The sequence below is a fragment of the Nothoprocta perdicaria genome, unplaced genomic scaffold (assembly GCF_003342845.1).
Source record: "Nothoprocta perdicaria isolate Ctin4 unplaced genomic scaffold, notPer1 scaffold_346, whole genome shotgun sequence".
Classification (NCBI taxonomy): Eukaryota; Metazoa; Chordata; class Aves; order Tinamiformes; family Tinamidae; genus Nothoprocta; species Nothoprocta perdicaria.
This window is the reverse complement of record NW_020455584.1, coordinates 216,368-274,726: the sequence shown is the minus strand read 5'-3', so window position 1 is coordinate 274,726 and position 58,359 is coordinate 216,368. Positions and strand designations below refer to the sequence as shown.

The following is a 58,359-nucleotide window of genomic DNA, read 5'->3' as shown; positions in this document are numbered from 1 at the left end:
CACCCAAAATACCTAGTTCCGGGGCAGAAACACAGTAAAGGAAAAGGGTGCAAGTTCTTGACTTTATGCCCTATGTTCACCTGTTTCCAAGCTCCTTTATCTCACCCTGGAGAAAGCAGAGGGAAGCAGTCTCCAGCCACGTGGCCTCTGTTTGCAAGGATTCACACCACATGCCGACATCAAGGAGAGCAGGGAATGTTTTTTGCACCACCTCTGTGCCACCTCCACAAGAATTTCTCCAAGGGGTGGCTTAAGTCTTTCCTGCTGTTTGGCAGCACCAAGGAGCTGGAACAGAAGGGTGAGTGCAGCTCTGAAGGCACATGAGCCCTCCCTTCCCCTGCAAAGGGAGATTCCTCCTTCTGCTTTACAAAGATAGATACAGAGACAGGTGTTGGCTCAAATACTCTGCCTTTAAAAAGAGCTCTCTAACTGCCCATGCTCCAGCTGGTGAAGAAATGATTGGGAAATGACATGCTTTCTAATTTAGTTTAGCATTTTCCTTCCATTGTGGGCTGAACTGGCATGTGCAGGCTGGTTTAACATCACCTCTCGATTTTGATTAAGTACAAGCCTACGTTTCCATTGCTTGTGAACGACTGCACAACCTGGTGGTGCATCTTGCGGCCTCAGATCTCGAACGGTCGTTTCCGCATCTGAAATTATAATGTAATTTCTTCTAAATGCACCACTGCTGTGCAAAGTGTTTTCTTACAACTTGCAGCATATGCAAATTGCAGGTGAACAGCCTGAGAGCTGTCAAGGATGCCTCAGTGCATGATTAATAGGTTTCCCTCTCTCCCTTCCTCCCCTTCTATGCATCAGAGCAAATCAGAGTCCCTTGACAAATGCTGTAAGGCTGCAGTGCAGGAACATACCAAACACATCAATACAGCCAAAGCTGATTGTGGCTCTGCTGGGTACCACTATTTTAACTGCATCTTCAGTAAGTCTGTGCTCTGCTATGGAAGGTGCATTGACAAGAACACACAGATTTACTATTTGCATTCGGTGACATTATGTCCTGGAGCAGGTAAGAGAGATCTTTATTTGCTCATACCAATCCTGCTCTAGATCAGACAAATGGATTTGGATGAACCTTTTTGGCCACCAGGTTGAAGGGAGGAGTCTACAGAACGTGGCAGCTGCCAGATTAAATACAGCTGCACGGACATTGATTACCTTGTTAGGGTCATTGCGCTGAGGAGTGACTAAAATTTACTGAGAGAGAATTCCTTGTACGCATAGCAGAAACTATACCTCAGTAAAAGCTAATAACTCTTCATTTCTAAAAGCAAAATATCTTTGGCAGTATGGTAAAACACGAGACCTACAATGGACATAAAGATTTAAAGCAAACTTTCAGCAAAAAAAGTTTGCCCCTTTTCTGCAAGTCCACGAAGAACAGAAAAATGATGAGCTAATATCGTACCAGGTGAAGACCCAACAGACTAGACCTTTCAAATAATTCTTATACACCTAATTGCAGCTACTTAAAAATCATCTGTTAGCTATTTTATTAACAAGCTTGGCTATCAACAAGTCAGGCTTTTCCTTGCCTAGCTTGTTGCTACTGACCATACCAATCATTCAAATTAAATCAATTTAGAAACTATCTTACCCTGATGTGCTGTTATTACAGCAGAATTCGCCACTCAGCTACTACCAGCTCTACTAGCAAACTTGTAAATTCTTATGGAATAGGATATCATGCCTTTATTTTTCTCTCCAGTGAAAACCAAAATGATTGTATGACCAGTCTGCATAAAGAATGCAGTACATACTAGGTATGTAAAAACATGTTAACATAAAATATATTTACACCAAAGAAAGTTCACATCATCCATTTCCATTTCTTTAAAAACAAACATTCCACAGAGGTATTTAAGTACCTGTCATCAGTGTTTGAGGAGAGGTGGAAGCTGCCTCATTTTGTATGAAAGCTTTACCTGTGACATTTGCCTAGGCTGGTTTATGGCACATGACCGTAGCCTAAGGGACCCCTGCAAGCTTCCAAGGCAGCAGCTGGAAGCTTGACAAGGTACCCTCAGATGTCCAAAAGGCACACAAGACAACTGTGTTTAGGCTCCTGAATTTCTCTCTATGTGTCTGATCACCACATGTTCTTTGAAAATATCTAACTATATCAATAACGTCTTTGCATAACAGGAGAAACATGCACCTTAGAAAACTCTCCAAAATTGAGTTCATCCTGCATATTTGAAGCATATAACCGAGAGGCTGAAGTTAGAAACACGGCCAGTTTTGGTATCCTCCAATACTGAGAGAGAGGGATGTCCAAAAGACTCCTGCTGTCTTAGATGAGCTGAAGTACCAAGTACCTCTCTTCTCACTCACTGAACCAAAGAGGACTAGGGACACAAAAAAACCTCAAAAATCCATTGTTGTAAGCAACTCAAGGGAGGTGCCAAAACGGGTCTTAGTGCAATGGTCCGAGGGAAACAGAAAGCCTACTCTGAACTGTACCACTGGTCTGTATTTGTGCATTGTTTTTATTTCATTCTACTTTTACTAACTTCTGAAACCAGTTTTGCCTTTTTTTTTTTCCCTCCTGAGGCAATGCTTCAGCTCTGAGGGGAATAAATCCTGGCTTGAGCCAGAACAAACACTTAACTCAGTTCCTTACTTCAGAAGAGTGGATAGGCAGACAAGGTGAAGCGAATGATGATCCTCAATTCTCATGATAGAAGTAGGGTTTTGGATGACTTAGTAAAACAATTTACAAACACATAGCTGCTCTATCCTATTCTGAACACTTGAGTGGGATTTTTAATTGGCTTCTCAGGAAATCACATCATTAGTATTTAGGATCCTGTCATTAGTGTAGATTTCACACAAAATGTATTTCTACTGCATTAAGGTGTCCAAATCTGAACTAGACTGCTGGAAATAATGATGTGTTACCCCAACTGATATCGTCTCTTTGACGTGTACTCTGAAAGCTTTGTAAAATGAGAATCAGCATCTCCTCTGGGATGAAACAGAAGGTACCTACCTGAGCAAAAGGCTAAAGACTATTTTAAATCTGACACAGCACAGGAGCCTTTAAGAGGCATTACCTGTTGTTAGCTGTTCTAAAGGTCTTCAAAATGCATTGCCACCTATGACATGTTTCTTGGAGGACCTACAGAGTATAAAAAAAGGATTAGCTGAGGATATTTGCTTTCATAGTATTTGTATTTCTTTATCACTCATGAATAATAAGAGCACTGTATGCTTTTGATCCATTTTTTATATGGATGGTTACAGTTTTTCTGGTATTCATAACCATGCTTGTGCAAAACACATTCCTTCCCAAGGTCAGGTATGTTTTTCAATTACAGCCATGTGCCACCTTTGATTCCAGTGACTAGACATGCATTTTCTCTTTCATGCATTTTCTGTTAAATGAGATGCTGAGCTGGGGCTAGGGAGAGGTGGATTATATTTCTAGCACTGACATAGAGCTGCTGGATGAAAATGGGTCGATGACATTTTCTCTTTCCTTTCGGGTGTCATATGTTTACACTGTACTCTTTGGTACAAGAAATGGTTCTTCCATATGTTCATATATTCTAAGCCTACTAATACTGTGAATAATAATAATTTCCTACAGTTAAGGCAATTGGTCAGCTATATGTTAAAAATAATTATTGCTGAATATACTTTTCTTTACAGAGCTGTGTTCATTTATAGAGAAAAGCTGAAAATTTGCAATGGGTGTCAGTAAGAAATATGAGATGTTGTGTTACTAAATAATACTATCATAACCAAATCAGAAAGGAGGTTTTAGTTTCACAAAACAAAAGTCTCAAACAATATTATGACATGACAATATTTATTGATTCTAATTAAGGTTAAAAAAAGTTTCACAGCTGTCAGATAAAAATACCTGCAGAGCCTTGAAAAGGGAACTTACAAAGAAAAACAAGGGAGACAGTCACCACAGAGGCACTTGAGAAAATGCTACAGTTATAAAAGGCACAAATTCATCACGCACACAGCATATATAATCCTGCAAAGTGAAGTCACATTTCTTTTTCCAAAGCACAGAGGCGGGCACCACTTAACACTGACCTGTACTTGTACACAGGACACACACACTAGAAGCTGCAGTCTATGACAACGCATAAATGATTCAATTGTAGAGATCCTCTGAAAGCAAGACCACTTTGGCCACCTTGTTTTTATCTCTGTTGAAGAATAGACGAAGGACTGTGAGACCAAGGTGGTCTTAAAGTGGAGATATAAAACAGAATGATGGTCTGTTTAAAAGTGTATTTGGGGGCACTTGTAATCTGCCTTTTAAGTGCATTGGGTTCTTGTCTGAAAATCCTGGCACTTGTGTTGTCATTTGAATCCCTTTTGTACCAAAGCAGCCTGGTGCGACATTGAACTCCTCCTTCTTCAAATACAATTTCCTTTCATATCTCAAACAAACAAACAAAAAAACCCCAGATCTTAAGAGTTTTGCACTTTGATAAAGCTTACCTAAGTAATATCATAGTCCCACTGAACAAACAGCAAGATTATTCAATAAAAGCCTCTTGCCTTCTGATCCAATTATGGACATCATTTACGTGTACATTTAAGTGTAATTAATGTCTTTGTCTTATTGACAATGGATGTGCTAGTTAGAACCAAGATCTGTAGTGAGAACAAAAAAGTGCCATTTAAGGAACAAATCAGTATGTTGGGCTGACTCAGAATGCTTCCTCCCTTGTTGTTGTTGAGTAATTTATACCAGTAGCCCTCAAGTACTTTGGTTAACACAGATTTTCTCAGTAAGACTTGATATTTTCTGCAATATATAATTGCTATTGGAACACAGTACAAGCAAGTGAAACATCCTTTATAGCAAATTAAGATCTTTAGAAATACACATGATTACACAAATCAATTCACATCAGAAAAATAAGATAATTTCTATAGTTGTTTGTATAATGCATTTTTTTAAGTTGGAAAACAGCAGAATTTTTTCATGACAGTCGATTTCTCATCAAATGTATTAATAACTTATGAATAGGGCACTGCTGAATGCCTGTTAAATCAGACCAAATTTATCTCTTTGAAGGTTCACTATTAAATGGTTTTTAAAAGTAAACCAGTGCTGACAATTTCCTCTACCCACAGGAAAGGATTTTCAACTATCCACCTACATTCATCAGTTCTCTCAGCATACTGGCATACACATATAAAAAGTGTCATATTTTCCTTCTATTTGAAAGATATTGAGAAAATAAGAGCAAACACTTGCTGTTAATAACAGTGGTCATAGACTCCACAGCATAATCCTAAAGAGACCCTAAAGAGACATTGCCGTAGATTTAAAGAGAGAATTTCTAATACTAAAGAAGTCCACAAAAAGAACTAAAATCTTTGAAGAAATTCATGAAAAGCTCTGCTTACGAATTGGCTGTTTGTGCTTAAATTCTGTTTTTCCTTGGCTTTCTTCTCTGGCACAGAGCATTTTCTTGTTAAACAAACAAACAAAAAAACTCTTCCAGATTCAGGAGCAAAAGAAACAAAGACAGATACATTTCAGACATGAATAAACGCAACCTGTCTTTATCAGTCTCAAGGGTTTGCCTCCCTTTCCAGACCTGCAGAGTATTTCTAGGGCAGAAGTGGGACTTGAATTTGAAGTAATTTTCGCAGGGAAGCCATTCTGCAAATGCTGCAGGTCTCTATACGTACATATATATTACATAAGTACGTATGCATTGCCTAAAACTTACAAATATTAGACCGAAAGTTCAATTTTTCCCAAATTTAGGTTCTTATGCCCATTTTTGTCCTGAGAATTATCTAAACTGCAATACAAGCTCAGAGCTTGTACAGTTCCTATTCAGCTTTGTGTTCTCAATTCTTTCAATACATAAATCACAGAGAGAAAGACCACGTACAAGCACTTCAGATGCTTTTTAGGGTAGTCAAGTGTCCTAGCCAATTACTGATCTGTGTGATATAATGAGAAAGCCTATATGCACTGTTCTTCTGACTTGGGGATCTTTATGTCTGAAAGGTTCCCTGATGCATTTTAAAATGCTGTTATGAGAATACTCTTTTGTGATAAAATCCAAGCTGCTGCTACAAAAAGATTTGCAGCTGGTACATCAAGTTTAAAAGAATGCAATCTAAGGGCCACAACCTGATGCACTACTCACAAATATTACAGATTTATAAGTAGTTTAGTAGATTTCCATGGGACCATTTGGAGAGTAAAGTGCTGCTCAGCCTGAACAAGGAGATCAGTCGCTAGCCCCAAAAGTCCCTATGAGAGTGATGATGCAATTCCTCTACCATCTGTGCACCCCAGTCACTGAATATACTGTTATTATACTTCTCTCCTTAGTATGTTTGTTTGTTTCTTCTAACCTCTCAGTGTAATTTCTTTATATAGGAATCTTCACTCCCTAAAGACAAAAGTTCAGTGGATGGGCTCAGGAAAATTCCAGCTTTGTAAATTTTCTCCAATTCCATTTGCACTGGATCAACTCTGCCCTCAGTTATACCAGTGACTTCCTGTCGTGCCTTGTAGATATAAAACAGCAGAATAATCTAGAACAAAATGTCTCAGTGATGCTTGAAGACAGGCACATAAGTTGGGGGAGATTGTTTTGTTTTACACTGTTTGAAAGATACCAAACCTGGGAGGGCAAAAGCAGCTGTAGATGACTATCCTATCGAGGGTTCAGTTTGACTCCCTGTCATTTACACCCTTGACTGGCTATCAAAGGTGCACAGTCAGCACAATGCTGCACAGCAGACTGAACTGGAAGTACTGATCACATTGATCTTGTTGTTAGGAAAGACTGAAGTTCTGAATCAGGGTGCTGAATTAAGCTGTGTTCAGCATTAAGCAAGATAAAGTTACTATTTATCACGCTAAAGATTAATTTTAAGCCCACTGTACCCTGCCAGGCAAGGGTGCCTGCCTCAAGGTGTTCAAAGTCTAAAGCTAAATAAATGAAAGAAAGGAAAGAGATAAGAAAATGATACAAAAGCGATTTTATGGCCTATGTTGCAGCTTCCTGGGGTAAGCAGAAGTTAATTTGTTTCCTTGATATCTTTCAGCAACTTAAAGAGGTAACACCATCCAGCCATAGAGGCACTAGACAAGGTAAAAGATGCTCCAAAAGCTCAGTCTGTACCCTCTTATTAACACAAGGCTCCCAGGTCACACATGAACCTGTCACCCTGATCAGCTTTACATGCTGGCTGTGGTCCGGAGCCTGCCAGTTCCTCAGGCAGGGGAGATCAGATGCAACACAGGGACACTTGAGCTCTGCCCTTGCAGGCAGCATGAGCACAGCTGAGGAGCCTGAAATTCAGCTCTGATAACAAAGACAGTAGAGACATTTTCTTTAACTCATTGTGGGCAAACTATGCCACTGGAGAGGCTAATAAGCTATGGCCATACTTGCAGAGTTTAGATGGATAAATTTAGACCACCGTTTCAAAGGGTATTCTTACCAGTTCTTTAAGTGCTGCCTGGGTTTTTCAGAAATTTTGGGTAAAAAAAATAACTGAAATATCGCCACCGGCAACTTGCATGAACTAATCCATTATTCCTGAAGATATGGATTTTTTTTTCTCAAACAGAGACAACGGGCAGAAATGCTTTGTTTATAGCTAGATACAGACATGGCTATGAAGACTATGAAGTTCAGGGTCTGTTTCTGATGCAAGTGTAAAAATGACTGGAAATCACAACAGAACAGGCTTTATTGAGGTATTTTGTCACTTCTGTTCTGAGATACGGATTAAAAACCTCAAGATGATAATGCTTGACAGGGTTTCCTAGAAATTCAACAACAAAAAGAAGTTAGAAGTAGACTTGGATTCAAGGGGTTCTTTTTCAGTCTAGATCCCCCTTTACTTATAACTCCCTACTAGCATTTTCTCTCTACTATTTTCTCCTCTTCTCCAGGCATGATCTCATTCTGGAGATAGCGAGGTACATGTCAAAAAAAAAAAAAAAAAAACTCTACAAAAAAGAAAACATAAAATGTGAGGCTTTGTTTGGCACCTTTTTCAGTTTCGAACCAGAAGTCCTTTTTTGTAGGCAAATAGCCCTGCAGCTGCCACAGAGGTGAAGAAAGTAGAAAATCCAATCAGCTTGATCAGTCCTGGTATAGATGGCAAGTTCCTCTCCCAAAAGGTTGTAGTGATGGGCAGAGCTGGCACATCCTGTGGGGAGAGAATCCACTACTAAGGTAACATAAAGGTAAATATCTTGCAGCAGAAAAAAAAAAGGAGGGTGGAGGGGGCTGAAACAGTTTATGTTATCAGAAAGTACAAGGCCTCAGAATTTTCTTCTGATTCATAAGGAAGAGGCACATGGGCAGGATTCATAGACTGGTTAAAAAGTACAATTCTTTCTGATTCTCTCTTAGTGATTCAGTAGCTGGATGCCCTCTCTGGGCTCCCTTCATACTTTTGTTTGAGGAGGAGTAGTGTTGGTGAGAAAGGGAAAGATTAAGGTGGTTTTGGTTTAGGGAATCTAATTGAAAACAAGCCAACAGAATTTTATCCCATCAGGAGCATCACAGAAAAAATAATCCTTTTAAACTACAGAAAGACTTACAGTTGATTCAGGTTCCGGCTTCCAAATTTCACTGTCTGGAATTTTCCTCATAGCAAACAGTATCTGAAATAAATAACACTTCACTAGTAGGTAACATTCATTCCCCTAAAGGAGAAAAGGTTTGGGTTCCAATTTTTGCTTTACAATATTACTGTCTCGGTGAAGATAACTGGGCAAATAAATCTCTGTTAAAATTTTAAAGAAAACCTGATCTTTGCACAAGTCATTCCTGGGATGGCCTGATACTTAGTATGTTACTTACAGTGGAAAACAAAAACTCCCCTCTTAGAGGAAAGTGAAAAAAAAAAAAAAAGAAAGAAAAAAACCCCTCTCTGTGAAAAATTATTCAGTGAATATTCAATGTCAGAAATGGAATAAGGAGGTAATATGAGAATGCCCAAGTTAAGTACACACTCATGGCAGAGAGAGGTGTGTATCAAGCAGCTATTGATGGGCAGTCTATATGGGAAGCTAGGAGTCATTCGTTTTCCAAATTTTACCAGGTTTTGGAAGAGGAACAAGAGCCTGTGAGGGATGACAGATCCTCATTTTCAGCCAGATAAAAGTAATATTAAAAAGAAAATCTTCACAATGTGAAAGTAACTACTTCAGCATTAGAGATACCAGAGATGAAGAGAAAAGTAAAGATTTCCTGATATGATAATGATGATTAACTTTTTTAATGATGTATTTTAATGAATTTAGTTTTTAAAGATTTTTTTTTTTTAGGTGAAATAAAATGAAGATGACACCATTATTTTTTTTCTTTCATACTCCAGTTCCTTATAGATTTAAGTAGGTTTTCATTCTTTTAAGAGGGGCTTTTATTTCAGATAAGATTCAGAAATGCTGTCAAGTCTTCTATCTAAAAACAGTGAACTCTCACAAATAAATGAATATAAAGGAAAACAACACTTTTTTTCTACCAGTAAGGCTCATTTGCCAAATGCTCTGCTTAGGCTTGCACAGCAGGCTTAAGAGATTTCTCTTGTTGCTGCAGAAACATTTATAAAATATATTTGAGGAACTAGTCCATCTTATCAAGCAAGATAAGTTCATGTGTAAGAACTGTCTATATAAGATTATCTACAAGATTTTATCTATATAAAATCAAAGGTAATGCTCGCAAACATTTGAGAAAGCAACTTGCTTGGTCTGCATACCATCAGAACCGAGCTGTTAGGAATGAGGCTAACTGCCATGACCTCTCAGTATGATAATGTACTCATTTCTGGGGAAGAAGAAAACATGACTAAATGAGAATCTTTCCATTAAAGAACAAAAGGATATAATTCCAGGAAACAGAGAAGACTTTGACAAAATAGCTAGAGTACAGCCTAAATTCTCCAAATCTAAATGCAAAACTTTAATTCTTTTAGAAGTCTGTTCCCTTTCCAGGTATTTGCATCAAGATTTTGGAAAGCCAAAAGCTGGCGATGCTCAGTCCCCATTTGGTCTCTAACCAGTTTACACAGGACACTTGACAGTGCCTTTTGTTTTGGCCTGTACCTCTCTGGCTGCTCTCTCTCCAGCTTGTACGGCCCCCTCCATGTATCCACTCCATTCCGTAGCTGTCTCCGTGCCAGCAAAATAGATCCTGTCAAAGGGCTGCCGAAGAATCCTTGAGAGGGAAAGCAGTAAGTCACACAATCCACATCAAGAAGGATGACTAAAATCCTCAGAATGAGTGTTTCAAATAATAATGAGCACTTATGGACAGTAACTTAGTTTAGCAAGTTTACCAAAACCAATGCCAATCGTCACCAGCATTCCAGGCTCCACAGTGCAACACCCTAAAGTACAGTCTCATGATATCTAAGAATAAAAAATGGTGGTGTTTTTTTTCTTACTCTTTATTGCCTTGTATTGTGGTGTATTTTTGACAAAAGTTGCAACAATTAGTATCATAAGCACTACGGTATTTGTAGGTTCTTCATTACAGCTACTTAACTGCTTTCAGTTCTTTCTAAATTGTGAAGGCAAACTCCAAGGAGGTCTATGGCACTGCACTAAAAACTACTAAGACAATCTGAGCAGTAAACCTTTTTTCTTTTTGGTAAATCCAATTTTCATGAAAAACATATGCCTGAGAGGCCCCGTAGACAATGGCACATTGACCAATGAAGTAAACTTTAACTATGAGGAGGAACAGCCCAGAGGGGTCATGCATAACTGTCAATGGACTTAGTTCAGGACTAGCTCATAACTGTCAGGACTTAGTTCTCTATCAGTATTTACAAAATACCAAATAAAGAAATGCTGGAAAAGGTAATGGTGATCTCAAATATCAAAAGTCTGTTTTGCAAACAGATTATAAAGACTTTAACACTCTCTTTCAATAATCTACTCAGTTGCATTCACAGAAAAACAGAAGTAGAAAAATAACCTTAATGTCACTGCACTCATCCTTCATAAAGGGCAGCGGAGACAACTGATAAGATATTATATCTATTTAAAAAAAAAAAAAAGTGATTTTAAAAGCATAATGCCAGTAGAGCCACATAAGATTACGACCCTTTCTGAGGTTGTTTATTAACTAGGTCTTATCTTACTACGCTGAAGTCCACCATTAATAGACATTGTACCTTCCATACTGTGTCATTATGCCTGGTGGGAAGTACGCTGTGTAGCACCCTCCAGAATACTGCTCTTCACACCAGTTCTTCTCTTCATAATGCACTGGCTGTAAAAAGAGATTAATTCACTCAGAGACAGAACAAAATCCTAAGGAAACTAACAAAAGAACTGAGTAGACAGTAGTGAAGAATAACTTGCCATTTGTTACATGACAATGTCTGACAAGATGAACACTTGATAAGTTTCTTAACACAGCATGGACCAGACATAAGATGTCTTAGACACAGCTAGCTATTTTTTGTAAACAAGCTAATATGGAGATTACATAAAAAATCCTCAATCTGTCAACATAAGTTTATGCTTTAAACCATGCAAAATGAAGTTAACCTCTGGTGTAAGCAGGTGTAATACTCATAATATTCACACTGGATATAAATACATATTGTTTAAAAATGCAAAGTATGGCACTTACAAAGTTCTACTGCTATGTTTAACATGACCTGATCTTCAAACTCCTATCGACAACACTTAATTCACTTTAAACTGCCCTTAAAGGGTAACGGACATTGATGACATAAATCAAGCGTGACAACCCACAAATGCCATCAGTTATTTACCATTACAGGGAAGACAAGTGAAAACAAAAAGAAAATCATGTGCAGCAATGAATCTCGGCAATTAGCAAGAGAAGAAACTTCTCTTGCCGGACACAGACTGGTAGGGAATGACACGCCTGTGGCATGTGAAGACAACTGAAATTTAAGGCATATTAGTAACCACTGTGAATGTTGCCCTCAACACTGAAGCTGGAATACCATGTTTAACCGGTGGTTAAACACCACCGTGTTTTTAATTGCTTTAATTGCTTAAGACTGTTCTTGTTCTCACTGTCAAATACAACATGACATTTGCCAAAACATCCTCTCTGCTCCTCTATAGAAAACAAGAAGCATCCCAGCAGCAGGTACCTTTCCAAAATGCTAGGCAGCCATGTGCCAGCACATAAGTGCCTTCCAGAGTGACTCTGTCATTCCCCATTTCAACAAGTCTGACAAAAGATACTGTGGTTTATGTTTCTTACATGTAAAGCATCCTCTGATCCCAGAACCCTTGCATAGAGCTCACACAGCTGCTTCTTCCTAAAAGAAGAGAAGCAATAAAGATTTCACTGAAGGAAAAAGAAAACAAATGTTGTGTTGCTAATATGCTTTCATTTTGAGAGAACAAGTACTAATGTCTGCTTAAGCTTGAAGTTCCAATTCCCAATCCATCCTAATTGCTCTGCATCAGATCACTTCAGAAACAACTCTATTATTCAATAAAATCTTGTGTTGTAGAAAAGTTACAAAAGCCATCCCTTCCACACCCCTTTAGCTGCCTACAGTCTTACCCAAATGTCTTCAAGGCAGTCAGGAAAAGAAAGAAGTGAAGCTTTGTACTTTTTCTCTTAATAGTCTAAATTATGATTTGTTCGTACAAAAGATAGGTATTGACAGTCCGAGGCTCACAGAGAATCACTACTGTACATATCTATAAAATCTCACTCTGCTTTAGTATATGAGACTACAGATCCAAGAACACACTTTACTCTGTATCGAATTCTGAATGCGATTAAGTTTCTTCCTCCAGGCTGTTGGGTCTTTCTGTTTATTGTTAGCTGCTGCATTACTTCTCAACCAGACCAAGATGAAGATGACACAAGAGTTAACAATTATGAAAAGCAAACATGCAAACACAAACCAGAAAGACAGAAAGATTTTTATTTGATTTATTTTTGGAAGGACATCCTGTGCTCCACAGAAGGCTGTGGTGGGCACAAGGCATAGCAGAAACACACCAGTTTCAACTTTGTAGTTGGACAGGCTACACTTAGAGCTATATAATCTTACCAGAAATCTGTAACTATGTTCTAATGCAAAGCACCACACCTCTGCAGCAGCTCAGCCATATCCAAAGCGGTGCAGTGGCCCCTGTGGCCTGCAGACTGCCAGCATTCCCACAGTGTCTGAACCAAAAGGAGCAATTTCAATAGCACTTTCCAGCAAAATGCCCTGCTAAAGACTGTCCGCCACCTCTCGCAAATGCCACTGCCTTCTGCTTTCTGACAGGTTGGTCACACCACGGAGCTCACGGGAAAACGAGCATCACCTTGCGATACTTCTGCTCCTCTTAGCCCCATGACAAGGGTGGGGAGCTCCTCTTGAGATGTGCTTGAGCACTGCCCTTTCTCCAGGTGTGAGTTGCACACTAGTTTGCCTCTACAGAGGCTCAGAAATGGCACAACAGTGCATCAAGCTGCCACCCCCACTGCACAACTTTGAAAGCCAGGGCCTTACCTAAGCACTCCTATTACGCTTTGGTTTCTGGCCTGAGAACACCAGGTAGAAGGCAGAGGTGAGTTTTACTCCCTTAAGTCTGGGTCAGGTTGCAAAATAGCTTCCATCTCCTCTTGTAACTGTTGCTCCGGACAATGATTTGAAATCGCTGCCACAAAGTCTAGATCTCACTCCTCATATACAAGAACTTTGAAGACTGCATCCACTGGTGGTAATGTGATAAAGGGAGAGCCCAGCACTTCACCAGAGAGCTGTCCCACCCTGCTCCTCTGCAGACTGACACAAGAAGCTGCAGTCAGAAGAGGTTCTACCCTGCAAATGTCCTTATCTAAGTCACATAAGCTGGATGCATCCTGGATGTGCACTGAGATAGCATCCAGGTTCGCACTCCACCTTCTCCTGGACTCCAATTTCCCCTGGAAGGACACTCATACTTGTGTACAGGAGAGGAACTGTAGTTTAATGCAGCATCTCCAGTCTCTAGGCTGAGGTACATCTATTGGGTATCAAACCAAGCATAATTTATAACGTTCCTTACAGAAAAAAAAAAGAAAGGACTTTCAAAGACATTCTCAGTCTAAGGTTTATGCCTCAGGAAAAAAAAAAGCGCATTCAAAATCCTACACTTTAAAACATAACTATAGGCAACAACAGAGTCAGATAATTGTGCTAATGTTTTCAACACCCACATCAAACCAGCTTGTCTTTCACTGTGCCTTAAAATAGTTATAGCATCCCTTCATTTTACAGAAACAGAACTTGTTCTTAATCCTGCTGATGCCCAGATACCTTTTGTTTGTTGGCACATAGATGCCACTTGGTGTTTACGATGGCAGGATGAGATGTTGGATGCACTGGATGATTTCAGGATACCTACACTCTTTTTTGGAGACCATCACAGGAAGTGACTGACAAAGTCTAAATGCTGAAGAAAAGCTGCCTTGTCCACTTCTGCCAACACTGAAGGAACTCTAAGCCAGAGCTCTCTAGAGCTCTATGTTTTTCTCTGGAACCTCTGTCATTTCAAGATACTGAGATATTAACAGATTCATTTAGGCCCATTATCCACAGACTGCAAGGTTACCTACAAAACTAATTCTGAGATGACAGAAACTTTTCCACTTAGGCTAGCTATTACTGTAAAAATGTCTATCTGAAGCCTCAGAATTCCTTGTGACACGGTTTAAATAAAAATCTGTTTATTCCACATTAAAATAAGGATATCGTGTTTTCACTTTCCACTTGCAGCTTCACAGTCAACTTCTTTGGAAACAAAGCTTTTTGTTTTCCCCATTCTGATCATTTAAAACAGAAGCGTCAACTCTATGCAAGCCTCCCGTGCTCGCCTATTTGCCTTTACCTTTCTTCTTTTGTGAGGTACGTCAGTTTTCTACACTTTCGAGCAAGGATGAAGCTACAAGAAAGGAAGACCACAAGCAAACAATTAACTTTTATTATGTTATTATCTATAGGGATTATTTAAAATGTCTTACAATTCCAGGACTTGCAATTCCAATTACTCAGCACTGTTACTAGCTTTTGGGTCGCTATCCAAAACATTAATTTCACCACTGTGTGCAATGGTTATGCGCCATGCAAGCTCTCACACTGGTCCTTGCTCGCAGAACTCACCACACAGGAAACAAGTCTGCAGTCTGGTTTAGCAGATCTTTATGAGCTATTTTCTGATGCCCTAAATTAAGTACATCTGGACATAACATCAGTGAGAAGTGAAGCTTGGGATTAAACAATTTTTGAAGGCAGAACTTATTCCCTGGCTAGTTGGAAATAAAATAAAACAAAAGAGAAATAATTCTAGAAGACACATTTTCACTTAAGGAACCAGAAGTATGAGGGAAGGCAAATATTTTGAAATTTATAAAATAAATTGTAGGGAGAACTTTTTTGAAGAAAAAAAGACATAGAGCACATTCACCGTATGTTGAGCATATCAAACCTTTAACTGAGTATTTTGCTAGTTTTCCCTTTCAAAGAAACATGTTTCCCATTTAAACTGCCTCCTCTAAGACAAAATAAATATATATTACTCAGATGTCTTCTTTGTCTCTTACCCTATTATGGCAGGAAAGCTGCCATCAGGCTTAGTATCATCAAGTGTCAGACCAATTGCAGCATCCTCATCTTCAATGATCATGGTACCACAATAATCTGGTGATTGTATGGAGGAAAGAAGTTAGGAACCAGAAGTTAGGAACCAGGTATTTAAACACAGGAACAGGCTCTGGAGTCTGAAATATTCAAAACTCAATTGCAAAAAGTTAAAAACAACTTCATCTAGATCGATCTTGCATAGAGCAGCATGTTGGTCCAGAGAACATCCAGAGGACCCTCCAAAGCCAAATTATTCTCTAATTTTGTGATTATAATACGGAGGTATATGAAATGCAGAAAAAGAAAAATGCCAAGATACAGAAATCAAGCATTCACTGACTACAGATGATGCTACAATATCATAGAGACAAAGTGCAAATGATGTTTATAGGCCAATATAGATTTCAACAATAGAGCCTTGGACTTTTACTTTAACCAGAGAAGAGACATGGTTAATGGGCAGGTCCTCCTGGATTCAGGTAAGTTGCAAACAAGATCAGAGGAAGGTGGAAGCATTCAGCATATAAATGGAGCACTGAATTGCAGATATAGATGGAGAAACCTATGTAAAAACACCCTAAATGAATTCTGTTTGAAGCATCCAGAAGGCAGTGTTGTTGCAGGCTGCTAATTGACAGAATAAAACTTCAGTCCATCATGTCTCATATGTACTTTTACCTTACTCCCTGTAGAAGTGGGAGAGCCTCATCTCATACCCAGTTGACACCGAAGGAACAGGAGAGGACAATAAAAAAAGAACGAAAACAGCAGGGACCAGATATAAGCCCATTTTGTCCTCTCCCATCATTCTTGTTCCTTTTTTTGTTTCCCCTCTCCACCTACTCTTTTTCCACACAAACTCCCAAGATTCCTGATCAAGGCAAGACAAGAATGTAATAGAAATGTATAGGATTTCATTTGAAGGTCTGACATCCCTTAAAAAAAAGGTGCCTTCTGTTATCATATACTCTTCCCCTCCCTCTACTATCCCCTTCCATTAAAGCTTAATACCTTTTTTCCTCCAGAAGGTTTCCTTGTAGTACACTATGCACTTGATGACTGAGCCCATGGGGATTCGGTTGATCAACTGATTTCTCATTGGGGGCAAAGGTGGGTTGAAATGAATCTTCAAACCAAGAGCTGGGGGAATGGCACTGATCACATATTTGCTCTGGAAAAGAAACCACAATAAGCCAAATAAGCTTCCACTTCTCCATCATATTTATATTGCAATAAGGATCTTGGCAGACATTTATGAAGGGGTATATCTTCTGAAGCAATTTTAGCCCTTAGCACTAGAATTGCACAACTGAACCTTCATAAAATCTGGGCTGCTAGAAAAACAAACAAGCATTATATAAAGAACCATCCATTCCAATGACAGGCAGCTGTTATTTCCCCAGCACTTGAGAAAACTCCAGTGGGAAGATTTTCTGGGTTACAAGAATCCATTAGTCTCCATCTGGACTACTCTGTTACAACTTGGAAAGCAAGAGTCTGAAATGCTTTTCACAGAAAAGTTGCCATTTAGATACATTTTTACTTTCATCTTACTACTGTTCTTCCTTCATGAAGCTAACTGAACACAAAGGAAATATGCAACTGAAGAAAATTTTTGAACATATTCTTTATTATCACATGCTTTTCAGACACCATTTTATACTCTGCCATTAGTATTAGTTACAACATGACGTGAAAATGTGATATTTGTTTTATCATAGCTGCCTTAATCTCCTTTACATTTTGTTAAAAGATTTTGGAGAAATCGAAAGAGAAAAATTAAAGTTTCCCAAGCATCTCAGCCCAAGCAATTACTTCTATGTAAAGGGTTTCACTACCTCATATAAGTCATGATCTAAGGTTTCCACTATGACATTTTCTCCCGACTGGTCAATACGAATGACTGGTTTTCTTAGCTTCACACGGTCTCCCAGTTGCTCCATCATTTTCTCACTAATTTGGCCAGAACCTCCAACAAACTTCCTTTCCTGAAACACAGAAAAGGACAACTCAAAGTGAAATCGGCACATCAATGCATATAAAATTTGCATCACGACACATGTTTTTCTCAGGATTCAAAGCAACACCATGCTTCTGTTATCAAACTTTCAGGGAAGCTTGGCAGTTTCCCTTGGAAAACATATCTGCAATTGCTTTCCTTCAAGTGAACTTCTGCACTTCCTTTGTGTGACCACCAGCCAAGTCTCTAAACAACCTCATGAGAAAATCTATTCTCATGTGACCTCCAAATGGATTCCACAGACTTGTGTGAATCAGCAATACTTGTTGGCAGAACTTAATGTTTTAAACATTTTATCTCACTTTTATCCCTCTAAAGGCCTCTGCATCAGAAATAGGAACCCTGTCTCTCATGATAAATAACTGAATTAAGAAGTGAATTAGATCACAGCAAAAAAATATCTGGTGACATCTAACCTAACTTAAACCCAAACAACCCCCAACATACAGCAGGATTCAAAGAAATTTTTATTTCTTGTATTTATATTTAAATTATTCATAATTAGTTATGTATTCATTTATTTCAATATATTCTAATATATTCTAACATATTTTCTATGTTTTTATTTTTATGCATTTATGTATTTATAATTTGCATTTCTAAATACATAACTATTGCTAATATAATCACTTATGTATAATTTACATATCTACAGTAAAAGATCCATCAGTTGATTCCTTACTCCACTGAAATGCACAATCAGGACAAGTTTACTATTTTTCAAACATTTTACAGAAATATCATAGATAAGTAGGGACAGCCACTTTCTTCAGACTGATTCAAAACTCTTAACAGCTTTGATCTTTGGAAGCTTGTGTCTTTACTAATCTGGCTCTGGGGTGTATTTGCAATATTAGTTAGGAGCTTTCTGCACTCTTGCAGTTAGCATAAGCATCCCCATTAACTCTTTGTAAAGCAGCAAACCTTTCATCAGCCTCATGACAGAAAGCAGCATAACCAATAACGTCTTTTTTTAAATGGATAAATAAAGTAGGTACTCTAATTTGTGTGCAAGAGAAAGTCAGAATCAGGAACTAATATAAATCTACTGGTCCCTCAGCCAGTGCCTTCAACACAGGAACAGGCTTCTATGTCAGTGTTGAAAGATCCATACTGGTGTGCAAGTCGATGGTTACCAGAGTGCTACTGGGTCAAAATCATGAAAGTCTCAGTTTGTGCTTCCAATTCAAACAAGCAAGCAAAAGAATTAAGTGCAAACATGACCTCTTAAAAGCAGCAGAAGGTGATGGCCAACAGTACCTGCCCTCCGTTGGTGGTGGAGAATATCCTGGCTGTCCCACCACACTGCTTCACATACCACAAAAACCACAGGGCAGAGACCTCGTGGGGTTCAGAAGTGACATCTACGTTCACAAATAGAGTTGCAAAATTCTTGGCAGCCCTGCATCACAGATGGCAAAATTAGCTAATATAAAAGCTAAAAGACAATGTCAAACTTGTTCATTATCAGGGAAAAGACCATCCTTAGCAATTTTTCCTTCCACTGAAGTTGAAGGCAAAGGATTGTTTTTATTTCATTTGAAACAGGGAGTAATACCAATTATTTTTATGTAACATTTTTAGGGAATCACAACGCCCAAAAATACTAATCAAATAGTGCTGTATAGTGCTGGACACTAAACAGAGCCACCAAAATCAGCATTGCAGAAGACATAAGAGCCATCAGCAGTTTATTGCACTTTCTATTACTAATCACAAATACCAAATGACAGTTTTATGTCATGCTAGACTCAGGATTAAAGGCAATAGGCTCTCACATCTTCCTTGGACTCCAGAACTACCATCTCCTCACAGGGTCCCAAGTTTCACCTTGTTCATTCTGCAAATGTTCTTCAAAATTCTTGCCAAATGCTTGTCCCTCAGCCAAGCACACAGCACAGAGATTATCCAGTATCAGTCATCTGAAAGTTAGGTATATGATCTAAACTAATCACTCAAAATCAGCACCCTCTCACTTCCTTCTCTTCTGCTGCATTAAACGAGGGCAGACACCAAGGTAGGTAGGTAACAGAAACACATCAAGTGAAGAATTGTAATCAGGAAGCAATAAGGAAGGAAAGGAGAAAAGCAGGAAGGCCTCAAGACAGGAAGCAGTATATACAAATTCCTACAGAAGTCTGTCAAAAAAGGAAAAGGTTACTTTTAGTTGCTGAAAATTTAAATGGTGGTCTCAGATCCAGTGGTCATGAACAAAGAAATGGAAAAGTGGTCTGTGACTGAAGAAGGATTCTTGCCTTTTGGGTCCTGCAGCTGATACTTTCATTTTAGGAACAGGGAAAATGGCAGTTTGTACAAAATATTGCATTAAAGTTGACCAAGATTTTTGGGGTGCATCAAAAAGGAGTTAATACAGACTGAAACAAACATTCTTCCTATTAGAAGCGAGCATTTCCTCTGGGTGAGGAGGACTATGAGGAAGACTTTAATGGTAAGGAGAACAGGAACAGAAGATGCTCAGCTTAACTGTATTGTGATTGACAAGAACTGAGCTGTTATAGATATTTCATCAAGCACCAGGCAATCAATAACCACTAAAGCCAGGACAGAAATCGCTTTCAATTATTTCTTCCTACATTTCCTACATCTTCAGACTATGTGATTTTGAACTTCCTGAGCTGAATCTCTACAGAGAAAATAACATCTTCTGCTCTTGATGAAAATGTGAATTCCAGCTGCAATAAAAAGCTAAGATCAAGCTGCCCCTGAGGAAGCTTGACTTTTGGCCTATTTTCTGAAATACGAATGCACTTTGGCTTCATTCTTGTCAGGCAGAAATAATGCAGAAAATATTTATCAATTTTTGTCTGTATGAACACATACTGTACAATATGATCAGATCTGAAAAAATGTTTTGTCTAATGGGAGAATTACTATGTGTACTTACAAATATTTCTCAGGCATAAGCTATCAAAGAATAGTTAAATTCTCATCATTTTTGTCATTTTGCCTCAGTGCTTTCCAGCATTTCAGTTTCCCAATTTTACCTGGCGTTTTATTTAGAAATGGCAGCTTGACTTCCATCAAGAACACATGGGCTACTCTCATGTAGTTGTTTGGCAACTCTAGCCAAAAGCAAATACGTCCAGTCTTTTGATGAGAGGAAAGGGTAGAAGATTACCCTTCTGGAACACTACTTTCCAGGGTGGGAAATCTTTACAGCACGTTACTCACATCTCAAAGAAACTGGGCAGATCAAGCTGAGATGCACATATAAAATCTGAAAAGCATCTTGGAATTAAGGGAGGCTGACAGTTACGTTAACTTTCAGGTAAAATGTCAAGTCTTATTCCATCACAGAGTCTGAAAAAATATGACTGTAGTCATGTTTGCTATTGGATATTAACCACCAGTGTGTGGCGATTTTCTACCTCATATAGTTCCTTACCAAGTCAGAGATTAAGGTGACCAACAGAATGACAAGAGTTCATTTCTATTTGGTTTTACTAGATATGGATGGGGATACAACTAAGAAAGGCTTTCTGTATGCCTCTGTTCAGTTTTTGTTACAAATAAAAGCAAAATGATACGAAGATGAAAAGTTTTTGACAAGAGCCTACTGTCTGTTAGCAGCAATCACGTTGCTCTCCAGCATCTGGTTGAAATTGTAGGAATTCCTGTCAATGGCAACGTCAGCTTGAGCAGGTGCTAAAAGGCTCGTGCACTGAACTGGCTTATTTCTCTGCAGCAAAGTATTGGGGGTTTAGATATTCCAGTACTGCTGCTATAGAAATCAATCTATCTAACAGAATTACTGCTTTTTTTTTTTTTTTTCCCCCTTCAGTGTGAGAAAACCAAACTGTTCTTGAATGGCAAGTAAAGAAAAAAATACCTTGATGTATACATAAAAATAGGGAGGATTTTCGGTTTTTCTGTGCAGTATTTATTACAGAAGGTAAAGTGTAGGAGGATGGGTGTTATGGTGACCTTAGTGACATCCTAAGATGGATGTTATTCTTACGACATTGTACTTTTGCAAAAACACCTGGCCCAGCATAAGATACTTCTGGGTTGTTTCACCTGAAGTTTGATACAAAAACCTACTGCAATCAAAGCATGTTTTCTTTTAATGATTAACAAGGAAAGGGAGAGGGTACTCAACAGATGGAGGAATCTGTGACTTTGGAATCTACACTCTCCAATCCTAACTGTACACTTTCCTTTATCTTCATTTTAATCTAAAAAGCAACAGAAATAGAGTGGAATCTGCTATGTACTAATACCCTCATTTGTGCTGATAAAACCTGTGGTTCACTATTGAATGATTTTCTCTTCCTTAAAAATAAAAATCTCTACTCCTGTGTAGTTTATAGCTTCAACTGCTTGGAAACAGATATCTGGAGCTCCAAGGTATACTCATAATCTGTTATATCCTTTCAAAGAACTTCGTACTTTGTCCAGCAAGTTTTATCTATGAAATCTTGCATAGTCATTTTATCCCATTCTTCTGCATGTGGAGCCTTCCATGGTGCTTCACTGGGAATCTAAGGAGACATAACACAGCATTCAGGAAATGTATGAGTGGTATAAAAACAAACAACAATTTCAGCTTAAAATTAGGAAGTCGGGATTGTTATCTATTTATTTTTTTTCTCAAAATAATACATGTTTAGGCTTCCAATATTCATTTTTCCATATATACATGGAAGGAAGGAAGGGAGAGAAACAATATTTGAAGAGGAATAAAATAAATACAGATAATGCAAATGCAATATGACTTTTGGTCGATTTCCAATAAAGTTTCCAAAGCTTTTGTTCCAAAAAACTTCTGTTCTATCCACAACAGTTGTTCCATCACAGACTCAATTTCATCTTTATGACTTAATTCAGCCTGTAAATTCCTGACAAGAAATACAGAGATCTTACTGGAGAATGCATTTAGATTTAAGATTAAAGAATGCTTTTAGAATTAAGAACTTTGCCTAGGAAGGCACTGCGCAGCACTGAGGAGTAGCCAAGTGTTATTCTGTACTTCTCCTGTTTCTCTGCATAAGCAAGAGATCTCTTTTCAAAATCTGTGGCTCAGTCAATATAACAAATGCAACACTGGCAGCATAAACTAAATTGACTGATTTAAATTTGAGGGTGGAGCTAGGCATATGCTGCAAATCTACAGAACCCCTAAAATGACACTCTGCCCAATAACCCAGAACTGCTACTTAGTACTTGCCAAGGGAAGTGCTAAAATCACACATGTCGGTCCTAACGTTCATCTGCCTGCAAAAATGAAGGTATGATTGCAGACTCGGTGAGGAGGCCTCTACAGCAAGTTGGTGAGGACACCTCTTTTGCAGTGGCTCTGATCAGCAGCATATACCAAGACCTACCCCACAGCCTTGCTCCTTCCCATACCAGCCACATCCAAGCTGGAGCGGGTTTCCCCACCTGCATTCTCCTCTCCTTAGCACTCTGCCACATCCATCAACTGCCCCTGCAGACAGTGCTGAGCAGAGACGCTCAGCTCCAAGTCCTCATGCCATACCTCCTTCCCCATTTCATCCATGGTCCTCCACAGGTTGTTGTAGTCCAGATAGGCCAAAGGATTCCACATAGGGGGAAATGGACCTTTAAAAGGGTAAGATTTACCCTACCAGATGGAAAAACAAACAAAAAGACTCATAAAAATTAGAATACAATCATAATCAAGGCTTCTACATACATGAAGCTGCACCAAATGGTTAAGTGCTAGCTAAAGAACACATTTTTTTTAATCAATACACCTAACAAGTTCTCTTAGACCATGTGTATTGTGCGTGACTTAAGTGTAATACACTGTTGAATTGAATCAACTGCAGGCAGAAGTCATACTGCTTTGTACCTATAAAGCAAAACAACAGAAGGCTTAGACTGGACACTTCCAGGCAAGAAAATTAATATTAAACAGTAGTGAATAAGATCAGACCAAGAAATGAGTGAACAGGATATGTTCAGCAGAGATGAAAAACTGGATATTTGTTACTGAAAAGAGGAACACGTTACTTATTTTTAATATGTTACTTATTTTTTCCTAAACATTCAGGAAAATATTAAACTGTTACTGCATTTAGTGATAGTGTTTTTCCTCTCAAAATCAGAGCAAAGTAGCTCAGAGATATTCCCAGCACAGAGGAACCACTTTCAGCTAACCTAAAAATCCACAGCCATATGGAAAATGTAGCATTTACAATTACCCTTTCTTCCTATTCAGCAATCACACCTTTTGGTCGTATACTACAGAAAGCGATAGTAAGACCGGTATGAATGTCTGAATGCTAAAATCATGTATTTAATAGATTATATATAAAATATATTTTATATTGCTTGCACAGTCATTAGTATGAGTTCAGAAAGCTGAGCTTAATGATGGAAGATTAGTAACATGTAAATGGTATTTTGTATTTCCCTGGCTGACACATGGATTTCAGTCAGCATATGAGCTTTAAAAAATAACAAGCAAATGATCATTAGCATTATATACTCCACAATGCATTCTGGGCTCCAAAAAATAGAACAACAATACAGGCATATTGTGTGCCAAAGTTGACTTTTTCCAAACTTATATTGAAGCATGCATTTAAGTGGGCACTGCATCCGCATCAACGCCAGCTGGCAGAAGTACCAAGTTTGAAGAGATATTTGATACAGTGCCCCACAGACCAATCACTGAAAAAATATTTACTCCCACAGGCTGCAGTGGAAGCACAATGGCATGATTAAATATTAAGAAATGGGTAACAAAAGACAACACTGTGTCTTGTTGAGAAGCATCTTAAAACCACTTACATGAAGAAGTATCTGTCTTGGTTTGATTTAGCTTCCTTATTAATAATGTGAAAGAAGGGACAGAGAGCACATCATGGAAATCTGCAGGCATTGCAAGCACCAGAAGAGACAGTAAAACAGTACAAAGGGATCTTCAGAGATTAGAAACATGGCCCGGAAATAACAAAATGAGATACAACCTTGAAAAATATCAGCTAATAACATTTGAGGAAATCTAATTCAAAGAGAAAAGGTTGCTTAGAAAGCAGTAATGGCAAAAATCAAGCCTAATGGCAAGAGCAGCAGTAAATCAGAAATCAGCTTACAAATCAAAACAAAACAAAAAATACCCCAACACAACAGGTTAGAGCAAGTGAAGAAGAAACATGTTCTCCCTGGTCTTTGCAAGGGCACAGGAGCCTAATGAAATTTTTGTAAGCAACATTTTGTAATTGAAATTAAGAAGAAAACTAAGCTCAGGAGGAAAGGAATTTGTTGTTTGGTAAGTGAACTCATGAAGTACCTGCAAAACAACAGTTTTACTCTGCAGCACTTTTGAGGATAACTTATCATTAGTAATGTGCCAATATGTCAATTTTAGAAAGTCTTCCTTTTTTTCTTTTGTAAATCATAATCAGAGTAGATCTCCAGGGACTTCATGAACCAGAGGGACGTAAATTTAGCACCTTCTATTTCCAATCTAAGAAATAGGCATTGCAGCAAATGAAAATGCAAAATACTTCAAAATATGTCAGGAAAAAGTTGTTTTTATTCAACATTAAGAAAGACACATTTTTGATGCCCTTGTGTTTGGTTATTTAAAAAGACATTAAACTGGAGCTGGAAGAAATATCCCTTTAGATACAGATCTCAGTGTTTGGGATTTCTTTTTATCACCAAGATAAGACACAAAACCCTGAAATGGACATTTTGATACTATTAGGAAGCCCCTCAATATGCAATTCAAATGAATTGGGACAGTCCTTGATGCTCTACTGCCAATGGGCTATGAATGAGCCTAATATTCGCAGACTGAATAATGTCCTGCCCCAATAGCTAACATCTTAATCACTTCAGAAATTACCTCTTAGCCTTCTGGAGCATATTAGCACTCAAAGTAACCTCTGTGGCAGCAAGGCAGTCATGTTCTGAATGCTGGGGCTACCCTTCCCTAGTGTAAATGTTGTGAAGATATGAAAAAAAAAGTAAAAAAAAAAAAAAAGGCAAACCAGTTTGTTTTTAGATACCTATCCTTTCAGGTTTAGATGTATGAAACCTATATTGCTGTGCTCAAGAAAACCAGGACAACATCCAAATGGTTTATTTCAACTATTGATTTTGTTTCAAGCTTCCTGCTCTGCCAGAGGCAATCCTGAGTTAATTCAAGTCTCATGAATTCCCTGTGGTGTTTCTTTACGAGTGCACAGCTAAGAGACACACAAACCATACTTTTATTTTAGCATTCTTCTATTTCACTGCTTTTAAACTGCTGAAATAGGAAACTTGGGAATGTCTCTTGTGGTGAAATCTAGGGCAATAAGTCTCATAAAGCACAAGAACAAATCTCAAACTGGATAAATAAAAGCAATCATAAAAGTGGGAGACAGTCTCTTGTGTGAGCTACATTCAAGAGCTTCTGAGACATTACCCAAGGCCTGATCCTTATTTCCAAGGCAGACAACACTCCAGGACAAGACATCAGAATTTTGTTTGAAAGAAGGACTGCAAGACTAGGATCTACACAGAAACAAAAACAGCATCACCAAAGACAGACCACACAGAGCACTGAGCAGCTTCCAAAACACAAAAACATTTCAGCTCTACCTACATTTCAGAAACTTATGCTTTTGCAAATACAATCTTCTTGATGTTTAGACAAAATTTGTCTCTTCCTATCATACTCCTAGAAATAGCATTCTGCATATCTGGTCATGATGTGTAATTTCGAAACAAAAATAAGAGTTGCAGATGAAGAAATATACACCAAGATACAAACAGCATTTACTTTTTCCCCATTTAAATCAGCAGTATATAAGCTGCAATAATAATAATCCCTTCTAATCGTTTGACTTAACATTTTTAACACCAGTACTAGAGTAGTTAGAAGTACTTTTTGCCATTGTTGGGGTTTTTTGGGGGCTCGGTAGTATTTAATACTGGGCATACGCAGATTTTGGATTCATGATGATACTTTTAATGCTTCCCAAAACGTAACACCAGTGTCAAAAGCTACAGTTCAACCTGCTACTGGACAGGGCTCAGGCTGCTTACAGTAAGGGACAAAACACACTGAAGCAACTGAAACTGCAGGAAGCAAATTCATGTAACCTAAAAGAGAAATAAACAAACAAGGAAGAGAGGAATATAGTATAAGACATCAGGAATATTACAATTCTCTTTTTTTTTTTTTTCCCTCATTCATATGTTTTGAAGATGTCATGCCAAACTATGTTTGGTTTAGCTACAGTAGACTTGTACAACAAGTCGTATAGAAATAAATTTCCTATATCAGCTGTGTCTCAGGCCAAGCTGATATAAGAAAGAGGTTATTAGAGGGGAGAAAAACATACAGCATGACAATAGAATAATAGTCAACTGAGAATCCGCCCCAGAGCTTGGGAAGCCAGTCTAGTTCCTTCAGGAAAAGTAATTAGTATCTCACCTCACATGAGGACCTCACAAGAAAATTTGATTTTCAAAGCATAAGACAACTTCACACTCACCTAAACACACAAATTGAAGCTGTCTGTGCCAATGATTCGCTATATATTTTAGAGCATGGTATAAGCCTCTTATATATATAATCTGCTTTCATTCTAAGAAACTGAGCAGTGTAATGAATTTGCAGCATCACTGAATGAGCACTGATATTCCCTTAGCTAAACTGTCTAAACCTTTGAATAACAGATTCTAATTTCACCAAGATGTCATGCTACACATTAATGCATAATTACGTGGGTTTGTAGGCACGTAGTGCCCTCTGCTGAATCCCAGCACAGGAACATCACATCCCTTGCTCTCTCAAACTTAAAATCCTAATAATGCTACTCATAAAAGTACAGAAACAATAAGATACAAAGTGAGCTATGAGGAAAAAGAGAAATAGCAGAGAGTCACATCACAGTACCTATCTCAAATATTCAGTTTCTCACCCGCAGACTGTAGAAAACTGTGCTGCTTTTGGTTTTCTTACCAATAAGATCTAAAAATGGGTGTCTTTAGGAGCCAGTCTCTTAAGTAATCGTAATTCTCAGTAAGACATGGCAATTAGCCTTCCCAAATAATACCTACAGCAGCTGAGACAGAGCAGTGGTTCTACTTAGAAAACTGTAACCGTGTTGCCAGGGTATTTTGCATTATTTTATTTCCTCCAGGGGAAGAGGAGATAGGAAATCTTGAGCTAGAATTTCTCCTATATTAGAAACCGTTTAGGAGCTCCTATGTTTAGCTACTTACTATACTGACGGATATCCTAGAAGAGAAAGCAAAATTGAAGGAATTTCAGTTACATGTGATTCAGTTTTGTATTTAAAAAAATAACGTAATTATTACTACCAAGCAGGTGGGAAGAGCTCATTAGCACTTGGAATCTTCTCCCTACCAGAACTGTTTTTCATTGTTTTCTGACATTAACAGATAGCTCTGCAAAAAGCATTCAGATGTCTAAGCAGCACGGATTTCAAGAGATCACAGTCCTGAATACTGTTTGAATCTGGGCCTATATGTGGCTGAACACAACTTGCCAATAAAGTGTATTAAAAAAATATATATATTTTGTATTTCAAGAGTTCACCTTAAAATAAAACGCAGCTAAATGGGATGGGGGGGGAGGAGGAGGAAACTTTCAAAATAAGCTCCCTGTGCACAGATCGTATTACCAGGCGCACAAGCTAGAAAAATGTACTTAAAGCAGAAGACACTTGTGAGATCACAGTTTTGCTTCTTGGATACTCCATGTTCCTAGATTTGCTGCCTAAAAATGATACCTGATACAGAATTTTACAACAATCTATGAAACCCTATAGTCCTCTGTTCCCCTTTGAAATCAACACTTATCTAATTCTGTTTTTCTGCAGACCTCAATCAACTTCTCAATGGAAAATAAACAAACAAAACGCAACCAGTTCTTACAATCAAATGCCACTGAAACTTTGCTCCCAGCAGACTGAAATAAATAAGCTATGTGGAAATGTAGCTACAATAACTCCTTATCCTTATCTCCTAGGAAAGGGACCTTGTGGTCTGGATGGGTTAAGATTGGGAAGTTTCTTTCTGATTAGCTTTAATTAAGAAATTCATACTTCTTTATTTCATCTTCATGTTGCCATTAGGTCTCAGCTGCCAGACTTCCTGTAAATTTTACTGAAAGAATACACACATATTGGGAACCTTTTTTTTTTTTTTTTTTTGGACAGTTATCACTTTGCAGATTGGCTGTACACAAACTTTCCCCTTTTTGACTGTTGTTATGCAAACATTATTATTTTTTCGCATTAATAAGGCCTAATTACAAACTTCCCTATTTCAACCACCTCCAGCTGGCTGCCACAGAGAAGGAAAGATGCCCCTTTTTTTACAGGGCAGGTCAGATGAGAGAGAACAAGATCAGCCTTCCCCATGTTCCTGTCAGTGCCTGCTGTTCATTCACAGCATGGAGAACATCTCTTGTGGGAGTTTGGAAGATCTTTTCCTCTCTCTCTGCCTGTTAAATCCTCAGGATCTCTTTTGAAGATATCAGTGAGAGTGATGAATGACATGGTGTTTTGTCACAGGAACGCCTGCACCTTCTCTCTGGGGAAGAGTTGAAGCAACATAGATCTGCATTACAGTAATAACACACAAAACTACAGAGTTCTTGTTATAATCTAAGTGCCTTTCAACTTATCTGGCTTCTTTTTCATGACATGACATGGATAACAATCAGCTTTTTAAAGATTCAGACGGGCCGTTCTTGGCTCTAAGTTCTTTCTTAGAGATTGTTAACAGAGGAAAAGACAAAGGATATGATGGCATTTCATCTCACTTAACACTGATGGAAACTAAGTCTTATATACTTTTCTTTCTCTGAATGCACTCTAATTAAGATATAAAAAGAAAAATGAAAGCAATTCCATCCAGTCATTCAAAATCCATTTAAGCTTTTATGCTATACACTATGCCAAGAGATACTAGACTTAGAATTGCAAAGCAGGTCAAAGACTTAACTAAACCATATTGATTAGCCTTAGAGCACTGAAACCACAGAATACTCATGAGTACATTGCATACTTTCAGATGCAGTAAACATTTATCCTGCTTCTAATTAAATCCCACTGTAACAGGGACATCACAATTTTTATATATGAAAAAGAACACAGCAAACTGCATTTTAATAAATGCAATAGTCCTGAAAATGAATGACATTCAGGAGGGGTGTAACATGTTTTTGTTTTTTTATTACCAGAGATCTATTGTAGATAGATATTGTAGGCCTTATAATATTTGTGCAGATTTGTGGTTCTAGTTAAAAGCATGGTGTATATAAGATTAAATGTACACCATCTATCAGCAGAATATCTTCAGGGATGTGCTGTAGACTGGGTTCATGTTAGAACTGTCAAGAGCACCCAGGATGTGTACACTTACCAAAGCTAAGAAGACATGACATATACACTCAGACAGATGCAGACAGATAATATAATGCTGCAGACAGATATAAGGAAACTCCATCCCCTTATGAAGAACCTAATGGTGGGAATGGGGAATCAGCAACTTTCTGTCAAAAAGGAAACCTCTAGGGACTAGGGAGAGGGTGCTTTACATTTCACTTGGCATTTTGACTTCGAAGATCCCAAGTACGTATGGATTTTTTTCCACAGACTGCCTTCTGCTGCTAAGGAAGTAGCCAGCAGGACTTTTGTTCATTATCGCCACATATGCGCTTCCAGGTGCAGCTCACTTTGTCAAACGAGCTAATAGTTGCTAGCACTGCCAGAAAACTGCAGTGAGACAACACAGAACTTAAAAGGAATACGTGTTATAACAACTTTATAGCATCACCACTATAACCCATAGAAACTCCAGGAAGGATCAGGATACTAGCGCACAGAAAGTTTTGTTGGGAAAAAAAAGATGCCTGTAAGTGACAACAAATATACAGTCAATGGCAGTAGGGAACCTATGAAGACTAGTGACTGGGTTTTGAGAAACAAGTTCCATTGGTCTAATGCAGCCTTTAAGTGAAGCCTTGTGCTGACAGGTTTTCTTTGCAAGCTTTGCATCAAGGAAAATGGGATCCAAGAGAGTCCAGTCGGCCTCATAGTCAGGAAAAAGGTAGACACTCGCTACTGACTATGAAGAAACCAAGTTACTCACTACTGTATATGAAGAAATCAAGTCCTGCAAGAACTGCAGAAAATGCCTGAATTATACATACTTTTATTTATTCTAACACAGAAGCTGTCATTTTGGCAAGTGAAATGAAAGCCAAAAGTTGAAATGTGCAAATCTACCCATCTAATCCAGGATCTTGAATCCTCTCAGGTAGCTAAAAATGTTAACTGATTTTAGTGCATGTTTAACATCTGCTCACTGGTTCAATGGGAACAATGCAAAGAGACTTTAAAAACTCAGATACTTCTGATTTGGTTTCTTAAATCTGGATTTATGAACCTGCTTTTAGTTACACTATTCAAAAGTGATGGTGTTCAGGCAGCAATTAGCATACGAAATACTATTTGCAGAGCTATACTAATTTTCTCACTGAGGCTTATGAATGAGCATTTACACAAATGAAAGGAACATACTAATCTCTTTTCAAAGACCATGAAAAGGACTGTTTAACAAGTGTAGGAAAAGCAGAAGTGTTATGCAGAAAAATATAATTTCAATTTTCTGTGAAGATACCACTACCTATATAAGCAAGACAAAAAAGAATCTCACAACGGAACCTGGCATTAAAGAAGATTAAAGAGGAAAACACACAGAACCCAATCAAATCAGTAAAGCCTAATTAGCAGAAACCCACATACAGAGCAACAAAATGCGTTCTTTTCATTTTGTAGTACAAAGAACCTGCATATATTACTTGTATTAAAAAGTCTCTAAAATGAATTTAATTAACTATGAAAGGCTTGATTTTGCCCTTGGGTATATGCAAAAACAGCAGTTGATTTTACAAGATGCACTGTGATGCCTGATAGCATAATATGAGAAGAAATAAAACCTTTAAGTTTCCTTGCCTCTCTAGGTTCACCGAGGATTTGTAGTCTAGAATTTAATTAGATTTGGCTGGAGTCACAAAGGTTAGGGTCAGTAAGTGAATTCAGATTCACTCAGAGCAGGCAGACCTTTGGATACCTTGGAATCTGGCTTATAAAATGTGAGTTACATTTTGAGAGTATTGCTTAGATTGCAGGGAACACATAAGAATTTCTGTTGTCTAGTCAGGCCTAGGCACTTAAAATGCTTGTGAAGTATGGTAGGGAAAGCATGGGCAAGCCACAGGGCTGAGACACAAAGACCTGTTAGGAATGTCTTACAGCTGCACTGAATGCAAAAGGCCAAAGAGCACTACGCTGATTTGGCCACAGAACAGCACGTGTGTCTACTATATGATGTATAATGCTCATTTTTGAATTCCTTAGCTACTCTAAGAAATACCATGCCAATACTCTGCCAGAGAGTCCTGGATACCTCTCTTCAGGTGCATGCTCACAGGCAGCCATGCTAGGAGCCTGAGCCTGCAACTCTGCCTGCATTTAACCTGCAGATGCCCTAGGAGCACTTCAGCTTGCCTTGGCTCTCCACAGAAATTACCAGTGTCTCTGGAGACTTTCAGCACTTGGCTGGACATGGCCCTGAGCAACCTAACCTAACTAAAAGGGCCAGTCTGCTCTGAGCCTGGTTTGGATTAGACCCCTCACCAAAGACAATTTTTCCATAATTCTGTGTTAGGCAGAGGGCCAGTCTCACATACTCTTGACAACACTTAGACAAAGCCAACTTGCCTGCACCAAATTGCCCAATACACCCATCCACTTGGCACATGTGAGGATACCACCTGCCTCCTACAAGGCTCTGTCAGGAGGTCTTAACCCAAGCATGTGAGTACTGGAGTGAGCCTCGGTCCTCTGCCTTCCTCACTGCTGCTTCTGGGTCTTTTCAACCCATGAGTGCAGGCACTAGCTAGAGTGGCCACTCTCCTCCCGCCCTCTCTAAAGCTTGGATTGCCTGAATGTCTCCCTGGAGAAGGGTATTCCTCCATATCTGAATTTCTCGGTGCAATTCTCCATCATACAATTATATAGGTTCTCCTGACAGGTGTCCTAATGTCTGCAGGGAGTCTGCTGGCCCTATCACAAGCTGGAGGAAAGTCTTACCCTCCCAATTCAAGACCCTTTCCACCACCAACACACAAACAAATCCATGGTATGCCCGCTCACACCAGCAGAGGTGTGCAAGGGGTGAGTATAGGATTATGTCCTTGAATTTCAACAAGTCCTGTCAGTGCTGGGCAATGAGGAAGGCTGAAAGTCTTGATGCACTCCAGCATTCCCAGTCCAGGGCTAAAAGAAATCCATAGATGATGCTAAAAGGCTCTAAGCAACCTGACCTACCTCAAGCAACTCATGAAAGAGAACATTTGTGGTCAGGGAAATCCAGATTACGCTTGATAAGAGTCTGAGCCTCTACTTTTGTACCACACTGTTCTCAGTCTAAAAGCCGTTTGGAAAACAATAGACCATTTCAGTCAGCACAGCAATAGCACAACGCAGTTCTTGTAACAGCCAAACTCGTTATGGTTGCTGATGACAGATGTACACTCGCTTCAAATTTGGCAATATCAAGCTTCTTTCTGTGAGTTCTGGCAGCATTTGTAGTCCCTTATGCTAGGTCAGTAAGGTTGTCCTGAAAGTTGGTCATCAAGACTGGTCACGTCAATATTCCTCGCTAAAAGTTACCCTCATGGCATGTCCTTCTTACTTGCAACAAGGAGATTGTGAAAACTCAGCGCAAAATAGAAAATTTGGCTTCATGGGTGACACCACTGGCATACTTAACGGATGGGATGTACCTATCAGTCCTACTACAAAGGGAAAATTGTTGATAGTCTTCGTAACAACCTTGTTTGAAACATACTTTCCGTTAACAGTTTAATGGGAACAAAAAAAAAGTTGGAAAGCATATGACAGAACACGATTTCTCTCTTACTGCTACTATTTAAATCTGCCAATATTTCCTTTAAACTTGGATTAAACACCAACTGCTATCTGACATATATTTTGCCAGTCCTTGTACAATACATGTAATGAATCTCCATGTTCAGTTCCACAAAGCTAACATAGATGGTTTGTCTTCTATGGGAGTTCAACACTGCTCTATAACTGGGAAAGAGAAAGTGTGCTCTTTTGAGTAAAGCACAGTATGAAGACTGAGAAAATCAGCTTTGCCACAGATTTCCAGTTTGAGATCCTGAACAGTCCAGGACTAGACCCAGACAAGTGCAAGAACACTGAATCTCGGTGTCCTCTGCAGTTCCTGTAGCAGTGCCTTTTGCTACACTGCAGGTTAGTTTGCCCATCTGCAAAATAGATTTAACTTGCCATATTTACTTCAGCCAGGCTAATAATTGTCACCAATTTAGGAAGCCCAGCCTGAGAAATCTTCGCCTTGATTCCAGATATCCCAGCTACCAAGACTAGGCAAGAAGACTTCAGACACCTCAGGCAGATGATATAGTATAGAATAGTAATGGTTGTATGGTTGAGACACACGGAAGCTTTCTGAGAGTTTTTAAGTATGAGCTGTAACCTGAACAAAAGCATAAGTTACCAGGATGTGTTTGCAAGAAATACACAGACATGCATATATACACATGGATAAATTTGGATGAGCTCTTTACTGCCCATACATTTATTCTCCTCTGAGAAATTCAGACGATACATACTTAATTAAATTGGCATACTTCACTGTAACATTGTTGCAAAACAATAAGGAAGGAGATCAATATAACCTGCCTACAGCAGCATGGTTAAGAGACAACATCTTACCTTGACATGGTGTATCAGGTGCTCAACTTCATTCACTTTATATGTCTCTATTCCCAGCTCTTTAGACAACCGCAGAAGACGATTTTGTGTTGGTCCCACATACGCTCCACCCAGGTCCACATATTTAACTTGCTTATTCTAGTTTATCATCACATACAACATACACAAAAGGAAGAAAGAAAAAAGATTTAAAAAATTATAATTTGACCTTTGCAAATAGCACATGAATGAAATGAGCAATCCAGAGGAATTCTTCAAGTGAAATGCTCTTTTGGCCCTGATTTCTGCCCCTCTTCCCTCCCCACATTGTTCTGTTGGAGCTTTGAAATGGCCACTGCCAACATTTTGTGACAGAGCTCATTGCCACTTGGAGGCTGTGACTTAGCAGCGGCCCAACTAACAGACACTATAGAGGACAGCTCGAGAGGCACGGAAAGAAATACAGAATCACAGAGATCTTGCTCAGTGAGGGATCTTCCCAATGACTGGTTCAAAATGGAATATTAAAGGAAGTAGCATAGGTGAGATTTTCTAACAGAAAGAATAGAAGAGGGTCTCCTGGGTCACAGTAAGGCAAAAGGAAGAAGTAACAGGGGAAAAAAGTTGATTGAAGTCCCCAACCACCTTCCCCCTACCTCTATCCTATGTTTTGCCTTACAAGGCTTGTAATAAATCAGCTTAAGAGGCTTTACAGCCCACTCACCTTATGGGTGTTTTTTAAACAGAGGCTTTTCTGGTGCGTCTCCCAAGGACACGGTTTTGAAACTAATCATGTTCTCCTTCCCAGAGGAAAAGACCAATGACTACAGAACATGCAGATCACATGGAAATTTTCTTCCCCCATCATCATGCTAGACTTCCCCTACTTGTACAGTAAAGGAAACTCCCCATGTGCTAGTGCTCTGGAAATTTTCCTTCAAGAAGGTACTCCAGCATACATATACACAGACATATATATGTAAATAAAAATAAAAATGAATAAATTTGGTAATTACCCTTAGAGTGAAAGTTCTTCCCCCAACCCTGTCATTGGCTTCCAGTAGCACCACATTCAAGCCCCACTCGGTCAGCAGTTTGGCTGCTGAGAGACCTAAATGGTAAAAAGAAAACTAATTCAGGGATATTTCTGTACAGACACTCCACAAGCTGTGTGAGCTGACACATAACCTCAGCCAGATATCTACCCAGACCACAAATTTTTCATATGAAGTATCTGTGGAGGAGAAATGAGAAAAAAAAAAACAAAAAACTTACCACATATAAATAAAGCCATATATTAAAACAGTTAGTTGGCAAGTTTTATATGTGTTGAGAACCTTTTGCATCTCATGCTCTACTCTTCTGATGCATAAAATGGCATCTGTTGACAGTTATCCAGCCACACAGAGAGTCTGGGGAGGACAGCTTTACATCCTCTAAATTCAGCATGTCATCTTTTATAGCCCCAAGAGAAAGAGGAGGCAGTAAAGTTTTATTAGGTCAAAATTTAGGTTCTACATTTCAGAAGTTTTCCTGAAACTTGCTCTAGGTATCTAGTTTTCAAATGTCAACATTTTAGAGAGCATTGGCAAAGCTCTTACAAACCCAGGGGGCAGATTTGCTTTCCTGAAGGACAAATGATCCAACTTAGAAAATACAAACTGTGTGCACCTGAGTGGCAATAAGTAGTAAAAATATGGGTAAATATACTCCCCAAAAAGCTTAATTCCCCACCCATTTTCTTCATACACATCTCATTGCGTATGAGATGTCAAAGTCAAAGGAGATTGTTCCTAGCAAAAGGCAGCCACAAATATTAAATAGGAAAACATAGCCCTTATATAGCAACCCCAGACAGTAATCATAGATAGGTAGAAAATGCTCATCAGAATTATTAAAGGCGCCACAGAACATCCTAGTGGATTAACTAGTGGTTTGGGAAGGAGAACCAGGTCCTGTTCCCAGCACTGTAGTGAGCCTGCTTCGTGTTTTCCCATCTGTAAAAAGACACAATGGTACAGACCTATCTTCCTAAAAGACACTGACATTTTTCTGAAGAAAAGCACTAGGTATTTCTATCAAAATATTACAGTATCATGCTTCTTTCCTCTAACTTCATGTGTTTATCTTATTTTTTTCCACTTAAGTATCTGTCAGGAGAGAAAACAGTAACAACACTGATATGGTCTTTCCATACTTCCTTATAAAGGAAATTATTTTGCAAGGAGATCTGGTTGGCTCAGTTGCCTTGACTACCCTCACAAATACTTCATGATGCCAAGCAAGAAAAGACTACAGAAAACAACAGTGGTGTGCAAACATGGGCCAGAATTTCCAACAACTTTTAAACAAGAGAGGGAATACAGGCAACCTCCCTCTCCCTCCAGTAAAAATATTGTGTTGCTCTAAACCAATATTTAAGGGCAGGTTTCTTTTGGCTTATCATGATGATAGGCATTCACTAGTCAGTTAATTAATACACAGTTAAAAGCACTGATTAAGGAATATGAGATTTGACTTGCTTTTATATAACCTGATGAATAAACATTTCAACTATAGTACAGCTAGGAACAAAGGAGGGATATTTCTACAAGCTGAACAGAGGAGCTTGTAAAAGTATAGATTTTTACATTCAAGGGAAACAGCTAATTTGCACAGTAGTCAATCCAGATACTGCCCTGTGCATCTTTATACATCTTTCATCCATTCTATTCCACCTACCCCTCAAGCCCCTATTATTTCTTTAAAATTAGTATTTGCTGGACAAGTGCTATCTTCTATCATCTATATGTTCAGATGTGCCTGTTAGAGAGGGATAACATTCCGGTCTTTCTGATGCAGATCCAGAAAAATCAGTACTGGGGATGAGGACAGAGCTCCTCTCCTCCCCTATTCAGTGATATCTTTCTGTCCTATGCTCATCTCTCATCAGACTATGTCTCTGCAAAGGTAGATATCTGTCTCTGTGGCACAAGTCCCCAGGGCTCCCAAACCAAGCACCATCTCACAACTCCTTTTCAAAGGCTCATAGTCCACCTATAGGTACTAACTCTGCTCTGCTCCAAAGTTTTGCTGGAGAAATTCTGCAGACAAAGGTGGGGGACCCTGCCAGCCTTTAGCTGCCCTCCCTCATCACCACAGGAGAAGTCAAACATAAAGAACTGGAGAAAGAGGGGGAAGAATCAGAGGCTGAAGCTCAAGAGGGACAGATGGCACAAAGAAAAAAAATGCACAGTACACGATGAAGGCAAAACTGCTACCCGAGGTACAATAACTGTGCAATAACACACTTAGGAATTTTGGTATCTTTGGATATTTTACGTATTTGGAACCAAGGCGGTGCCACAGCAAATGCTGCCATGTCCCTTACCTGTGCAACCTGGAGCAGGGCTCTGCTCCGAGCCACCTCTGGGCACATGGGCTGCTCCTATCATAATACTGAGAGGACTGCACACTGTGGAAGGAAGCACTGAGGCCAAGACAGATAAGCTGTCACAAACAGCAACAAAAACATATTAAAAAGGAGATGGATGTCAGAACAGTCTGGGATGTGTGATTTAGGTTTGCTCTTAAGAAATTAAGAAAGATGACTGCAGGAAACTCATCCAAACTGTATGTTATTTCTGAGCAAGAGCCAGAGCAGCTTCTCTGGATGAATGCAGATCACTTATTCCTAATTATTGAGCATGCACAAAACCTGTTAGACAGCATCAAGAAAAATCCACCATGCTTGATATGAAATCTCATCCTGAGGAGTCAAGGACCCTTCAAAGGTTTATGTGTTCCAGCGCTGCCCTCAGCTTACCTATCATTCTCTCACAAGTCACTAACAAAAGGCCAACCTTTAACTTGTCTCCACTGCAGAAGGGCAGGACAAACAACCACACTCAAATATCAAGTTCATGCAAAAACGTGACTAGTGCTGTTACTACCTCCATTTTCACAGTTTTGCCGAAGGGACACTTTCTCCTCCACACCCTGAAACGCGTAAACAGAATCAGATTTGAACTAAAAGATAAGGCTCGGCTATTTTTGCCACCACTGAGAGGACAAGGATTTGGTCTAGCTTCCTTTGTGGGAAAGCTTGATTCAAGGGGCTGCAGGCAACCACAAGTACAGTGGAAAACACAGTTAAGAGGCCTTGCCTGGGGTTTCTCTTAGACCATCAGTTCATAGACAACTAAAGGAAACAACACAGAGGGAAAGATGACAGGCCTTATTTGCAGCCTCATCCTGGGAACGCTGTGGTGCTGAGAAGACGCTAAACCAGGCAATCCTTCCTAGGTTACCATAGCAACCTGGTATCTCAATCCAACTCCAAGATCCGGGGAAGAGATTTTGCCTCCCTGAGAATCCTACGACGCAAGATCCAAACGTGAAAATTGCTTCTCCTTCATGCAGCACTTGGCATTCACACAACTCTTGCTCACATGTAATCATCAACGTTATTATTTTCTTTATCTTTAATTCAAATCTCTATTTTCCTGTTCGATATTTCTTCATTATAACCATTATACAGCTATGTATGTATGCGTATGTGTGTGTCCATATACATAAGACCAACATATTACGCTCCCAACCTTCCCAGCTTTCTGATGTCAAGAGAACAGTTAAGATTTTTTCTTTAATTGAGATAATCTTGAACTTCTGCATTAGGGCAGAATCCAAGCCCTGAACTACAACCATGTTTTTATCATTCGATCCCAGTGTTTTATGGAAGCCCTAGAGTCAAACACAGCAGACTTTTTAAAAACACGCTTTTAAGAACAGTTTTAAAAACAGATCCAAGTTTTGTAACACCAGTCTGATTCTATTTAGAGCCACAAAATTTACTGAAATGCCCTTTAACTATAGTATTTCCATCAAATTGTCACTGGAAAAGCCATGACTGCAAGTTGTGTGTCTGATCATTTTCTAAATGACACTCAATTCTCCTTCCATGCAGTTATTATTACTATTCATGGCATATCTCTGTCATACTCTGGATGGCTAGACGATCAATATGCAACAGCAGTCAGCAAGTCTAACAGGACTTTATTTCATCCTCAAGCTAAAGCCCTTGCAATACATAAAAGACAAGGTGGTATCACAGAGGAAGTAGATGATGAAGGTACAGCTCTAGTAATTTTTAATGCATTCCTGCAGTTCCTTATCTACCTTCTCTGCTTCATCTGCTATTTTACCATGTCCCCTCCCGCCATGATTATGGCCTCACTTCGAGGCCATATAAAATTATTATAAATATATAACATATTATATATATATTACTTTATATATTATATATATATTGTTATTATAAAAATAATCTCCAAATGATGAGGCGGAGGGGAGAGAGAGAACAGAAAATCATCTAAGCCTCTGCAATACATGTACTACTTCCTAAAATGGCTGTAATGATTTTTTTATTTTATAAATTTAATAGCTCCTCTGTCAAAAGTAAAATTTTGTGTTGAGCAGGAAGAAAGGCTGAAATCATATTTATGCTCTATTTGTACTGGAAGATTTGAAAAGCTGATTTTGCATGCTCACCTACCTACAGGAGTCACATCTGATTTCCTCAGATCCTTAAAATTAAACAGTATTTCCCTTCCCTTTCTTTCTTTTTTTCCTGTCCTTTGTTGCTTTCTCTCTCTGTTCCCTTTATTTTTCCTTTTCTTTCTTACCAATACACCTGTGTTTACAAAGTACCAGACAGCAGAGTTCCAGGGAATCTGAATATTCACTATAGGTGTCAGACACAGGCCCTGCATACAACCACTGATCGTACACATAGATGAGAAACAGCCAACTACACTTAAGAGAATCACTGCTTAAATAATCTTCCATGATAGTTCCAATAAACCTACATTGGTACTGCTGGGGCTCTGTTCTTATCTCATCCCATAGTAAACCTTTACTGCTTTTACCAGTGTACCCAATATTTTCTTTCTGGGTTAAACCACACCAGTTTAGTCTCAATTCCCTTCACTCAGCTACCTAATGCCATCATCAAAAATAAATGTCATTAATCTTACCAACTTCCAAAGAACATACAGCTGATTTTCATCCTCGAGCTCCACAACACAGTCATATCTGACCCAGCATCATTGCTATCAGTAAATCCCATGGCAAAACACATTTTAGCTCTAGCTTTTTGCACCGTTTTCATAGAAGCAGCAGCTGCTTTGCAATCAGCCCTCCAGGTAGCTTGTTTAAAGTTCAAATATGCCCGAGCAAGCAGAGGCCGCTCTAAAATACATGTTAAAAAAGTAGCATTCTGCTACGTTTCTTAAGGACTCCTTCCTTGCTCTCAACCTCCTCAACCAAGTCTAAGACACTACCAGCAAAGATGCCAGATAACAGCTTCTCCTTTACTGGAATCTGCTGGCAAAGCAGCCAGAAGCAATAAAGAAAAAGACGGGGAATTTGAGCCTGAGAATTTCAGATGAGGTCCATGGCAGGAAATAAAACTACTACGAGGTTCAATATGAGGATTTATCTTAAAACGCGCTTTGGAAATGGCATAGTTAACTCAGTCTATTGAGCAAGCACAGCTCTCTCTGCTGGGACTAATGGAGAAACTGTGGGATAGAACAGAATCTTTTACAAGACTAATGGTCAAAACCAGGAAAGATTACAGGTGATGTCGTCCTGTATAAATAAACACTGGTTGAGTTCAAGGGCACTAAAGTAAATGACTCCAAGTTATTTCCAAATACCAGCATCCAAAAATCCTCAGCGAGACCACCTGCTACTTTAGAAACTTCAAGATTTGTATTGGTCTTACTGGTTTTGAGAACAAGTCTCTCTCCAATCAGAGGGGCCAGAAATTTTGTTTCTTTTCTCAATAACAGCCTCGCAAATATCACAAAACTGAAGCAAGTAAAATGTCAAGGAAGAAAAAAACAAGAAAACTTGAAACCTACACAAAGTTACAGAAGTTGGCACCACTGCTGCGGGACCACAACTTCTCTCACTATTAGATGTCTTCATATAGTAATCATTACCTGTCATATCTGACAAAAGTCCTCAAAAAAGTCCTCAAAAGTCCACACAAAATGTGCACAGCAAATGAATGAATGTGACTAAATTTCTGTACTGTATACAGTAAAAGAAAATATAACTATTAACACTACAGAAGAACTTGCAAGAATAACTGATTCAGGAGAACTGAATATTTGATTGAGGGTAACTGTAAGAAATAAAAAGGAATATGCCCCAAGGCATGGAGGCAAACTGGTGGTGGAGATGGGGGGTGCGGCAGGGGGAGAGGCAAAAAAAAAAAAAAATCCTTCCATGTAAATTCCCAATCTCAAAAATTAACTAGTTCATAGAAAAAAAAAATCTGCTTGCTCTTGCTTAGGCCTGGATACTCAAAAAGTCAAATAAAAAGCCTTTTGCCTACATGCATGGTTCTCTGATCTCCTTTTCAGACCCTTAAAAAAAACACCCTGTAAGCCAAGTGCCATTACTACAAGACAGTTTGCATTACACTGTGATTCCGAGGTAAAACAAGAGATGCAGGGGCAGATGCAGAGAAAAGACATGTTCTTGTCTGTACTCTCAGCAGCTATTTTGAACCACTGGGTTCTCTCTTTGAAATCTTCCACAGTTGCTTTATTGCATTACTGTGCTAGAAACTGGTATGTAATAGCATTGTTTTTGTTAGTGCTGACTGCTTTAACGAACACAATCTGATTACTGCTCTGTCTTGCAGAGATTGAGCCTGGCACTGGTCACCTTTACCTCTGTCACTCGCCATTAGTCAGCTAAAATTTAATTGAAAGAAGGGTTTGAAACAATAATGACTGCAAAGCCTTACAGGTAAAGGCTATAAACAAAAGAACAAGAAAAAAGCAATACTGACAGCATCTCGGTGAGGTCAGGGGATACAGGGATATAGTTCTTTTCTTTAAAAAAGGATTTAAAAAAAAAAAAAAAAAAGGATTTTTCCTCACATCATAGAAAGGTCAACAGATTTTGCTCTTGCAAAGATTACTATCCCTTTATATCTTCAAGGGACATGCTCAGAATTATAATGGGAGCACTGCAACAGAGGTAGATGAGAGTTTCACTGCCTGAAACTCGGTTCACATCAGAGCGGCGTAGGATGGCAAAACTGGTGAACACACAAACCAGAACTAACAGTGACCTGTCCTGCTCCAGTGCTTTCCTGGTCCCCTCCTGCAGTATCCAGGCTACTCTGGGACTTCCAGAGAGTAACACTTGTAAGGAGCAATGGCTACAAGTATAACCAGACCTTGCAATACCATATCTGCACTGTGCTGCTCATTAACTCACCCCTCCACTTAAATCCATATTCTTTTAAGGTACAGGTAACTTCTTCACACTCCAGGTGGGTCACATCAACTCTTCCCTGCCACAAGAAAAGGGGGCAAATCCTTATTCCGAAGTGGCACTGGTGTGCATCAATGAATGCTATTAAAATGAATACTCATCTACAACACGAGAAAGCTTGAAAGAAAAAAGTAACAGCTGCATAAGCCCCAAGGAACAGAGAAAGACATTATCAGTCCTCCTGTCTGTTTAAAATGTACATTTACTTAAAATATTTGTACAGAGGGCATAATATTTCTGCCTAGGATAGGGGGCTCTACAAGCAAATATCACTTATTTCTGTTAGGATTTCATTGTCCAGTGGAAGCAACGAGGTTTCCTATCTGAGCTGGTTGTGTAAGCTGGCCACAGGGGTCAGTAAGGCGGCCGCTGTGATTTAATGCGGTTTTACATAAGCATACATTTCTAGTTCTGGTCTTCAACTTACTGTGGTCTTTTCTCTCTGACAGGAGAGACTTCCAAAAACCTGCATAAAATCATTCACTCTAAATGTGAGCACCAAACACAGCACCTGATAAGTGACACAGAGCCAGACAATTTTGAGTGGGAAAAGTGGTAGTTCTTAAACCCAAACGCAGAACAAAGACAGTTACTTTTCTTTATATTTAGTTGGAAACCTATTGCTACTGCTACCTATACAGTAGTTTTCTCTCTCAGTTTCAATCCTCCTTTGGCCTCGCTCTGCTAGTCAACAGCCCAGGCTGCCTGCAAAGATAACAAGCAGATAAAATAAACAGATAAAGAGAACTGCAAGATGAGGTATCCCTGGAACAAACGTATCTACAGACCTTACAAGGGGCAGGTGAGGGAACTGGGGGTTGTTTAGTCTGGAGGAGACTCAGGGGAGCCCTTATTGCTCTCTACAACTACCTGGAAGGAGGGTCTAACAAGGCAGGGGTTGGTCTCTTCTCCACAATAACTATGGATAGGACAAGAGGAAAAGGCCTCAAGTTGCACCAGGGCAGGTTCAGACATTAGGAGGAATTTTTACATGGAAAGAGTGGTCAAGCACTGCTACAGGCTGCCCAGGGAATGGTGGAGTCACCATTGCCAGGAGTGCTCAGGAAATGTGTGGGTGAGGCACTTAAGGACGTGGTTTAGCAGCCATGGTGGGGATTGGTTTATGGTTGGTCTCGATCATCTTGAAGGTCTTTTCCAACCATAACGATTCTGTGATTCCATACCCTACAGCACGTCGCTGAGCACTGTGTGCACAGGCCCAACCCGGCCCCGTTGGGCTGAGATGCTAGGACAGTAGCTGACCAAAAGCATCCTTTTAGGCATCACTATGATGAAGAGATTCAAAAGCACATAAAGTGACAGCCAAAGCACCTATGAAAGAAGTTTCGCTTTCATACAGACATGGTGAAAAAAAGGACTAAGCTAAACTTGGAGAATTCCACACAATTCTGCAGCAGTTGCCTCAGAAAAGAAATGCTAGCTTGCTCTGATAAGTCTTGCATGTTTTCAAGCAAAGAATTCCTTTCTGATGGTTTGTTTTCTCTCTCCTAAGGACAAAGGTAAAAGCTCAAAACAGATGATCAGAGAAAAGATCTGAAATTACAAAATACAAACTGTCACTCTTGTATCTTGGCATCAAAGAGGCGTAGCTGATCTCAGATTTCTCAGTAACTGGTGACTCACAGGCATATACCCGAGACCCACTTCTCAGGGAAGTTAGCAAAATCCCCAGCTCAGCAACCCTGCCTCCATCCCTCAGCTGTTCAATTAAAGCTTTGCTTCATTTTCATCTACTTTTTCCCACCCAGTTGTCATCTAGCAACCATAGAGCTGTGCATGATGACAAAGCATGTCTTGATGTCACTTCCAAATATCCAGCAAACAGTGATCAGTGACTTTGTGATGCCATTGACGTAATTAAGCAACATATGTACAGGTTTAGATAACCATACACACACAACACAGAGCCCTGCAAGCTTTATGAACTTGTATTTGTGTTTTAACGATTTGAACGATTAGAATAATGAAGATGAATCCTGCTACTTCTCTGCATAACTGCTATACATGCCAGGGAGCTCTTTGCTTACATTCCAAGGGAGCATTTCCTTTTTTTAAAGGCCAACTCGGGATGAACTATTGCCCAGCTGAGATAAGTAGTCAAGTGAGCTGGGATACCAAAGCTAACCAGAAAAGCAGAGAAGATAAACACTGAAAAAAAAAAAAAAAAAAAAAAAGATTTTCAAATAACTTCATTCTTTTCATCTCCTAGTGCAGGCATGAAATGGTATATTAGTCAGTCTATTTTCCATCTGTTTTACATCATGCTACAATCTGTAAAAAACAAGGTGAAGAAAGCATACGGGAAGGAATCATCCAAGGTGTAAAATAACGAACATATGTCTTTTTCTTTCCTCATTTGTACTCAGTATTTAGCATCAACATACAGTATTGACTTAGCCTTTCAGTAAGCTAGCCCTATAAAAATGAATCCATATTGCAGCAGAAGAGGTGCCCTGCTGTAATATTTAATGCACTCCAGACAGGGATCTCAAGCTACAAGTCTACATGCAAGCTTCCACAGTAATGAGGATGTCCAGGGTGAACCGCCTGCTTGATCAGCTGTTGCTGTGAGCAGTCAACCAAATAGACTACACTGAGTGTTGTATCTTGATGGTCTAATTCATACGTAAAGATCAGTTGGCTGGGAGGCAGGAGTTTACAAAGGCATCTCTTTTGTCTCACTCCCAGTTGAATTACATATTAATAACCGAGCAACATGATGGATGAGGTTGAGTAGCATAGTTGGAAAGAAATGTCTGCATGATAGGCAGGTTTCAAATTAATTAAAACTTCAGGGGACTTTTTAACCACTTGAAAGAAGAAACGTCAAGGAGCAGTCACCATTACAAGCTACTCATTTTAACAGCAAGGTGACAAGAGATTCTAATGAGCTCCAGACAGACTTCAGTTTACTGCCATGCACACAGACTGGACAAAGCTGAGATTAGATGGTAAGGGCAAGCAAGACAGCATAGTATTAACTCAAAGTTATTCACTGAAATGAATTCTACTTGGGAAATAGGAGATTTAAAATAAGGCTAACTTTACCAAAAGCAGAAGCAAATTAGTCATACTGCTAGCCTTCTACTCAGGGACTCTTGAGTACAGAAAATCCACTGTCTATTAGCCAGGCCAGTGCCACTTTACACTCTATATATGTTCCTGCTACATACATATTTCATTATCTATCTAATATTTAAGTGGTAAATTTCTTGTGGCAGAGAACATGTTTATCTCTCACATTTAGGCTAGGTGTTACATTGTGCATTCCTGGTTCTTACCTACAACAACACCCATAAACACTAAAAATCCTAAAATCAACCAAGTTCCCTTTTTGTAATCTTTCCAGCATAACACAGTTAGAAACACCAGTGCTAAAGTTCGGCATTTTTATGACGTCTTTTGCAAAATCCCCCAGTTAATAAAAGTAACTCAGGAGATCCCAAACCTTCCAGATTGGGCTACCTTTTCTTCCTGAGATGATCACCAACACTGTCCCAGGCCTTTCCTTATTCTAGGCAAACACATAAGCAATGTTATCCCTGCTTCTTGAGAGACCACGACTCAACTATGGCTTGGCAGGCACATCCCAGCTTCTCCTTTGGGGAGAACTTATCCAGAACTCAAGATATGAGCAACTGAGATCTGATACCTACTGTTCATTTCCTGTTCCCTTACGGCATTGACCCCATAAACTGATCAAAATAATGGTTTGCAGAAAAAAACATACAGTTAAGGGTCTTGATGGTGACATGCCTGTCAAGCAAGGTGTTTGAACTGACAGGACAGAGAGGGGTGTCCTGTCTTTGCGGACCCACCACAAACATTTGCCAAATGTTGTTGAAGGAATGAGGTTTCAGTCTTTCGCTACCTTCGCACGTGCTGAACTGTTGAAATGTCTTTACATGTGACTTGACTAAATCTGCTCCAATTTGCCAAGCAAATTCCCTACTAAGTGCTTTAAATTTTGATATAATAATTTCTATGACCAATAAGAATACAATGGCATTTAAAAATGAAACTAGACGTTTATCGTTTAAATCCCAAGATACAATGCTACCCTCCTGCTGATCACAGAAATTGGTGAAAATGTCCCTTAATAAGGATTATGCCAAGATTAAAAAACTATAACCCTTAAATGTAACTCAGTCTGTAGGTAAATCAGTCTAGTTAGACTGATTATTAATTATTAGACTGTGTATTAATTATTAAATAGATGAACAATTATATTCTAGCAAAACATTTCATACAGTAGCAATAACCTTAATATTTGACATAGGATGAAATACATTATCAGTTCAGAAGAAAAATCATGTTACCTCCAGAGATGGCTATATAAAAATTAAATGATTGAACATACAATGAGATGAATGAAATTTCTTTTAGGAATTGAAACCCAATCGAATTACAAATGATTTCAGAAGCAGTACAACTGAGTGCTTTGCAAGTACATCAGGATATATGCTTTGCAAAGTAAAACAAAACAAAAAGCCAAAAAAGCAGTTTGTGGCTCAACATGCCATCACTTAGTCACTTAGTAAACTTTTATAGCCAAAATAAAACTCACCACTGTATTCTGTGAAATAGCTGCTACAGAAAGGAGAAACAACACAAAGGCAAACTAGTCTTGCTGTGTGAATGGACGATGGAACTATCTTGCCTTCTGCTGTCAGGTTGACTCTACAGAAGCAAACTGTGCTGGTGGGAAGTGTACACCAAAATCACCCAGGTTGTTTATATACAATCCAGCATGAAGTAGATACAAAGTGGTATGAAGTACACTCTAAACTTATAAAGTAGAAGAAACTTCTCATTTGACTAAACTATGCACAAGATCTAACTTGTCATTAGCTTCTGGGTAAGATATGTAAACACAGAACAAGCTCTGCTGGCTGATGATACTGAAGCAGTGCAAGTTTACTTCTGGAACCACCAAGGCTGTGCAAACCCGCATTGCTCAGGCTCTACATCTGCACAGCTGTGGCAAACACCCTGCTTGGCTTTTTGCCACAGTTGTCCAACTTTTGGTAAGGCCACTCCATTCACCAGCTGCCTTTTGGACCTTGTGAAGTTCTGAGATGAGGTTAGATGGCCTGAACAACTGCCCTATGGAGCCTGCTCAAATGCCCTATGGCTGCTCCTCACAGCCTCAGGAACAGTGGGGACCACTATTTGACCTGCGGTTCTACCCCTGTGATGATTAACTTTTGATGGTTACTGGAGACTGAGAGTCACTAGAGGGAAAATATGCTGGATTGTGTGTCTATAAAATTAATTTTTGTTCTTGATGGAACCAAGTAAATGAGTAAATCAGAATTCATAAGAACCTGACCTTTTGACAATCCATTGACATTATGAGAAAAAGGGGGGAAAAATGAAACTAGACAAGAAGGGGGAAAAAAGCATAGAGGCTTGCGATGGAAGTGCCCGTGTGGTCAGCATGGTAAAGCAAAGTACTGCACCATAGTGGAAGGCAAGCACAAAACTCAAACACTACTCTTCCACGTTACCACCTGTGTTCTACGAAACTAAACCTAATCCCAAGGAAGCATGTCTGCAGTGTATCTGGTAGCAGTTAGCACAGAACAAGAGGGGAAGATCTGCAGGGCAGAACAGCTGAATAGCCAGCATCCATACTGTGTGCATATAGGGGCTTCACTCCAGACTCGGTCTTGCCTTGTCCTATAGGCTGAGCATCCCACCAGTGGCTGGGACTACAGAGCAGTACGTAGGCTCAGCCAGCAGATCTGCTCCAAGGTCCGCACATGATGTGAGCTAAGAAACTAATGTAAATGAAGCCGTCTTGCCATTTCGAGTGCAACTAGATCCTGGGCTAGTATCAAGACAGACTCCAACAATCTACTCAACTAACAGTATTGTTGCAAATGGGAGCTCATGTGACCAATAGACAGAACTTCCTTACAAAGAATTTTCACCCTCTTTTGTGCCTAATCTTACTTGTTCCGAGCATGCAGTTCAACAGTGCAGATAAGAAAAATTTGTGCACTTGGCAGTGCATGACATTAACATCAACTACACCCATATTCGGGTCCTCCAGAAGTTGTTGCCATCATAGCTATCTAAGAAACCTTTGCACATAGATTCACTGTGCCAACTTGCCTTCTTTCCCCCTTTCAAGGTGCTTTCACATTTTTTGAACTGACACAAAAGATTTTCTCCATACTATTACTTCCTAATGATTAAGCAAATTTGACAACATTATCGCAAAATAAATAAATAAATAAATAAATAAAAGGAGTCAAATGGCAGACTTCACCTAACTACTTACTGTGCCTTTGCAACTGCCATGCAAGTAGTTGATTACAAAAGGAAGAACCCTCTGATGATTGAGATGGAGAACAAAGAAGATGTGAACACAGAGATTCCTTGTATCAAATGATGTTGGAAATGTCCTGGATTCTCTTTGGTGGATACCAGAGTGGAGACCATCAACCACACTGCAGGAGGGCCACAATCCTCCTGCAAATGGGCTCAATACATCCATAGTTATTTCACTTTTGCTGGTATTTTTAATCAAATGGGTATCATGTATAAGACTGGAACCTTTCTGCAAAAATAGTTTCCCATTGGGCAAAGCGTGTCTTTTTAAAAGAGGAATATTACAACACTAGTTATCAAGTAGCAAACAGAAGAGACAGCTGAATAATCCTCCCTGTTTAATTAATTCATGTTTACTTCTCTTGCAACATGAGATAAGTGTCTTTGGAAAAAAAACCTGCTGTCTGCCTCAGGCTTTTAAAACTGACTGAACATTTTCAGATAATCACAGAGTCACAGAATGGTTGAGGTTGGAAGGGACCTCTAGAGATCATCTAGTCCAACCCCCTGCTCCAGCAGGGACACCCAGAGCACGGGGCACAGGGCGGCATCCAGGCGGGTTGGGAAGATCTCCAGAGAAGGAGACTCCACAGCCTCCCTGGGCAGCCTGTGCCAGGGCTCTGGCACCCTCACAGGAAGGAAGTTCTTCCTCAAGTTCCTGTGGGTAACATCCAAAACTACAACATAAATTGTAATTGGTTCACAGCAAGACAATGTTATGTAAGGACGCTTAAAAAAAAAAAAAAAAAAGGATAGAGCACACTGGTTTCTCAATAAGACTAGAACAAGCACGTGAATATTTTAGAAACCCAGCGTTTCAGTAGGAAACTTTTGCCTTAAAGTAATATTTGGTTCTAAACTTAAAGGAACAGGTCAGATTATGTGTTCACTGAAAAACACTGAATGTACCTGAGATAATATTTAACTTTTTAAGTAATAATAACAATAATAAAAGCTTACCCCTTCAGGAAAGAAAGTCAGATTTTGTCATTAAAAATTTTGTCATCAAAAAATCTGTGCACCAACTATTTAAGCAAAACTTCTTAAACAGGACACCGACAACACACCAGCTTAAAATCTGATAACTTCTTTTAAAACAAATAAAGGAAAGAGGTCTCCATGGCAAAAGCAGAGACAGGAAAACAGCTTTGAGAACATGCACGGGAAGTTTTTAAAAGAAACATCTGAACAGGTTCCAAGATTTCATTTTGAGAAAATTCTTGTCACCAGCATCTCATAAATGAAGATGATAAGCAAGTCAGCTGACCTACTCCATACTGTTCTCATATTTTTTTCCATCTCTGTGCAGTTTTAACTCTACGAAAAACTATTTTGCCTTCTCATCTAAATGTTTTTAGTACCAGACATGCTATACATATGAGCTATTGCCAAGTGCTTTCAAATATGCATTTTTAATTTGGGAAACTTTCTTCAATTATTTTTTTTTTAATCTATACCATTCACAATTATTTTAAGGTCTTTGGTACAAGTTCTACCCATAGGAGTAGAACTTTCTACCCTGTTTTATCATCTATATTAAAAGATGACCTGCAATCCTCATATGACGAGCCACAGACTGTTTTTTAGACTTAGAATAAATCACCGCAGATTAACTTTGAGCAGCTTCATTACCCAACACACGAACTATCCAGCTCTGTAGTTTTATTCTCTGCTTTTTAACAAAACTGCAACACAAGACTCTTAAAATGAATCAGTGAAAGATGTAGGGTAGAAAAGTCTTCACTTTCAACAAAGGGCAGTACCTAATACAGGTTCAGAACCCGTCCATAGTGCTTTTATCAGACTTCTTAATCTCTAAATTTTAGATCCTATTAATTAAATAAAAAGGATAAAAGATGGACAGAGCAACTGACAGAGGGGTTTAGAGCACTGCAAATGTGCAGTTGTGTTTACCTAAACAAGTAGCAGAAATAATTAAATTTCATCTCTGCCAGATGCCTATTCCCACAGAATCACAGGGTGGTTGAGGTTGGAAGGGGCCTCTAGAGATCATCTGGTCCAACCTTCCTGCTCCAGCAGGGACACCCAGAGCATGGGGCACAGGGCGGCATCCAGTCAGGTTTGGAAGATTCAGCACAGCACTTCAGCACAGCAACTCTTTTGTTTCTGCCACGTTCAGCTTCTTTGCCAAGGCCTGTGAGCACTAACTCAAGGAAACTTTGAGGATTATGAGAGCATTCTGCTGTTCTGCATCAGTGTGCTTACTGATGCCTTCCTCACCCGAAGGCAGGAGCATCAAAAACCTACTCAGCTGCCCCTGCGGCAGCTCAGAAACAGTGACTTTTGAAGGAATGAACATCAAATCAGGGGCAAAACCAAAGCTGGTCTCCATGAAGTGACCCATTTTAAAACTCATGCTAATTTTTACAGTGAACAGGAGAACAGATCTCGGAGGAGAACAGACTGGTACGGCTGACAGAGCACTTAGAGTAAGAAGACACAGAAACAGAGGTTTATCAACGGACTTCAAAGCGAGTGGTTTACAAATAAGTGCAAGAATAGCAGACAAAGATGAATCATGCATGGGGTACATTAGCTAAAGGAAAATGACTGGAGAGAGGAGTTAATGCACCAAAAAGAATATTGATGTCTTTCAATATTCCTCTCTATGCGAGAGCAGGAGTGAAGTCACCAAGCCATGAAACCAGACTGCTTTGGAGATGAACTGATGTAGAAGAAAATAAACAGAAAATTGGTTCTCAACAACCCCGTACCACCTTACCCTACCTTAATAAAGGGCAAAGCCTCCTGCCCTTTAGTGCTGCTTTTTGGCTTCTGTTGTAAGCTCTCTTTCAGAGAAAACACACGAAGGCTGTGCAGGCTTGACATGAAAACACTCCCACAGCACCAGTGAAAAATGAGGGTTTATTAAAAGCTGTTGCACTCAACCCTTTGACTCCCAGCTAATCAAACAGATGGAACTTGTAGCACTGCAGTTGTACAAAACCGTGATACTGGGAACTTTTCCACTTAGGAAGCAGGATTAGGAAATTGCTGGCAACTGATTTTCTGTAATCAATTTTCACTGTGAAACAAGGTGCAAGTTAAAAATTAGCCCTAAAACTGTGTTCACCATCAACTGTTTTACAAAATACTAATGATTAATTTTGACTAACAGCTTAACACACTTGAAACACTTCATAATTAGTAGCATGTACTCAGCAGTTTGCTATCATCCTTAGGAAACGTTGCCAAGGGGCTGTCTATGGAAATAACCCTCTCTAAATCACCTAAGAAGAGCTGGAAAAAGGCCACTAAAACTAACATATTACTCTGTTCAGCGCACGTTGCGTATCACCAAACTTGCTTGCACACACCTTAACACATCGTTCAAACAGAAATCGAGGATTATGTATAAGTAAGCATAAAATTTTAGTGGAAACTAAAAGCACATAAAAAGGAAAACAAGCCCCTGTTTTGTACCACGTTTTGAGTTATTTGCGTGCAGTTTGGGGAGATGTGTACATACTCACTACACACTCCCGAGAACAACATTTATCACAAGAGCTTTCGTGCTGCGTAACTCCCAACTACCAGCGGCCAAAACCCAACTATTTGGCACGTCAAAGTCACACACACAAAACCTACATATATTTGGGGACATCCGCCTCGGAACAACGTGCATGAGGGCGAGATAAGGAGCTTTCTAGGCATGCACTGTGGCATTTTAGCTCGGATTAAGCTAAAAGCAGCAGTTTGCCGTGCTGTGCAATGCTTCGAGCCCGGCAGCTGGTTGCTGCGAACCGAACCACGGCATTAGATCCACATGTGCTGGATGAGGACCTAAAAACTTGGCAATTAGCTATCTCACTCGCTGCATTTCATGCTTCTCTGTACTTAAGCTCACGCTAGACAGGCCACATGCTGGGGCTTAAAACATCCCTTTGCAACCTGTCGCCTTGGCACAAGGCTGCAGAAATAAGACCCTACGTCCCTTGCCAGCCTGAGGCTCCCGTCGGAAGTACGGGAGCGCTAAGGATGCAGAGTGTTAGAACCGAAAGGGGGGAGAACGAAACAAATAAATCGCGGTGCTCACGGCGACACTCAGCCCGGGCCACCCAGACGCGTCTCGGGCAGCCCGACTGCCCCATCGGGGCTCGGCGCGCGCGCGCGCCCGCCCGAGGCACCTGCGGGCGACACCGCCCCGCGCCCGCGGCTCCTTCCCGCCGGACCCACCTGAGATGCCGCCGCCCACCACGACCACGTCGCACCTCTCGGCCATAGCGCCCGCGCTCCCGCTGCCTCCCTCCTTCCTTCCCTCCCTCCCGCGGCGGCTCCGGCCCCGGCGCGGCCCCGACGGGCGGACGGCGCCGCCACGGGAGGCCCCGCCCCCTGGGCTCGCCCGGCGCCTCCTCCGCCAATGGGCGCCGCCGGGGGCGGGGCCTGCGGCGGCAGGTGGCGGCGGGTGCGGAGGGAGGGAGGCGTAGGGCTGGCGCCGCCATTTTGGAGGCGGGGGGTCGCGGCCATCGCATGCCGGTTGTGCCCGAGAGGGGGCTGCCAGTGGTGACTTGCAGAGCTGTCGTTTGCCTCAGGAGACGTGGCATTCATGTCATATCCCTCTACTCACATATGTCATTCTTATGGGGGGAAAAAATACACTTTTTCTTTCCTGTCTGTCGTAGAATTTGGGTAAAGTACAAGCCCGTGGCTTAGAGGTGCATAGGGCCCAAAGTAGAGCACTTGGAGGCTTGAGCTCCTTCGTCCTCCAAAAGCTGTGGGAATGCCTCCTCACCCACCGAGGACTTCACCAGTGGTGTGAGGTGGGAGTTGCCGCTGTCTAGCGTGAAGCTACAGACTCTAAAAGTCTGTAGCTTAGATCTGCAATATTAGATCTGCAATATTGATAGATTCAATATAGATCTGCAGTATTGAAAGCCAGCTTACCAGTTAGGGCCCTTCTTGGAAGTTTTTCAGAATAAAATCTGCCTTGTGCCAAGCTCAGTTTTTACTATGTAGCTTAGATCCTTGTCATTCACATGCACTGTGCTCTGGGTCCCTTGCAGACCCATCGGGGTTTCCCATTCCTCAGGTTTCTAGTTTGCTCTAGGAGTGACAGTGTGGGAAGAAGAGGTTTTGGAGATGGTCCCCATACGCCCACCTCATTCTTCAGACATGTATCTCTACAGCAGACAGCAGCCACGTTGGTTGCACCCTGATCTTCCACCCTCAACTGGCTGGAAGCAGAAATGATCCATCTGCAAGACTCTTTGAAGCCAAAGGTGTTCTCTTGTTCAGTCCAGATTATTCCCCTTTACTGAGAACCAAACATGGGAAGGAGAAGGAAGTATCTGGCAAGTGTTACAGGCAGTGAGAAGACAGGCTTGTACTTAGTTCAGAAAGGTTCATGTGAGATGATTCCCCTTGAAATCCATCTCTGCAGAGCTGAATTACCTAGACCTAACCTGTAATACAGGTACATTGAGAGTTTTCAGTGCCATTCTCTTTAATGAGTTGTCTGTGAGATTTTACATGCAAAATTGGAAGGCAGTAAATGTACTCAAAAGTGAGCTGGAATAGAGGTTTCCAAATTAAAAGCTTTCAGTTGATGCCTGACCTGAAGGAGTGGAGGAAATTTACTGACAGAAAACGGATATGATTATATATTTCCCCCTAAAGACAGATTGATCAAGGCTGCAGTGGCTTTTTGACACCCCAGAATGAACTATCCATCCTCTTACAAGAACACTGTCTGACAAGTGTTCCATGTTCCCTTACATATTTTCCATGTGCTCCCACCTCACTTCCGTCTTCATCTCTACTTCTCTCTTTCCCCAGAGATGTTCTCTCTATACATTCCCTGTCCTTATTTTTTATCGATTCTCCAACCCTTTACACCTAGCTAGCTCCTTGGCTTGTATCCTACATGTTCTTTCTCCAAACTGTGTGTAAATTGACAAATGAGTTCCAGCCATATGGCTGCTTTAGCATGAAAACCTCTGGGAAAAAAAAAAAAAAAAAAAAAAAAAAAAAGAAAAGAAAAGAAAGGAAAGGAAAGGAAAAGAAAAGAAAAGAAANGAAAGGAAAGGAAAGGAAAAGAAAAGAAAAGAAAAGAAAAGAAAAGAAAAGAAAAGAAAAGAAAAGAAAAGAAAAGAAAAGAAAAGAAAAAGAACTAGACAATTACAACCCATGATTCCAGGGTAAGGTGAAGTTTGGGGTGAAGGAAAGGTTACATTTTCAAAAACTGAAGGAAAAGTAAATTTTACTTTGTTTTATGTATTACTATGTTTTGCAGAATAACAATTACAGCAGTGATAACTAGAAAACATACACACTTTTTGTGGGACTTTAATACTTCCCGTGATCACGTGTTTTGTTTTTCTTTTTTAAATGGGAGCGGGCATGCCAAAGAGGCAAGTGAATTCAGAGCATTTTTTCTTGCTTTCAGTGCTTTCTCCCTCTATCCCACACTAAGTCCATTTCAAAACTTCATTTTTTTTTTCATTTCTGCTTCAGTTTCTTCTGCTTGCAGTATATTTTCCCGGTGACAACTTAGGCATCCCATTCTGCCTTCTCCTTTCCTACTAGTGGGATGACAATAGTTAGGCACTGCACTTTCCTCACATTGTGGGAGTCCCATTCACTGATGCTAATAGCTCTTTCCTTCCCCTGTCCTAGTCCAAATGTATTTATTTTTAACAAGCGTGAGCTTGATGGTATGCATAATCCTGATAAAGCCTCTTTGATGGCATAAAGATTTTCAGAAAGATCATATTATGATCCTGCTTCTGTTTTTTATGCTCCCATTGCTTCGCTCATCCCCTGTGGTTCTAACTAATTAAACATACAAAGGAGCCTCTTGCCTGGATTTTGGTGCATTAACCTTTGAATGCACAATTTTATCGGTAAAACAGACTTTCTGAGAAAACAGAGCAATTCTGTAGCTCATTTTAATTCATCTCAGCCTTAAATTGTTTTCACATCTTGTTGGGCATTTAGACACTGTAGTAATGAGGTGGCATAAATAACTGTATTTCCTAACAGAAAGCGTATAGATACTGCTGGATTGAGTACTAATAAATTAGTGGGAAGTTGCTGGTCAAAGCCAAGTATTTCCACATTTATAAAGACTAAGAGAATTCAGGCACATATTTCATGGCGGTAAAAACAGTCCAATATTTTAAAGCACACATAGTATTAGCTCTACTGCTTGTATAGCAGTGTGTTCAGAAAGTCAGCTTTTAGGCTCTTTGGTTTTAGGTTCTTTGAAGGTCAGAGGATAAAGATCAGGAGCACAGGCAAGTCTAGACGTAGCCTTAGGGCAGCCTGTCGCATACAGGAGAACCCTGTGAAGAGAAACTAATCAACACGCTGCGGGTAAACACTAAGTCTGCACCTTCATCAGCCACAAGCACGCACTGTGACTGGCTGCTTTCAGGCACTAAGTGAATTTGGTGCTTCATAATCAATTTGCTTTTATCTTTGCAAGACTGCCCTCCAAACGAAATGCACAGTAAGGTTTGTGGTGATGTCAGCTGTTGGTACCAGCGTGCACATTTGGCAGATGTACCTGGTGCTAACATGCAGTCTGTGACATGAACTCCTAGCACTTCTGAAAGGAATTCTGCATTCATTCTCAGGCACTGCCCATTCCCATCACGCTTAGACATGTCCTACAGGCATGGCCATGTGTGATCCACCCAGAAAAGAATAGCGGCAGAAGGAGGGAAAGCACTGCATGGAGTAGACATAAGGGAGATAGAAAAGCTAAAAGTCTTTTAGAAAGCAAGAAAAATGAAAAAATAATCAACAGCAGCAGCTAAACCGGCAAGATGGACTGCTGGTTTCCTCATTGCTCAGGCTGGAGCACAAATCTGAATGAGCTGTTCCCTGATCCTCCAATTTATTTGCAGGCACAAAGAGGCCACTAGGCAATGCGGGAGCTGCGATGGTGGAGAGCCGCTCAAGTGGTTATCTCCCACTGCAGACGGAGCCCGGGTGAGTTTGTACTCGGTTGTTCCAAAACAAGCAATATTTTGTAAGCAGTGACCACAAGAGTTATGTCCTGAAAACCAACAATCTTTACTATGTAAGGCCTATTTGTTTTTTTTTTCTAATCCTTGTTTACAGTGGCTGAGCTCATTTTCTTTCTTTAACTTGCTATGCAAAGATGCAAAACAGATGGAAGGAGTGAGTGATGGCTTCATACCTCCACAGAAGCACCGCTGTCTGTAATATGCACCGGCATTGCTTTGAAGACATGAGGAGTTAAAACAATTTTAACCTTTTAGCAAAAACTAATCCCTGTCCTTTTCTGATAAGCTAGCCCAAAAAGTTCCTGAAGATACAGTTTATGCTTCTCGCTTGTGTCAAATGTTTCTTTAGTGAATAGTGGCAGGTGACCTTTCATTTTTATATCATGCTGATCCTGCTGCTTAGCAACTATCAAAGTCCCGGCATAGCATTTCCATGTACCACTTTCAGCCTGGTCACTGCCAACCGTCGTCAATTCACTGGTAATATATTTCACTTGAGCTAGAGTCAGAAGCAGTTCCCACATTTGCATTCCTCTTCATCATTCCATGTTAGAATATGTCTTCTCCCCAGTGTTTACTCAAGTCTCATTCCCTTCATTCCCTTTTTGTGTGTGGTGGTGAAATAGTTGAGCATCAATAACAAAACCCATATCCATCTTCTGCAGGAAAAAAAGAAATACAGTAAAATACTCTGGAAGATCCTATAGTGACAACTTACGGGGAAAAGAAAATTGAAATAATAAACAAGAGTCTATCGTTGCAGAAAGGATTTTATTATCACAGTTACTTCTGTATGGTAATGCTGCTGTGACAAATAGGGGGATGTTGTCCTCACTTCAGTGTACACTTGTACAGTCCTGAAAGAGCATGTGTAATTTGGAGTGGGTTAAGTGAAGAGCCCTGTAAATATTTAATGGATTGGAACATATGCTTGCTAGTGTTAAAAGAAATTAAGAAGGAGGAGATAAAGAGGTTACAGTTTTTACTGATGGGATTCTTTTTGTTTTCTGTTGGCCATCTGCACTTGCTGGCAAGTGGAAGACTTGCTGACAGTGTCTGGTATGGATAGTGGAAGAGAGCAACAGGACTAAAATGTGATTTACACCATACTAAAGTAATTAATCGAGAGAGATGGGATAAGTCTTTCTACCAGATGTCTGTCTGTCTCTATTGACCACCAAGGACACCTGGCTGGCTTAGATTAAATGAACTTTCAAGTGATTAAAATTAGTAAATTAAAATTGCTTTCGAGGGAGTTCTTCAGTGA

The 58,359-nt window shown here is 39.8% G+C and overlaps 1 protein-coding gene across 1 annotated transcript; it reads right to left on the bottom strand.

Annotated features, from left to right (window-relative positions):
• Positions 1-7,979: 7,979 nt before the first annotated feature.
• Positions 7,980-53,341, bottom strand: LOC112951344 (amine oxidase [flavin-containing] B-like). The gene is made up of 15 exons (XM_026044007.1): positions 53,296-53,341; positions 35,418-35,512; positions 34,423-34,560; positions 23,133-23,237; positions 22,043-22,134; positions 18,893-19,034; positions 17,451-17,600; positions 16,624-16,783; positions 15,573-15,669; positions 14,861-14,914; positions 12,246-12,303; positions 11,173-11,270; positions 10,097-10,208; positions 8,588-8,650; positions 7,980-8,190 (listed from the first exon to the last, which is right to left on the bottom strand). The coding sequence occupies exons 1-15, from the start codon at positions 53,339-53,341 to the stop codon at positions 8,035-8,037; spliced, it is 1,566 nt and encodes a 521-aa protein (XP_025899792.1). The 3' UTR covers positions 7,980-8,034.
• Positions 53,342-58,359: the final 5,018 nt, after the last annotated feature.

What these genes read in the sequence shown, in the direction of transcription:
- LOC112951344 (XM_026044007.1), bottom strand. Translation starts at nt 53,341, where the DNA reads ATGGCCGAGAGGTGCGACGTGGTCGTGGTGGGCGGCGGCATCTCAG. An exon ending in TGGATGAAATGGGGAAGGAG is followed by an intron (nt 22,135 to 23,132) that starts GTATGGCATGAG and finishes ATGTCTCCTTAG; the next exon opens with ATTCCCAGTGAAGCACCATG. An exon ending in TAGATCATGACTTATATGAG is followed by an intron (nt 16,784 to 17,450) that starts GTAGTGAAACCC and finishes TTTCTTTTCCAG; the next exon opens with AGCAAATATGTGATCAGTGC.